Genomic DNA, 72089 nt, shown 5'->3' with positions numbered 1-72089 from the left:
TATTGACTGGGAAAGCTATAGCTCGAGTTCGTTAGATGGGTCGGTGTTTGTCCAATGTGTGCAGGAGGGTTTCCTGACACAATATGTAGACAGGCCAACAAGAGGTGAGGCCATACTGGATTTGGTTCTGGGTAACGAACCAGGCCAGGTGTTAGAATTGGAGATAGGTGAGCACTTTGGGGACAGTGACCACAATTCGGTGACTTTTACTCTAGTGATGGAGAGGGATAAGTGTACACTGCAGGGCAAGAGTTATAGCTGGGGTCAGGGAAATTATGATGCGGTGAGACACGACTTAGGATGCGTGGCTTGGAAAAGTAGGCTTCAAGGCAAGGGCACAATCGATATGTGGAGCTTGTTCAAGGAGCAACTATTGAGTGTCCTTGATAAATATGTACCTGTCAGGCAGGGAGGAAAGGGTCGTGTGAGGGAGCTGTGGTTTAATAAGGAATTGGAATCCCTTGTTAAAGGGAAGAGGGCGGCCTATGTAAAGATGAGGCGTGAAGGTTCAATTGGGGCGATTGAGTGTTATAAGGTGGCCAGGAAGGATCTGAAGAGAGAATTAAGAGCAGCAAGGAGGGGACATGAAAAGTCCTTAGTTGGTAGGATAGGGAAAACCCAAAGGCTTTCTATAGGTATGTCAGGAATAAAAGAATGACTAGGGTAGGAATAGGTCCAGTCAAGGATAGTAGTGGGAAGTTGCATGTGGAGGCTGAAGAGATTGGGGAGACACTGAATGAATACTTTTCATCAGTATTCACTCAGGAACAGGACATTGTTGCCGATGTGAATACTGAGTCACAATTAATTAGAATGGACGGCTTTGAGGTATGTAGGGAAGAGGTGTTGGAAATTCTGGAAAGGGTGAAAATAGATAAGTCCCCTGGGCCTGATGGCATTTATCCTAGGATTCTCTGGGAAGCAAGGGAGGAGATTGCAGAGCCATTGGCCTTGATTTTTATGTCCTCGTTGTCTACAGGAATAGTGCCAGAAGATTGGAGGATAGCAAACATGGTTCCCTTGTTCAAGAAGGGCAGTAGGGATAACCCTAGTAGCTATAGGCCGGTGAGTCTCACTTCTGTTGTGGGCAAAGTCTTAGAGAGAATTGTAAGGGATAGGATTTATGAACATCTGGATAGGAATAATGTGATCAAGGATAGTCAGCATGGTTTTGTGAAGGGCAGGTCGTGCCTCACAAACCTTATTGAATTCTTTGAGATGGTGACTAAGGAGGTGGACGAGGGTAAAGCGGTAGATGTGGTGTATATGGATTTTAGTAAGGCGTTTGATAAGGTTCCCCATGGTAGGCTACTGCAAAAAATACGGAGGTATATCATTCAGGGTGAGTTGGAGGTTTGGATTAGGAGTTGGCTGGCTGGAAGAAGCCAGAGGGTAGTAGTTGATGGTAAAGGTTCATCTTGGAGTGCAGTTACTAGCGGTGTTCCCCAAGGATCTGTTTTGGGACCATTGCTGTTTGTCATTTTTATAAATGACCTGGAGGAGGGGCTAGAAGGTTGGGTGAGCAAGTTTGCGGATGATATGAAAGTCGGTGGAGTTGTTGACATTGAGGAAGGATGTGTCAGGTTACAGCAGGATATAGATAAGCTGCAGAGCTGGGCAGAAAGGTGGCAAATGGAGTTCAATGTGGGTAAGTGTGAGGTGATTCACTTTGGTAAGAGTAACAAAAAGATGGGGTACTGGGCTAATGGTCGGATACTTGGTAGTGTGGAAGAGCAGAGGGATCTTGGTGTCCATGTACACAGATCTCTGAAAGTTGCCACCCAGGTAAATAGTGCTGTGAAGAAGGCATATGGTCTACTGGGCTTTATTGGTAGAGGAATTGAGTTCCGGAGTCCTGAGATCATGTTGCAGTTGTATAAGACTCTGGTGCAGCCGCATCTGGAGTATTGTGTGCAGTTTTGGTCGCCATACTATAGGAAGGATGTGGAGGCACTGGAACGGGTGCAGAGGAGGTTTACCAGGAAATTGCCTGGTATGGTAGGAAGATCGTATGAGGAAAGGCTGAGGCACTTGGGGCTGTTTTCATTGGAGAAAAGAAGGTTTAGGGGTGACTTGATAGAGGTGTACAAGATGATTAGGGGTTTAGATAGGGTTGACCGTGAGAACCTTTTTCCACGTATGGAGTCAGCTATTACGAGGGGGCATAGCTTTAAATTAAGGGGTGGTAGGTATAGGACAGATGTTAGGGGTAGATTCTTTACTCAGCGAGTCGTGAGTTCATGGAATGCCCTGCCAGTAGCAGTGGTGGACTCTCCCTCTTTATGGGCATTTAAATGGGCATTGGATAGGCATATGGAGGATAGTGGGCTAGTGTAGGTTAGGTGGGCTTGGATCAGTGCAACTTCGAGGGCCAAAGGGCCTGTACTGCACTGTATTTTTCTATGTTCTATGTTCTATGTTCTCCTTCACTCACCACACCTCTAGTAAAGCTCCCACCCCTAGGAGTACCAGTCATTGTAACCATATTTTTTTATTTCCCCAGCTACCCCCTTCCCAGGGCCCCACGGGTGCCCAAACTGATCCCCTAAGTAACATTGCCGATAAATCTGCATCAATATAATTTAGAAAGGGCTGCCATGTCTTAAAAAAACTGCTCCATTGGGTGGTGCACCATATTTGTGAGGCAGTCTTGGGGGAGGTGCTCCATCACCAGACTGTGCCACCCCATAAGACCTGGGAGGCTTTTCCAACGTCCAACTCATTAATATGTTCGTCATCACACAGTGGCTAAGAATGTTACACAGTCTCTTCCCGTGCTCCCCCAGAGAGGGCAAAATTTGGCAACCCCAGAAGAAGAAATACAGGGTCCACTTTGACTTCAATCCCCAGGATTTCCTTCACCTCCCTTACTTTGGCATTCCAGTATCTCTGGATCTTACAACAGGACCAGTAGCAGCGTGTGAGAGTACCTATTCTAATGTTACATTTGGGAAACCCTGGTGACACCCCGTCTGAATTTAGCTAGCCTCTCTGGTGCCATATGAGCCCTGTGTAAAATCTTCAACTGCATGCCCCATGCTTTGTTACATATTGAGATCTTCTTTGCATTTTCCCATGTATCTTCCCATGTTTCCAATGAAATATCCTCTCCTAGTTCCCGATTCCAGGTCATCTCCACATCTCCTAAGGCAAGTCCATTCTGTAAATGATACAAAGTACGAACCGAAAGAGTGCCTGTACACTGGAGTGCTCTTTTCTCCCTGTCTGACTTGTAAAACTGAGCCAGGAGCGTGGTCTTCCTCTGTATATAATCCTTGTCTGAAAGTACCAGAAAAGGTCCCCATTAGACAATCCATCTTTCTGACAGTTGGCTAAATGACATCAAGACTTCCCCCTCGAACAAATCGGCCAAACAAGAGATTCCCTTATTCTCCTCTGGCTTAAAACTGGAGTCCATTGCCCAGCTTTAAGTCCTTGGGCTCCCACTAGTGAGGTAACTGGCGAGGCCTTAAGATAATTGCCCTTGTCTTGCCTCATTTCCTCAAGGCTTTCACCGTATTTAAAATGACTGGGCTCCTACACTGATTGGTCACAGGTTTCATCTTATCAATGAATAATAGATTAACTCGGGGACATTGCGACGGCAAGTCTTCAACGTCGAGCCAAATCAACTCCGTGTCCCCCACCCGTACCCACTCACCCACATATGCTAACAGGGCACTTATTTGATATCGCTTCAAGTCCGTAAGATTCACCACTCCCTCACCTGTGAAAGCTCCAATTTGGTAAATTTAATTAGGGGGCACTTGTGACACCAAATAAAGGACCCTAGCCAACCATTGAGCCTCTGTAACACTTGTCTGGGTAGCAACAATAGAAACAGTTGAGGAAGAACATTCCTTTTAATCAGGGCTATTTGGCCTAACCATGATAACGGTAATCCCTTCCACCGCTGCAAATCCTGTTTTATCCTCCCCAGTAATTGTGCAGAGTTAGCTTTATACAGCTGGTGGAAGGCAGGGGTCATATAAATACCCAAATACAATAAACCTTTTGACAATCATCTAAACGAGAACTGCATTCCATCCTTCAGATCAGGCACCCCCACTGATCTCCCCCACTGCCAAATAAATAAGTGTTTTGCATCAATTGAGGAACCAATTGAGGATTGGCCAAGAACCAAAGGAAGTCATCAGCGTCTAGGGTGATGTTGTACTCCCCCATTCCCAGCCCTGGCCCCACTATTTTAGGGTCCCACCTGATAGCCTCAGCCAATGGCTCAATTGACAAGGTGAATCACAGCGGTGAGACAGGACATCCTTGTCGACTACCTCTCCCAAGACTAAAGTTATCCAACTTAGTGCTGTTTGTGACGACTGCTGCGTTAGGATCATTAAACAATACAGCCACCCACCTGACAAAGGGTCTCCCCCCAGACCACAGCACTCTAGGTACCAAATAGGTACGAGAAAGTGAGGACTGCAGATGCTGGAGATCAGAGCTTAAAAATGTGTTGCTGGAAAAGTGCAGCAGGTCAGGCAGCATCCAAGGAGCAGGAGATTTGGGCATAAGCCCTCCTTCAGGAATGAGGAGGGTGTGCCAAGCAGGCTAAGATAAAAGGTAGGGAGGAGGGACTTGGGGGAGGGGCGTTGGGAATACGATAGGTGGAAGGAGGTAAAGGTGAGGGTGATAGGCCGGAGAGGGGTTGGGGGTGGAGAGGTTGGGAAGCAGATTGCAGGTCAAGAAGGCGGTGCTGAGTCTGAGGGTTGGGACTGAGATAAGGTAGGGGGAGGGGAAATGAGGAAACTGGAGAAATCTGCATTCATCCCGTGTGGTTGGAGGGTTCCTAGGCGGAAGATGAGGCGCTCTTCCTCCAGGCGTCGTGTTGCTATGGTCTGGCGATGGAGGAGGCATGGGTTGGAACAGAAAGTAAAGTCTCTTCCCTTCAGGTGGAGATGCTTCCACACATCCGCTAATCCCAACTCCTCACACAAGTCCACCAACAGTCCAGATCGCACAGGCATACCTGCCGGGCCCCTTAACACCCTGTCTACCCCAGGACACATTAGGCAGTTAAAACCCCCTCCTATGATCGTGCGGCACACCCCAAGACTCATTAATTTAGCGACTGCATCAACTAGAAATTTAAGAGGGTGCGCCAAGGGCCAATAAACATTCAAGACGCCAGACTCTTCTCTGTGTATTAGAGCTTTAAGAATGATGAATCATCCATGTCCATCCTCAATTTGTTCAGACACTTGGAAAGGGAGGTTTCTTCTTACCAGTATAGTCACTCCTCATCTCTTGGAGCTAAAGGAGGAGAAGAATACCCTGTCATAACCCCCTCTGCTGCAGATTCAGATGTTCCTTATCAGTTAAATGCATCTCCTGAAGCAGGGCAATGTCCACCCTTTCCTTCCTAATGCTTGAAAGCACCTTCTTTGTTTTTAATGGGGGACTGGCTCCCTTTTACATTCAGGGTGCACCACATGAACAAGTCACTAGCCATGGTCCTCCAGCCTGTGGTTTCCCAAGTGGAGGAAGCTTATCTGAAGTGCAGCGTCTAAAAAGTCTAAAAACTACTCCGATTAAAAACTACTACAACTGAAAAACTAGCCACTACATTAAACTTAAACAAGCACCCTAATTCTCTAGAGATCTCCCCCCCCACCCCACCCCCTTGGCCATAGGGAGCACTCCTCCCAATTCTTGCTACCATCCTGGCTCCTTCCAGCGCGCCCTAGTCCCAGGCAATGCACGGTTAAAGACAGCATGTTATTTACATTCTGAGCATTAACAATTGGCGCCCACTCTCCTCCCCCCTCCACACCCCTTTCTCCATACATCTTAACCACAGGTCTAGCCACCCTCAATCCAAAAAACCAAGGACAGCAGCAAAAAAAAAACCCAGACTATAACCAACTGACTGACGTGATAAATAAATTTGGTTTTGCACTAAGGCAGTACAAAAGCTATAAAACCGATAACCACAAAAAGGGGAGAAAAAGAGGAGCAGAAAAAGTATGGAAAAACTGTACCATTGTCCGTAACGGTGCCCCTTCACCCTCCACCCCACCCCACACCCGACCCGAGTCCCTTTATTTCAAAGAGTTTACAAAGTCCTTGGGCTTTTCTGCGAAGTCAAAATTGTATACCGTCCCTCCATGAGCGAAACACAAGATGGCCGGGTACCTCAAGGAACACTGAATGTTCAGGTCCCTTAATTCTCTCTTAACTTCATCAAATGCCTTTCTCTTCTGAACTATGGCTCCTGAGAAGTCCTGAAAGAACACTATTCTTGAGCCTTTGTACGTTAAAGCCGGTGGATCTCTTCCCAGTCTTCTTGCTGTTTTCCTTTATAATGCTGGAGATGCGGGGGTGGGGGGGGAGGTGGGTTGGGGGGGGGGGGATTCCCACACATGTCTTCTGACCAGCAGAACAAACGTAATGCACAAACTACCCTGCAAGGACTGCAACAAACATTACATTGGACAGACGGCCAGGAAAGTAGCCACTAGGCCCGAGTTCAACTCCAGCCCCAGGACCTTCGGGATTCCAATGATGTCCCCGCCTTCCTCGCACTCTAGGAGACCCACGAGCTGTAAGATTTTTCTTCTACTTTTGTCTTCCAGGTCATCTACTTGTTGCCGAAGGACCCGAGCCTGGTCTTCCAGCGTTCAGAGCCTTCCTCCCGAGACCTGCTTCTACTCTTCGTTTCAGTGTTTGAATGTCCTGCTGATGATTTTTCAGCGTGGCAGATATTGGCTCCATCCCTGCTTCAATCGTTTCTTGGAGTAAGTGCTGTCGCCCCATTAAATCCAAAGGGGCAACCCCGGGAGTTTGAGTGGTGGCTATGGGCACCCCAGGGAGTGCCTTACCGGCTGCACTCCTTTCACCCCTTTTCCTTTCTTCACCTTCATCCTGATCTTAGAGCTGTCAAACCACCATTTTAGCAGGGGGTGGGGGGGGTGGGGGGGGGGGGGAGGCAGGGGTGGGCGCGGGGGAGGGGGGGATTACGAAACAACTGCTCCCCTTAGTCAAAAGTGGTTGCATCATTTTAAAGTGAAAGGCAGGAGGCTTACAGAGAATTTGAAGAAGACCCCTTTCCCCCAGAGGGTGATGGGTGTATGGAATGCATTGCCCTTGAGGGTAGTTGAAGTGGGAGATCTCGCAACCTTTACAAAGTACTTTGAGGAGCGCTTGATGTACCATAGCATGCAAGGCTATGGGCCTAATATGGGAACGTAGGACTCATGTTGATTTAGTCTACTTTTGGCAGTACGTACTCATTGGGCTGAAGGGTCTCTCCTGCACTCTATGATACACTGATTGGACCATCCATATTTCACTGGCCATCAGTTTCTGACAGTTGTACATAAATAAAACAGTAAAAGAACCTGAAGGCATCTCACTGTGAAACCCTCTGTGGTTTCTGTAATCAGAAAATAAAATGGAAATTCAACAGTGCTTAAAAACAAAGGCATGAGCTGGCCTAATGGCTAGCATTGCTGTTTCACAGCATCAGGGACCTGGGTTTGATTCCAGCCTCAGGTGACTGTGCAGAGTTTCACATTCTCCCCGTGTCTGCGTGGGTTTCCTTTGGGTGCTCCAGTTTCCTCCCGCAATCCAAAGATGGACAGGTTAGGTGAATTGGCCGTGCTAAATTGCCCCCAGTGTCCAGGGATGTGGAGGTTAGGTGCATTAGTCAGGGTTAAATAGAAGGTAAGGGAATGGGTCTGGCTGGGATACTCTTCAGAGGGTTCGTGTGGACTTTTTAGATTAGATTACTTACAGTGTGGAAACAGGCCCTTCGGCCCAACAAGTCCACACCGCCCCACCGAAGCGCAACCCACCCATACCCCTACATCTACCCCTTAACTAACACTACGGGCAATTTAACATGGCCAATTCACCTGACCTGCACATCTTTGGACTGTGGGAGGAAACCGGAGCACCCGGAGGAAACCCACGCAGACACGGGGAGAATGTGCAAACTCCACACAGTCAGTCGCCTGAGGCGGGAATTGAACCCGGGTCTCTGGCGCTGTGAGGCAGCAGTGCTAACCACTGTGCCACCGTGCCGCCCACTTGTTGGGCTGAATGGCCTGTTTCCACCCTGTAGAGACTCCATGGTGAAGTTAACATTCTTAATTTTTTTTTTGTCTTACACACATCAGGACTGAAACACCAGGAACATTCTGGAAATATTGCAATAACTTTCCAAATGATAATTGTGGAGTCAGGAATGGTATTCTTTCTTGGACAGTCCCATTGCCAATTCTTGCAAGTTTTGTTTTTCTCTCTTGCACCTGGAATATTGAATATCTTTAAATAAATACATAAATTGGCGTGATTCCAAGGTAAGTACAATTACAATGTTTAAAAGACATTTGTACAGGTACATGAATTGGAAAGGTTTACATGGATATGGGCTAAATAGGACTAGTTCCATTTAGGAAATCTGATCAACATGGATCAGTTGGACTGAAGGGCTTGTTTCCACGCTGTATGTCTCTATGACTCTTAAGCAATTTTAGAAAGTTTGTAGCTGGCAAGTAGAATACTTAATAGACCCTCATCCAAACTCATCTCAGCCCAACAAGATCAACAAGGCCACGTGAGGGAGAGGGAAAGCACCTTGGTAGTGTTACACAAAAAAATTTGTTTTAAACTAAATGTTATTTATCAAGGGTGGCACTGGATTAGAACCCTTATAGAATGGAAGCTGACCATTTGTCCCATCGAGTCTACACTGACCTTCTGAAGGGCATCCCACACAAACCCATCCATCTCAGTAAACCCGCATTCCTCATGGTTAATCCACCCAGCTCGTGCATCCTTGGACAACACATCATGAACTGTCGACTAATCTGCATATTGTTGGACTGTGGGAGAAAACTCCACACAGACACGGGGAGAGTGTGCGAACTCCACACAAACACGGGGAGAGTGTGCAAACTCCACACAGACACAGGAGAGTGTGAAAACTCCACACAGACACGGGGAGAGTGTGCAAACTCCACACAGACACAGGAGAGTGTGCAAACTCCACACAGACACGGGGAGAGTGTGCAAACTCCACACAGACATGAGGAGAGTGTGAAAACTCCACACAGACACGGGGAGAGTGTGCAAACTCCACACAGACACGGGGAGAGTGTGCAAACTCCACACAGACATGGGGAGAGTGTGCAAACTTCAGACAGACATGGGGAGAGTGTGCGAACTTCACACAGACACGGGGAGAGTGTGCAAACTTCAGACAGACACGGGGAGAGTGTGCGAACTTCACACAGACACGGGGAGAGTGTGCGAAATCCACACAGACATGGGGAGAGCGTGCAAACTCCACACAGACATGGGGAGAGTGTGCAAACTCCACACAGACACGGGGAGAGTGTGCGAACTCGACACAGACACGGGGAGAGTGTGCAAACTCCACACAGACACGGGGAGAGTGTGCGAACTCCACACAGACATGGGGAGAGTGTGCAAACTCCACATAGACACGGGTAGAGTGTGCGAACTCCACACAGACACGGGGAGAGTGTGCAAACTCCACATAGACAAGGGGAGAGTGTGCGAACTCCACACAGACATGGGGAGAGTGTGAAAACTCCACACAGAGACGGGGAGAGTGTGAAAACTCCACACAGACACGGGGAGAGCGTGAAAACTCCACACAGACACGGGGAGAGTGTGCAAACTCCACACAGACACGGGGAGAGTGTGCAAACGCCACACAGACACGGGGAGAGTGTGCGAACTCGACACAGACACAGGAGAGTGTGCAAACTCCACACAGACACGGGGAGAGTGTGTGAACTCCACACAGACACAGGAGAGTGTGAAAACTCCACACAGACACGGGGAGAGTGTGCAAACTCCACACAGACATGGGGAGAGAGTGCAAACTCCACACAGACATGGGGAGAGTGTGCAAACTCCACACAGACATGGGGAGAGTGTGCAAACTCCACAAAGACACGGGGAGAGTGTGCAAACTCCACACAGACACAGGGAGAGTGTGCGAACTCCACACAGACACGGGGAGAGTGTGCAAACTTCACACAGACACGGGGAGAATGTGCGAACTCCACACAGACACGGGGAGAGTGTGCGAACTCCACACAGACACGGGTAGAGAGTGCGAACTCCACACAGACACGGGGAGAGTGTGCGAACTCCACACAAACACGGGGAGAGTGTGCAAACTCCACACAGACACGGGGAGAGTGTGCGAACTCCACACAGACACGGGGAGAGTGTGCGAACTCCACGCAGACACGGGGAGAGTGTGCAAACTCCCCATAGACATGGGGAGAGTGTGCGAACTCCACACAGACACGGGGAAAGTGTGCGAACTCCACATAGACACGGGGAGAGTGCGCGAACTCCCCATAGACATGGGGAGAGTGTGCGAACTCCACGTAGACACAGGAGAGTGTGAAAACTCCACACAAACACGGGGAGAGTGTGCAAACTCCACACAGACATGGGGAGAGAGTGCAAACTCCACACAGACATGGGGAGAGTGTGCAAACTCCACACAGACATGGGGAGAGTGTGCAAACTCCACAAAGACACGGGGAGAGTGTGCAAACTCCACACAGACACAGGGAGAGTGTGCGAACTCCACACAGACACGGGGAGAGTGTGCAAACTTCACACAGACACGGGGAGAATGTGCAAACTCCACACAGACACGGGGGGAGTGTGCAAACTCCACACAGACACGGGGAGAGTGTGCGAACTCCACACAGACACGGGGAGAGTGTGCAAACTCCACACAGACATGGGGAGAGTGTGCAAACTCCACATAGACAAGGGGAGAGTGTGCGAACTCCACACAGACACGGGTAGAGTGTGCGAACTCCACACAGACACGGGGAGAGTGTGCGAACTCCACATAGACACGGGGAGAGTGTGTGAACTTCACACAGACACGGGGAGAGTGTGCAAACTCCCCATAGACACGGGGAGAGTGTGCGAACTCCACACAGACACGGGGAAAGTGTGCGAACTCCACATAGACACGGGGAGAGTGCGCGAACTCCCCATAGACACGGGGAGAGTGTGCGAACTCCACATAGACACGGGTAGAGTGTGCGAACTCCACACAGACATGGGGAGTGTGTGCGAACTCCACATAGACACGGGGAGAGTGTGCAAACTCCACACAGACACGGGGAGAGTGTGCGAACTCCACGCAGACACGGGGAGAGTGTGCGAACTCCCCATAGACACGGGGAGAGTGTGCGAACTCCACATAGACATGGGGAGTGTGTGCGAACTCCACATAGACACGGGGAGAGTGTGCGAACTCCACACAGACACGGGGAGAGTGTGCAAACTTCACACAGCCACGGGGAGAGTGTGCAAACTCCACACAGACACGGGGAGAGTGTGCGAACTCCACACAGACACGGGGAGAGTGTGCGAACTCCACACAGACACGGGTAGAGAGTGCGAACTCCACACAGACACGGGGAGAGTGTGCGAACTCCACACAAACACGGGGAGAGTGTGCAAACTCCACACAGACACGGGGAGAGTGTGCGAACTCCACACAGACACGGGGAGAGTGTGTGAACTTCACACAGACACGGGGAGAGTGTGCAAACTCCCCATAGACACGGGGAGAGTGTGCGAACTCCACACAGACACGGGGAAAGTGTGCGAACTCCACATAGACACGGGGAGAGTGCACGAACTCCCCATAGACACGGGGAGAGTGTGCGAACTCCACATAGACACGGGTAGAGTGTGCGAACTCCATACAGACACGGGGAGAGTGTGCGAACTCCACGCAGACACGGGGAGAGTGTGCGAACTCCCCATAGACACGGGGAGAGTGTGCGAACTCCACATAGACATGGGGAGTGTGTGCGAACTCCACATAGACACGGGGAGAGTGTGCGAACTCCACACAGACACGGGGAGAGTGTGCAAACTTCACACAGCCACGGGGAGAATGTGCGAACTCCACACAGACACGGGGAGAGTGTGCGAACTCCACGCAGACACGGGGAGAGTGTGCGAACTCCCCATAGACACGGGGAGAGTGTGCGAACTCCACATAGACATGGGGAGTGTGTGCGAACTCCACATAGACACGGGGAGAGTGTGCGAACTCCACACAGACACGGGGAGAGTGTGCAAACTTCACACAGCCACGGGGAGAGTGTGCGAACTCCACACAGACACGGGTAGAGATTGCGAACTCCACACAGACACGGGGAGAGTGTGCGAACTCCACACAAACACGGGGAGAGTGTGCAAACTCCACACAGACATGGGGAGAGTGTGCAAACTCCACACAGACACGGGGAGAGTGTGCGAACTCCACACAGACACGGGGAGAGTGTGCGAACTCCACACAGACACGGGTAGAGAGTGCGAACTCCACACAGACACGGGGAGAGTGTGCGAACTCCACACAAACACGGGGAGAGTGTGCAAACTCCACACAGACACGGGGAGAGTGTGCGAACTCCACACAGACACGGGGAGAGTGTGCGAACTCCACACAGACACGGGGAGAGTGTGAAAACTCCACACAGACACGGGGAGAATGTGCGAACTCCACACAGACACGGGGAGAGTGTGAAAACTCCACACAGACACGAGGAGTGTGTGAAAACTCCACACAGACATGGGGAGATTGTGCGAACTCCACACAGACACGGGGAGAGTGTGAAAACTCCACACAGACACGGGGAGAGTGTGCAAACTCCACACAAACAGTCACCCAAGGCTGGATTTGAACCTGGCACTGTGAGGCAGAAGCATGAACCCCTGTGACACCCTCGAGTCACATTGTGATAATCAATGTTGTAAGAAAGACAATGAGCTAGATTTCAATTGCAACGTGATGTTGACTCAATCAAGATAGTACACTGAGAAGCTGCACAAAGGCAACGTAAGATCCCATGACATGGCTCAGATTGCTTTGTCTATCTCCAGTTCCACTCCAACTTCAGTGCAACATCTCCTAAAGCCCTGATCCGTGTATTAGTTAGCTCGGTATTTGTCTATGTCAATGTTTTCCAGGACAGCCTCCCATCAGCCACCTCCATGATCACAGGTCAGGTCTTTTGGGGTTTTTCCCAGAGGCCACAGCCTGGGGTGGGGAGTTTGGGTGGACTCAGTCATTGCAGTTACTTGTGCATTCATGTTAAAGCAATTCAGCAGTGGATGCTCTAAGGGAGTTCTGCACAGCTGGAGGGTCAGTGCTGAGGCAGTGTTGCCGTATTGTTAGAGGGTCAGTGCTGAGGGAGTGCTGCACTGTCAGAGGGTCAGAACTGAGGGAGTGTTGCACAGTCGGAGGGTCAGTACTGAGGGAGTGTTGCACTGTTGAAGGTCAGTACCGAGGGAGTGCCGCGCTGTCAGAGGGTCAATACTGAGCGAGTGCCGCGCTGTCAGAGGGTCAGTGCTGAGGGAGTGCTGCACTGACAGAGGGTCAGTGCTGAGGGAGTGCTGCACTGACAGAGGGTCAGTGCTGAGGGAATATTGCACTGTCAGACGGTCAGTGCTAAGGGAATGCTGCACTGTCAGAGGGTCAATACTGAGGGAGTGTCGCACTGTCAGAGGGTCAGTGCTGAGGGAGTGTCGCACTGTCAGAGGGTCAGTGCTGAGGGAGTGTCGCACTGTCAGAGGGTCAGTGCTGAGGGAGTGCCGCACTGTCGGATGGTGAGTGCTGAGGGAATGTTGCACTGTTGGAGGGTCAGGTCTGAGAGAGTGCTGCACTGTCGGAGGGTGAGTGCTGAGGGAGTGTCGCACTGTCGGAGGGTGAGTGCTGAGGGAGCGCCACACTGTCGGAGGGTGAGTGCTGAGGGAATGTTGCACTGTCAGAGGGTCAGTGCTGAGGGAGCGCCACACTGTCGGAGGGTGAGTGCTGAGGGAATGTTGCACTGTCAGAGGGTTAGCACTGAGAGAGTGCTGCACTGTCAGATGTTGAGTGATGAGGGAATGCTGCACTGTCAGAGGGTCAGTGCTGAGGGAATGCCGCACTGTCGGAGGGTGAGTGCTGAGAGAGTGCGGCATTGTCAGAGGGTCTGTGCTGAGGGAGTGCTGCACTGTCGGAGGGTGAGTGCTGAGGGAATGCTGCATTGTCAGAGGGTCTGTGCTGAGGGAGTGCTGCACTGTCGGAGGGTCAGTGCTGAGGGAATGTTGCACTGTCAGAGGGTTAGCACTGAGTGAGTGCTGCACTGTCAGATGTTGAGTGCTGAGAGAATGCTGCACTGTCAGAGGGTCTGTGCTGAGGGAGTGCTGCACTGTCGGAAGGTGAGTGCTGAGGGAATGTTGCACTGTCAGAAGGTTAGCACTGAGGCAATGCTGTACTGTCGAAGGGTCTGTATTGAGGGGGTGCGGCATTGTCAGAGGGTCTGTATTGAGGGTGTGCGGCATTGTCAGGGGGTCAGTACTGAGGGAATGCTGTACTGTCGGAGGGTCTGTATTGAGGGGGTGTGGCATTGTCAGAGGGTCTGTATTGAGGTGGTCAGTACTGAGGGAATGCTGTACTGTCGGAGGTTCAGTACTGAGGGAGCACTGTCAGACTGTGCGGCACTCCCTCAGTCCTGACCCTTCCACAGTTCTGAGCAGTTCTGAGGAACTTCCAATGAACCTGAAGCGCTAACTCTGGTTTCTCTCCACAGATGCTGCCAGACCTGCTGAGCTTTTCCAGCAATTTCTATTTTTGTCTCTGTCTTACAGCATCTGCAGTTCTATTAGTTTTTGTGTGGGATTTTGAACTGTGGTCTATGGGGCTAGTATTGATGAGTCGATTGGCCCACTCAAGTTCCAATGTCTTCTCCTCTTACGTTTCCAAATTGGCCACTGTTTTCTCAATACTGCAATTGTGGCCAAGCATCAAAAGAAGTTGTCTTTAGCTTTCCAGTGGCCATGATGTTAGAAATGCAAATCTTAATTTCTTTATTCAGTGCAGGTTAAGATCCTGCGAGTGATTCTTCTTACAATGCATGTTGCCTCCCCCCACTCTTTACTGAGAATTAAATGATCAAATATTTTGGAAAGCTGTTTGAATGAAAAAAATTAAGCATCTAGCTCAGTTTTTGTCGAGAGTGGAATAATGGGACCACAGTTGAGAATTGGCAATGACCCAAACTCTTGGCTTGGTGAAATTCCTAAGAGAACATGGTTATTGGCCTAGTTTATGTGTGGTCAAGTGTGCAAGCTCATGATAGTACTGTATTGTGTGAGAGATTGACTTATCGTCACTGGGCTCGAAGGATGGACAGGAACAGAACCAGCATCTGTGAACCCGTTGACCATGTGGGTCATTAGCAGGAGCAGGGTTGCAGTCACTCCCCACGACTTCAATAACGTCATGCCAGGGACCAATCCTCGTTCAATAGCACACCAAAAGCAGCATCGGCCCAGTGAGGTTAGAGCAGTAATTCAACAATGGCGTGATGGCTCAGTGGTTAGCACTGCTGCCTCACAGTGCTCGGGATTTGGGTTCGATTCCAGCCTTGGGTGGTTGTCTATGTGGAGTTTGTACATTCTCCTGTTGTCTCCATGGGTTTCCTCTCGCAGACCAAAGATGTGCAGGTATGATTGGTTCACCGTGTTTAATTGCCCCATAGTGTGCAGGCTAGGTGGCTTCGCTGTTGGGGCTGGGAGGTGTGAAGCTCTTCAGAGGGTCAGTACGGGCTGGGGGGCCTCTTGCTGGAGATTCCATGAATTCAATCAGCAACGCACACCACTGTCTTGAGGACACAGGCTCAAATCTTGAGCCTATTAAATTCAATTTTAATAAACCTGGGCTTTGAACCCAAACCCAGTCACTGTGACCATGGAGGTTATAAACAATTGTCTTTCAAACCTATCCAGTTCACTATAAGGAGGGAAATCTGCCGTCCTTACCCGGCCTGGCCTACATGTGACTCCAGACCCACAGTGATGTAGCTGACACCTAACTGCTCACCTACTCAAGAGCAAATACAGAAAGGCCGGTGGTGCCCATATACAATGAAATAAGTTGTAAACGCCTCACTTAGGTTCTGACACTTAGATATAGTCAAGCTTTGAAATATCTCTTTGCAATGTTCGCAACACCATTGAGTACAAAACTGTGTTGATGTGTCAGAAGATTTAAGACCGACCTCCATAGATCCTGTGATGACGCTGTGGTTTTAAGAAGTGATTTTTGTCTTGGCTTCTCGTAGACAGAGATTGGGAAACAGGAGGCAAGTGGTCTGTGAGAAGATAAACAACTTGTGAGGCCGTGAGTGCTTTTTATAAAAAAGCTGAAATAATAGAAGCCGCCTGAATGGGTGTGTTCAAGCTCCCACCCACAGAACCAGGGATTTTAGGTTTAGCTTTCACCTACTGGCAGGGTTGGAAGGCAGTGAACCCCTCCTCACAAGCCAAAACAGAAGTTGCTGGAGAAGCTCAGTAGGCCTGGCAACATCAATGTAGAGAAATCGAAGTTAACATTTCAGGTCCAGTGGCCCATCCTCAGAACATTTTGTTTCTGATTTACAGCATCCGTAGTTCTTTTGGTTTTTATTTAGCGAATCTCTCCCAGCTGCTATTCTCTCTCTCTCTCTCTTCTCTCTCTCAGAATTGTCTTTTGATGTTCTTTTCCTCCTGGATTGGAGAACTGCATGTGAGACAATCTGTTTTCTGTATTTGCCTTTTGCCAAGGGGTGTGTTTATGGGATGTTGTTATATTGGAACAGTTAATTACTAATAGTTACTGTGTCTATTGTTCTGTTAAGTTTTCCAATAGAGTTAAGTTATTCTGAGTTCCTCTTTCCTTAGTTGTATTTTTGACTACAGTGTTTGAATTAGTTATGTTTTGCTTAACACCGAGTAGTTGGACCAATCAAATTACATCTGGAACAAAGCACCTTTAAAATTAGCAATATTTAGATTAGATTCCCTAATGTGGAAACAGGCCATTTGGCCCAACAGTCCAGACTGACCCTCTGAAGAGTAACCCACCCAGACCCAGTTCCCTCTGACTAATGCACCTAACACTATGGAAAATTTAGCATGGTCAATCCATCTAACCTGCACATCTTTGGACTGTGGGAAGAACCCAGAGGAAACCCACACAGACACGGGGAGAATGTGCAAACTCCAGACAGACAGTCACCCGAGGCTGGAATCAAACTCAGGTTCCTGGTACTGTAAGGCTGCAGTGCTAGCCATGAGCCAGCGTGCCACCCTTTTTTAGGGTCTAGATTACCTTCCTAATATAGTTTGAGAACATCTGCTCTGATCCATAGCAAACTGGGGGCTCTTGTGGGGATCAAAATCTCTGATTCCAGGTTAGATTTAGGTTTATTGGACTCAAAGGCAGTGAGTAGTAAGTATTACTGTCTTTTATTTTGGGTATTGAACTTGGTTGGTTTAAACTGGGTGTGCCTTGTTTAGTACCGGCTCTTTCAGTCACTAAGAGTTTCCTGGGGGGTTGGAGAAAATGATTTCAGGAGTTTTATAGAAAGCGAGTGAAGCAATGTTTTCCGAATTGGCACACAAGCTGGAGTTGGGGGTTGCCTGTGCCTGTGAGGAACGGGCAGATAGTTGTGCCAATCACACCGCACTTATAATTGCCGGGGACGCCATCAGACTCTTTGGAAACAGCAAACATTCAATTGCAAATGAAGCAGCTTCAATTCGAGCCGAAAGAAAAGGAAAGAATAGCCCTGGCAGAACACAAAGAAAGAGAAAAGAAGTTAAACAGTTTGAGTAATGATTAAAAATGGAGGAAATGGAGTCCTCAGCAGTAGAAAGAGAGATGGAGAATGAAGAAACGGAGAACAAGAGAGGTGAAAAGACAATTCTAAGGGAAAGTGTAGCAGTTGGGAGAGATTCACTGTCTTCCAATCCTGCTGAGATCCCAGTAGCTGTAAGCTAAGCCTAAAATCCCTGGTTCTTTGGTTGAGAGCTTGACCATACCCAGTCAGGCTGCTTCTATTGTTCCAGCTTTTTAAAAAAAAATCCAAGATTTCACAGGTCATTTATCTTCTCAGAGGCAAAACATATTTCTTAAAGCATAGCATCGTATTAATTCATGTTAGGCTTTATCTGGACTTAACTCTAAAATCTCTATGATTCATCAACTGATGCTCTGTCCCAAAAGTTGTTGGATTTCAAAGCTTTGTTCATGGGATGAACGTATTCTCTCCTATCTCACAATGGTGGTGGTAGTGGGTTGGAGTTCATTGAGGGACTCTGGATTTCCTGTGGTGACACATGCTTTTCATGGATGTTTTAATGAGTAACGCACATCCTGACTGCCCAAACTCTGTCCATCATCAACAAGGCACATGTCAGGATCCAATTGTCTGGATGAGTGCAGCTCCAATGATACTCAAGATGCTTGACACTGTCCAGGGCAAAGCAACTTGCCTGATTGGTCGCTCATTGGTTATCACTGCTACCTCACAGTGCCAGGGACCTGGGTTCAATTCTAGCCTTGGGTGACTGTGTGGAGTTTTCACATTCTCCCCGTGTCTGCGTGGCTTTCTTCAGGGTGCTCTGGTTTCTTCCTCCAATCCAAAAATGTGCAGATTAAGGTGGATTGGCCATACTAAACTGCCCACCGTGTTCAGGGATGTGTAGGTTAGGTGCATTAATCGGGGTAAATATAGGGTAAGGGAATGGGTCTGGGTGGGTTATTCTTCAGAGGGTCAGGACTAGTTAGGCTGAAGGGTCTGTTTCCACTGTGTAAGAAGTCTACGACTGGCACCACATCCACGAACACCCAGTCTCTCCACCACCGACACTCAGTAGCAGCAGTGTATACTATCTACAAGATGCACTGTAGATGTTCACCTTAGACAGTACCTTCCAAACCTATGACCACTGCCATCTAGAAGGATGGTAGATACATGGGAACACCACCACCTGCAAATTCCCCTCCAAGCCACTCACCATCCTGACTTGGAAATATATCACCGTTCCCTCAAGGTCGCTGGGTCAAAATCCTGGAATTGTCCTGAGGAACATTGTGGGTCAACCTATAGCATATGGACTGCAGCAGTTCAAGAAGGCAGCTCACCCCCAACTTCTCAAGTGGGGCAACTAGGGACAGGCAATAAATGCTGGGCCCAGCCAATGACACCGGTGAATAGAAAAAGGAGTTTACTGCTCTTTTCAGACATAAGCAGTTGTAAATAAGACACCTGCAACTTGATATGGATGTTTTAATATTACCACAATGATTAGAGACACACACTCCAGGAAACTTTAGATGAGTGCACTTCAGGGAGTGCAGCGTAGGTTCACGAGGTCAGTTCCTGGAATGGCGGGATTACCTTACACTGAAAGACTGGAGCGACTGGGCTTGTATACCCTTGAGTTTAGAAGACTGAGAGGGGATCTGATTGAGACATATAAGATTATTAAAGGATTGGACACTCTGGCAGCAGGGAACATGTTTCTGCTGATGGATGCGTCCAGAACCAGAGGACACAGCTTAAAAATACGGGTTAGACCATTTAGGACAGAGATGAGGACAAACTTCTTCACCCAGAGAGTGGTGGCTGTGTGGAATGCTCTGCCCCAGAGGGCAGTGGAGGCCCAGTCTCTGGATTAATTTAAGAAAGAGTTGGATAGAGCTCTCAAGGATAGTGGAATCAAGGGTTATGGAGATAAGGCAGGAAGAGGATACTGATTAGGAATGATCAGCCATATTGATCATATTGAATGGCGGTGCAGGCTCGAAGGGCTGAATGGCCTACTCCTGCACCTATTGTCTATTGTCTATTGTCTATTGAATCCTCTGTTTATGGCCATCCTGCAGTTCAAAGTTAAGAGGAGAAAGTAAATCTGTTGGAACAACTAGCATCAACAAAAGAATAACAGGCATATATTTTAAGTAACAATATCTTTTGAATCTCTATTTTACTGGAAGATAATATGATCTTTGTAATTACAGGTAACAGACTGTCGGTTCATAAATATTCACTAAGAATTGTTCATCTTATTGTAACAGAATGATCATTTGCACAGCGTCAGGAGTTGAAGGGGTTAATTCTTTCATGATGTCGTTCTCGGGTTCTGCTTTCCTTTCTTCGCTTCTCACTCCAGTTACTTGCATACTCTTGCGAAAGCTTTAGAGCTGAAGATCAAAACATTGTTGTTGGAAACAGGTACCAAGGGGTTTAAAGCAGACATGGGTGACTGGAGTTGAAGCAGTCATCAGCCACGATTTAACTGAACAACTCCTGCTCCACTGCTCTCTTGTCTCATGGTTTAAGACGGGTCAGTAAGAGAGGGAGCGTAATTTTAGAGAGAAAGGCAGGAGGTTCGAGGGGACCCACCAGGTGGTAGGGTTCTGGAATGCACAGCCTGGGGGTGTAGTCGAAGCAGGATACCACACAAACTTTCAAAATATTTGGGCTCGCACTTGAACATTCAAGGCTACAGGTCAGTTTGGGAAGTGGAATTCGTGTAAATTTAATGCAATTTAAGGAAATGTGAGGGACAAGTTTTTTATACAGAGGGTGGTAGGGGTCTGGAATGAGCTCCCAGGAGTAGATTAGATTAGATTCCCTACAGTGTGGAAACAGGCCCTTCAGCCCAACAAGTCCACACCGCCCCGCCGAAGCGTAACCCACCCATACCCCTACATCTACCCCTTACCTAACACTACGGGCAATTTAGCACGGCCAATTCACCTGACCTGCACATCTTTGGACTGTGGGAGGAAACCGGAGCACCCGGAGGAAACCCACGCAGACACAGGGAGAACGTGCAAACTCCACACAGAGAGTCGCCTGAGGCGGGAATTGAACCCAGGTCTCTGGCGCTGTGCCGCCCACGTAGTGGTGGAGGCACGTATGATAGGGGCGTTTCAGGGGTTTTTAGATAAGCACACGGATATACAAGGGATGGAGGGATATGGACCAAGGGCAGGCAGAAGGGATCAGTTTAATTTGCATCATGTTTGGCGCAACATTGTGGGCCGAACGGCCTGTTCCTGTGCTGTAATGTTCTATGTTCTGTGTAATTTTGGTGGTGCATTCTCAATGGGCCAAAGGATCTCTTCTGTGCTGTAAGATTCCGTGATTCGCAGAGCATGGATCTCTTTCTATGCCCACCCCCAAATACAGCCAATCTGGATTTAAGGGTTCTGAGGAAGGGTCACTCAACCCGAAATGTTAACTCTGACTTCTCTCCACACCTGCTAAGTTTTTCCGGCAATTTCTGTTTCTGTTTCCTATTTCCAGCATCCACAGTTCTTTCGGATTATATCGTGGATTTGAGGGATCTGGTCTGCATAACGTAGGGCACAATTATAGTTTGATTGAAGCAAATGGGTTCTTGAGTGAATTAAGACTGGGTCCTAAGATGTTTAACCAGATATCATTGGTACTAATTGACATGGAGCTTCCAGGAATAAAATATTAACTTCCAAAACACCAGTGCAAGTAGCAACAAAGCGAAAGGTGGAGAGAGATTTAAACGATCATTATACATTTCCATTTTTTGAACATTGCCATATCTGAAGATGAGAAAAGAGCACGGTGATGGACCATCAAAAGTTATGGAATTTGACAATGAAGAATTGATTAAATCCCTTCAAAATATTCAGAAGACAACCTAGACCTTAATTCTTTCTTATTTTAACGGTAAGCGCAAGACATGGCATTCTCAATTTAATTCGATCAGTCAAACTACATGAGGTTAAACAAGACACACTTTATTCATACTCTATGGTCAAAATGCAACAAAAAGAAAGAAGAAATTGGAATGACCTAACTCTATTGGAAAATGTGACAGAATATTAGATGATTAAACTACTATGCAGTAACTGCTCCAATTTAATAACATCCCATAAACACACCTTTGGCAAAGGCATATTCAGTAAAACAGATTGCCTTATCAGTGATTCTCTAGTTCAAGAGGAAAACTATCAAGAGAAAAATCTGAGAGAGAGGAGCGTAGCAGGGAGAGATGGACTACAGCTTCCAAACCCGGCTTCAAGGCCCCAGTGACAACGGCTTCTGAGAAACAAAAATCCTGATTCTGTGGGAGCTTGACCCCACCCATTCAGGCTGCTTCTATTGTTCCAATTTTTCCCAAGGCCTCACAAGCTGTTTCTTTTATAGGGTTTCAATTGACAGCTTTGACTTAAAATCTCTCTTCAAAAGAAAAGGACAAAATGCACCTCTTAAAGCCATAGTAAAAGGGTCTTTACTTTCTAATTGTCCATGGGAAAGTAATGTTATGGACCCCAGGCCAGACCCCCCCCCTTCAAAATGTAATAAGAAGGTAGCCCAGACCCTAACTTTTTCTTAGTAAGAAGGCAAATGTGAAGTGGATGTTCCAGGTGTGATGCAGCTGGTCATTTATTTACACACTACAGATGAAACACAAACAAACGAAAACAGAAATTAGAATAACTTAATTTATTTGATAACCCAGCCAACTCTATCACAACTTAATGATGAAGCTGTTCCAATGCCCACAACATCCCATAAACACACCTCTTGGCAAAAGGTAAATTCACACCCAGGTTCTTACAGGCAGGAGAGATTTCAGAGAGAAAGTCCGGGCTTCACCTCTGATGAAGCATGGAACCTCTTTTCACTGTAGCTGCTTCTCTGCTACCAGCAGATTCTGATTGCCTGCTAATACAAAACAAACTAGAAACTAAACCTGAACTGGGAGAACTGGCCACTCCCCTTTCTTTGTACAACTGGTTTAAAAAATACCTAAAGGCTGCCTTTAATTGTTGATAAAGGCAGTGTCTGTTAGCCATTTCGGCATCACTGACTTTACAACCTCCCTTGAAAAATAACACAGAGGACAACATAACCTTGCTGAAGGGACAGCATTGTCACACCTCCCCGCTTAAAAAAAATGAATCACCAATATGCCAAGATAGCTTCATTTTAACATCCCTTAGTCTTACACTGTTAGTACAATACAAATATGTCACATTGACTATAACCATGTAAACACGAACTACTACATTCTATTTCAGTCTGATTACTCTCGCCATCGTATGCCTCTGTTTCTTATCCAAGTCTTGACAATATGTTGGCAATCATGTTTTCTCGCCCTGCTCCATGGACAATTTCCAAATTGAATGGCTGCAATAATAAACTCCAGCTAAACAGTCTGGAATTTTTGTCTTTAAATCTCTCCAAACACTTTAACAGGCTATGATCAGGATATATGATTGCCTCAGACACATTACCGGCAACATAACTGTTGTAATGTCAACACCAAGCTCAATGCTTCCTTCTCAATTGTCGAATATATCTGCTGATGAATGTTCAATTTCCTGCAGAAATATCCAACAGGTCTTTGTATTCTCTGACGTTTCAAAGCCAAAGCTTTGACAAAGGGTCAGTTAGACTTGAAACGTCAGCTCTTTTCTCTCCTTACCGATGTTGCCAGACCTGCTGTGATTTTCCAGCATTTTCTCTTTTGATTTCAGATTCCAGCATCTACAGTAATTTGCTTTTATCTTTGCATTCTCTTGTCGTCTTCCTGTAAGAACACTGCAACAACATCCACATCACTCGCATCGACAACTACTTTGAATGGCTTTGTGTAATCAGGTGTGGCTAATACTGGGGCAGTGGTTAACACAGCTTTTAGGCTGTCAAATGCCTTCTGACAGATCACTGTCCACTGAAGCTTCTCACATTTCTTTAGTATTTGAGTGAGTGGAGTAGGCTTACTGCTAAAATTTGGTGTGAATTTCTGATAAAATCCACTCAATCCTAGGAACTGTGGTACTGTTCTCTTCATTGGTAGTATGGGAAACTCCCCAATAACCCTTGTTTTTATATTCTGTGGGACCATCCGTCTAAGTCTGATAACATTGCCTAGGAATGTGACCTGGGCTTTGGCAGATTCACTCTTAACCAGGTTTGTCACCAAACCTGTCTCCTAAAGTTGAAGAAGCAATTCTGACAAATGCTACAAATGTTCCTTCCATGTGTGACTAAAAATCACCAGGTCATTAATATATATCATGCAACTGGATAATCCAGAAATGACTTTATTGGTTAGTCTTTGAAATATGGCTGGCACATTTTTGATACCAAATGGCATGACGTTAAATTGATATAGTCCATTTGGTGTTACGAAAGCCAAGATTTAGATTAGATTCCCTACAGTGTGGAAACAGGCCCTTCGGCCCAACAAGTCTGCACTGACCCTCTGAAGAGTAACCCACCCAGACTCATTTCCCTCTTACTAATGCACCGAGCACTATGGGCAATTTAACACAGCCAATTCACCTGACCTGCACATCTTTGGACTGTGGGGGGAAACCAGACCACACGGAGGAAACCCACACAGACACAGGGAGAATGTGCAAACTTCACACAGACAGTCGCTAAGGCCAGAATCGAACCTGGGATCCTGGTGCTGCGAGGCAGCAGTGCTAACCACTGAGCCACCATGCCACCATTTGCCTTCGCTCTTTCAGATAAAAGTATCTGCCAGTATCCTCTGAGTAAGTCTAACTTAGAAATAAAAGTTGCTTGTCCCACCTTTTCAATACTGTCTTCCAAATGTGGAATTGGATATGAATCCAAAGTTGTAACTGCATTGACTTTGCGATAGTCCACACACAACCATTGGGTACCATCTGGTTTTGGCATCATTACTACGGGTGAGCTCCAATCACTGTAATTCACTTTGTTTATGTCATCTTGGAGAATGCATTCAACCTCCTTTTGAAACTGTGCCAACTTTTGAGGGTTAAGTCTGTAAGAATGTTGCTTAATTGGAACAGCATCTCCTATATCTACACCAGTTAGTACTTTGCAGCTTATTTCCACCTAGCTCCCCATGTGATAGTAATAACTCTTTCAGGTCATTTCAATTTTCCTCTGGAAGGTAAATCAATAATTTATCCCAATTTTTGACAACTTCCTCATTGTCCAATTTAATTTGGGGAATGTCCTTGGTTCTTCTCTCTGCGTTATAACTAGTAACACATCTCCTGTGGCTTTCCTCCCCTGCTGAACATAGTCACATGACGCACTCTGTGAATTTTTTTTCTGTCTGGAGTCCTAACCAAATAGTTCACCCCACTCAATCTCCTTTCAACTTGATAAGGCCCACTAAACCTTGCTTGTAAAATTTCACCTAGCATTGGAAGTAACACTAACTCTACCTCCGCTAGCAAAATTGCAAGGTTTTGATTTCTTTTCTGCTTCCTGTTTCATCATATACTGTCATATTTTTAAACGTTGTCTAGCCAAATCCCCCACTCGATTTAATCATTCTCTAAGATTGGACACATAGTCCAAATATATGGTATCTGAATTATGACTCACCATTTCCTCCTTAATTAGTTTTTGTGGCCCGCTCACCTCATGCCCAAAAACTAATTCGAATGGACTGGATTTGGTCGATTCAGTTGATGCATTCCTGATGACAAAAAGTACAACCAGAATTCCTTTCTCCCAATCATCTGGATAGTCTTAACTATAAGCCCTTAACACTTGATGCCTCCTTCCTGGCACTCACTGCGATGCTGGATGATATGCAGTAGACTTGAATTGTTCCACTCCTAAGCCGTACACAACTTCCTTGAATAATTTTGATGTAAATTTTGACCCTTGATCTGATTGTGTCTCTGTGGGTAGTCCCCATCTCATGAATAATGTGAGTAAATCTTCCACAATCCTTTCACCTGTGATATTGTAATGACCTCTGGAAATCTAGTGGACACATCCATTATTGTTAACAAATACTGATTCCCACTTTTTGCTTTAGGTAGGGGTCCTACTCAATCAATTAAGAAGCTTGTAAAAAGTTCCTCAAGTGCAGGAATAGGTATTAAAGTTGCGGGTTTTATCACTGCCTGTGTTTTTCAAATTACCTGACATGTGTGGCATATCTGGCAAAATTCAACTACATCCTTGTGTAGTCCAGGGCAGTAAAAATGTTTTTGTATATTAGCTTGCGTTTTTCTTACTCCTAAATGAACCCCTACTGGCAGTTCATGCACTACCTGCAACACTCCCTTTCGAGAACCCACTGGTAATACGACTTGATGAACTTTTACCCATTTCTCATCTGTCTGACGATGTGATGGTCTCCATTTCCTCATTGAGATATCATGTTTAAGGTAGTAGTCATCAGGGAAACATTCAGCTTCTTCTTCTGTGTCTGCTTTTTGATACAATTGCTTCAGATTTTCATGTTTCTTTGTAACTAGGTTAATGTTTCTGAGCTAACGATATCCAGTTTGTTCTCGACCTGTTACTGGTTTGTCTCAAACATTCAAACAAACAGAGTCTCTGATAAATCTACTTCAACTTCATTATCTGTATTCTTTGATTTCCCTTTCTGTTTCAACTGATGGCATTGTGACCTCAGTACTACAGAATCAGGAAAAAAATCCCAGGATATGCTTCCTTTAATAGTCTGATTTTCAATTGACTTTTCACCACAGTAGTCAGCACTCCTACCTGTTACCCAGCTTTTCCTTATGATCTTCACCCAGATCTACTTCTCTCTTTCCACACGAGGATTTCTCTTTTCTCCAATTTCTTGTTGACTTAGGTAGTGTCTGTTAGCCATTCCGGCACCACTGCCTTTATGTACCCTCTTGAAAAAAACCAAAGCGCAACATAACCTTGTTAAGGGGGCAGCAGCATCACATCAGAAGACTTGCCAAGTTGGCAGGAGAGTGGGGGCAGAGTGGTTTTGAGGCATGTGATAAAACTTCCAGGTTACGTCTGGCAAGAATTGACAACTACAGATATTGCAGAATGACATAAGCATACTGAGGGACTGAATGGTCTCCTTCTATCTCCATGACGCCTGAATAATGAAGCAAAGCCCTTGTAGTAGCGAAGCATTGGTCAGGATCAGATAACAGCGCTGTCTAAAGGGTGGGATTCATTTTGTGAAGGATTGTCTCCCAGTGCAAAAAGTGGTTCACGGCAACGCCGTGCCCTTTCACCTTTGACACTGTGCTTCAGGTGGGTCCAGTCCCACCAGCTCATCATTCCAATAATGAGCCAATGCTGAATTAACTCCATTGGAGATACAGACAGGTTTACAAGCTCAGTGATGTTCATAAACCTCGTAACCTTTGCCCCCATTATTTATATTGGCGTCGGAATCACAGTGTGATTGATGTACTGCCTCATCGTTCACTGTCAGTCATCCATTAACTCACATTTCGTATCCTATTACTGATCTCATTGGATCATTGGGAATTCTTATTACCTCAGAAACACTTTCTTACTCATACATGTTCACCCACCCACCCCCACACCCAAAACCTAAGGACATTTTTTCTTTTCCTTTCCATCTTATTTTTCAAAACACTTTCAGTCATTGCTGTGATCGCTGGCTAGGGCAGTATTTATCCCTCAAATTGAGCAGCCTGCTATGTTATGTCACAGGGAATGACGAACCATCCACATTGCTATAGAAGCGACGCTGTTCAAGATTAGATTCTGAAAAAGAGTCATACCGACCTTATATCTCTGCTACTCTATCTCTATCTTTCCACACAGACACTGCCAGATCTGCTGACTTTCTCCAGCACTTGCCGCTTTATTAGAAAAAAAATTAGTTCAGACTTGCAGCATCTGCAGTATGTTGCTTTTATATAACTACACAGCCTGGGGTTGACTGAATCAGTCAGGCAGATTTCCTTCTGGAAAGAACAAAAACAGGAACAGGCCCTTTGGCCCACCAAGACTGAGCTGACCCACGATGCTTTTGAAACTAAAAGCCTTTTGCCTCTATGTTCTCCATATCACTCTATCCCCTGTCTATTCACACATTTGCCAAGATTCCTTTTTAACATTGTTTTGTATCTGCTTCTACCACCTCTTCTTGTAGCACACTCCAGGCACTTGTCACCTTCTGACTAAAAAACTTGCCTCTTACACCTCCTTTAACCTTTCCCCCTTTCGCCTTTAACCTATGTCTCCTGGTAATTGACATTTCTATCCTGGGGAATTAAAGATCCTGACTATCCATTCTACCCATGGCTCTCATAGTTCTGTAAACTTCTATCAGGTCGCCCCTCATTCTTCGACATTCAAATGAAAACAAAGCAAATTTGTTCAATCTCTCCTCATCGCTAATTCCCTCCGAAGCAAGGCAGCGTCCTGGTAAACTGTTCCTATACCCTCTCCAAAGCCTCCACATCCTTCTTAGTAGTGTGGCGACCAGAACTCGACACAATATTCCAAATGTGGCCTAACTAAGGTTTTATGGAGAGATAAAAGGGCATTAGCAAATCAGTTTTCTTCTTAAGTAGACAATCAATAACAGTCACTGTTAGAGATGTCCAATTTTAGATTAGTTCTATTCAAATTCCACCAGTTGCTTGCCAGAAATCAAAAGAGGAAATGCTGGAAAATCTCAGCAGGTCTGGCAGCATCTGTAAGGAGAGAAAAGAGCTGACGTTTCGAGTCTAAATGATCCTTTGTCAAAGCTTTCCAGAATTTGAATCTAAATCCATAGAGTATTAGGCTTGGGTCTCTGGATAGCGAGTTCAAAGATATAACTGCCATCACCTTCAGATGTGTACTATGATTATCCTCAAACAAGCTGAGTGGTGGGAATTTCCATATTCTAATACTGCTCTGGGTAAAGAGGTTTGTGTTGAAAGCCCTACAAAGAAACAGAAAATGCTGGAGATAATGTTTGAACCTGAAAGGGTTTAGGAACGTTTACCAGGATGTTGCCAGGGTTGGAGGATTTGAGCTCTCGGGAGAGGCTGAACAGGCTGGGGCTGTTTTCCCTGGAGCGTCGGGGGCTGAGGGGTGACCTTATAGAGGTTTATATAATCATGAGGGGCATGGATAGGGTGAATAGACAAAGTCTTTTGCCTGGGCCGGGGGAGCGCAAAGCTAGAGGGCATAGGTTTGGGGTGAGAGGGGGTAGATTTAAAAGGGACTAAAGGGTGACTTTTTCATACAGAGGGTGGTGCGTGTATGGAATGAGCTGCCAGAGGATGTGGTGGGCCCTGGTTCAATTACAATACTTAAAAGGCATTACGTGAACAGTAAGAGTTTAGAGGGAATATGGGCCAAGTGCTGGCAAATGGGACTAGATTAATTAAGGATATTTGTGGAGTTGAGATCAGAGTAGTGCTGGAAAAGCACATCAGGTCAGGCAGCATCACGATGATGAAGGGCTTTTGCCCGAAATGTCGATTTTCGTTTCATAGAAACGTCGAAACGTAGATGGAAGTGATCATGGGTTTGGAAGGTACTGTCTGAGATTTGAGTATGAGATCCCTGATTGGGCCGATTAACCCCAATCAGGGAGCCCTGGCTGACTGGAGTGTCAGGAGTTCTGCTCACTCTAGTGATTGGCTCTGAGCTAGCTGTTCAGAGCCCATGTGCTGCCCACTTGTAAATAAAGGGTGACTTAGTGATGGGATACTGGCCTGCATGGAGTTATTTTAGAGTTCAGTGAACTTTCTTCAGAAGCATTTCTCTCCAAAGATCCTGCCAGGCTTGCTGTGTTTTCCCAGAAATCTTTGCTTTTGAGAATGGTCACATCCTCCGCAATTTGTGTCTCTGAGGAGGATAGAGATAGCTGTGGGGGAAAAAAAAAGTCCCTGACCTCTTCACTGATTTTGATGATCAGCTGAGTTGCTGTGCATTAGAGTAGGCCATGTATTTCTGGAAGCGATCGATGATCTCCTATAGGGAGTCATCTCTGACGGCTCACCCACTGACTCATGGGAGAGGCGAGCTGCCTAACTGGAGCTGTAAAAATAAACCCAGCTTTTATTAGTTTTAAGGACGAGTGCCTATCAAACTGGGAATATTGACTTTGCTCTTGGGGTTTAGTTCCGCGTCACAGATGAATGTTACAAGCCAGCTCATTGAACACAGAGACGGATAAACCTGCCTTGGTTTGCGTTTTGGGATTACTTTGACCTGGGCACTCCCATCTTATGGAGAATATAAATCCAGTTGGAAATTGGTATGCGTAAAGAGATAAGCAACTACATCTCACACCCGTAGGTTTTTGGTTTGGCTGAGTTTATAAATTTCCTATATGAGAGAAATGTATCATTGTTCAAATATGTCTTAACTTTCTGGGTTCAATGGCATTTGTCAAGTTTGGAGACCTTTAATATTGTAGATCTCATTCAACTGACTAATGAGACTCCTTGAGTGACAATTAGCTCCCTTGAGAACGTACAACAGCTCTCCTAGTATCTCAACTGCCAAACGTCAGCAGAAACAGAGCCGCAGGTGCTCCTGTGAAGCAGTGATATCCTTCCACATCTGACAGAAATTTACTTGTACCTTCACACACGTCATCTACTGCATCTATTGCACCCGATGTGGTCTCCTCTACACCGCGGAGACAGGACGCCAACTTGTGGATCGTTTCACAGAACATCTCTGGGACACCCGTTCCAACCAATCCCACCGCCCCGTGGCTGAACACTTCAACTCCCCCTCCCACTCCACCAAGAACATGCAGGTCCTGGGCCTCCTCCATCACCAAACCCTAGCCACCCAATGCCTGGAGAAAATACACCTCATCTTCTGCCTCATCAGCCCAGCAACCACACTGGATCAATGTGGATTTCACCAGTTTCCTCACTCCCCCCCACATTATCCCATACCCAACCTCCCAACTTAGCACTGCCGTCCTCACCTGTCCATCGTCTATACCTTCTATCCCCTCCACCCTCCTATCTGACCTATCACCCTTCCCCTCCACCTTCATCTACCTATAGCATTCCCAGCTACCTTCCCCCCAGCCCCACTCCCCCCCATCCTATTTATCTCTCAGCCCCCACCCCCCTGGTCCACAAGCCTCATTCTGAATGAAGGGCTGATGCCCAAATCGTCGATTCTCCTGCTTCTTGGACGCTGCTGGATGGGTGTGGATTAGGGATAAGTTGTCCCCCTTCCCTTGTCTTAGTTGCCATGGCAATCATGTGCCAGGTATGGCTTCTCCAGGGAAACTGGACTTTGGGTAGCACATCGCACAACAAATGTTTGTCCACCTGAGGACACTGAGAGCCTTCCTGTGCGTGTGTAAGCTTACAGTCTCAGGGAGCCTCAACAGCAGTGAGACAGTCGCACCTCAGCTGCCTTAGCATTCAGCGAAGCAGGTAAGAACACAGGGAGCAAGTCACTGCACATGATAATTCACTCACCTCATACCCAGTAAGTCGGGTGTCAGCGCTACAACATATACTCCCAGCAAATCGGACCATGTTACATGAAACGAAACACCGATGACTTATTCTTTTCCTCTGTAAGCAAAGAGACACCTTTTAGTTGGGAAATTCCTGCCAATGGATAAACTCAAGCAGCTTATGGATTTGCTCTCACGGAGACAACGGATGGGGCTAATGTTTAAAAAATTCTTCCGGCCAATTCTGTTTCATCAAAGACTTATTTCCCCCGGGAATGGGGTCGGGTGTGGGAGGGGGGGAGATTGGAAAATCTGCTCTGACATGTTGCGAGAGGTCAGGACAAAGAGAAGTGTCCACTGATGTAGCGTGTCCCTACCTTCAACAAATTGCACTGAAGAGCGAAAGAATTCGGGGACCTCATGCTTGTACGTATAATGTTGGCACCACTGTGTCCTGAGGGGAGAATGCATTTGAGAAAGCGACTGCAGTGAAATTTGAATTGAATTGATTTGAATTAGCTTTATGGTCCCATGTATTCGAACGGGGACAGTGAAACGTTCACACATTGCCACATTACGGCCCCATCTTGGGTACAAGATACCTAGTCACAGACACTTTAGTATTTGGCATAAAATAGAAAAATAATAAAGTCTAGCGTAAGAATAAAAAGGTAAAATACAAAGAATAAAACAAGTGCACAATTTGTAGTCCTTCCATCCTCAGTCCGCGCTAGCATCTCGTCTCCAGACCACACTTGGCCTACCCTCCAAACCGCACCGAGCTGAGCCTCCACTTTACTCTGGACTTAGTCTCCAGCCCACATGGGGCCTAGTCTCCAGACCATACTGGGCCTAGTCTCCAGACCTTACTGGGCCTAGCCTCCAGACCACACCGGGCCTAGCTTTCAGACCACACCGGGCCTCGTCTCCAGACCACACCGGGCCCAATCTCCAGCCCATACCAGGCCTAGCCTCCTGACCTCACTGGGCCTATCCTCCAGACCGCTCCTGTCTGAACTTCCAATTCACCCTGTGTCTAGTCTCCAGACCACACTGGGCCTGGTCTCCAGACCACACCGGGCCTAGCCCCCAGACACACTGGGCCTAGTCTCCAGACCACACTGGGCCTGGTCTCCAGACAAAACCAGGTCTCGCCTCCAGAGCACACCAGGCTTAGTCTCCAGACCACACCGGGCCTAGCCCCCAGACCACATTGGGCCTCGCCTCCAGACCGCACCGGGCCTGGCCCCCAGACGCACTGGGCCTAGTCTCTAGACTGCACCAGGCTTTGAAACTCAAGGTCTCACCTCAAGTCCACAAGGGACCTCACCTACCCACAAAGGCCTCCAGTCCAGGGACTTGCCTCCAGTTCACACTGGGAACTTGCCTTCCTGTGACGCCTTCCTGTCCACACGCTGACCCCACCTCCATTCTCAACCTTGACAATTCCCCTTTACGTTATCCGGAATTTAGTCTGTGATCAACTGAGTGAGGCTGCTTACGTGTCAGGGGCTACTGCTACTGCTCCTCATGGATATTCCCAAGAGGAGACCCATGCCATCACCACATGTTTTGAGCCATCCTCACTTTGATAAAAGCAAAATCCTGCGAGTGTTGGAAATCTGAAGCAAGCACAGAGAGTGTCAGTCTCATCTTGGGGGTGGGAAAACTAATGGAAGCAATTCTGGATGGCCAGAATTTGTCTGCGTTTGGAGAGGGAGGGTTTAATCAAGACCAATCAGCGTGGTTTGGTTAAGGGGATATCAGGTCTGACCAACTCGGTTGAATTTGTCAAAGAGGTAACCAGGTGTGTAAATGAGGGCATGGCGTTCAGTGTAGTCTATTTGAACTTCAGCAAGGCTCTTGTTAAGATCCCCCATGGGAGCTTTATAGTGAAGGTAAGAGCCCTGATGGGATCCAAAGAGCTTTGAATCCAGGATTAACTGACGTTCGAGGAATGTTTATGTGACTGAAGTCTGTGTCAAATTGGGGGTCCCACAGGGGTCTCTCTTCAGTGCCTGCTCCCGTACATTTGAAAATGGAACTTAGCAATCCTTAAATGTCTAAACTTCACTCTCCCTGGTCATTTTCAGAACCCCTCAATCTCAAAAGGCTATGATGTGCACTAGGCTTGCCCTGCCTAGGACTCAAGTCAGAACCTCCCATTTATCTCAAATAAATTTTCCACACATAATTGGAGCTGAACATGTCAGTCAGCCATTTTGAAGAATACAAGATGAGTCAGATGTCAGATTCTGTTTGGGAGAAGAAACGTTCGAAAACAGTAAAATGAAACAACAAATTGCAGATTTGTTTGGATCTGAACCAAACACAGAAATTACTGGAGAAGCTCAGCAGGTCTGGCAACATCTGTGGAGAGAGAAACGGAGTCAACGTTTTCAGTCCAGAAAATGTGGTCTGAATGTTTTGCTCATGTTGGGGTCCCATTTTCAAATGTTGCCTTGAGGTGTAGTGGTACTGTCCTTACCTATGGGCCAGGAGGGTTCAAATGCCATCCACCCCAGACATGAATCATAACATGATGGAGCAAGATTCGGTCATGAAGAAAGGCTCAGCCTGGAGTATAGAAAGGTCAGAGGTGACTTGGAGTCATACAGTCATAGAGGTCCACAGCATGGAACAGGCCCTTCGGCCCAACTTGCCCTTGCCACCCAGTTTTCACAATTAAGTTAGTCCCATTTGCCTGTGTCCATATCCCTCCAAACCTATCCCATCCATCTACCTATCCAAATGTTTCTTAAAAACCAAACTGTACTCACCTCCACCACTCCCTCTGGCAGCCCGTTGCACATACTCATTACTCTCTGTGTCAAAACAGTTAAATTAGATTGGGTTAGATTCCCTACAGTGTGGAAACAGGCTCTTCGGCCCAACCAGTCCACACCAACTCTCCAAGACTGATTTCCCTCTGATTAATGCACCTAATGCTATGGGCAATTTAGCGTGGCCAATTCACCTGACCCGCACATCTTTGGACTGTGGGAGGAAACCGGAGCCCCCGGAGGAAACCCACGCAGACACAGGGAGACTGTACAAACTCCACACGGATAGTTGCACGAGGCCGGAATCAAAGCCTGGTCCCTGGCGCTGTGAGGCAGCAGTGGTAACCACTGAGCCACCATGCCACCTCATTGCCCCTCTGCACCCTTATGTATCTCTCCCCTCTCACCTTAAACCAATGCCCTCTAGTTTCAGACTCCCCTACCCTGGGGAAAAGCTGTCGGCTATCTGCCTTATCTTAACCCACCCCCATCCCCCATGACTTTATAGACCTCTATAAGGTCATCCCTCAGTCTCCTATGCTCCAGGAAAGAAAAAGTCCCAGCCTATCCAACCTCTCCTTATAACTCAAACCCTCCAGTCCAGGTAGCATCCTAGCTAATTATGGGCGGCACCGTGGTTAGCACTGCTGCCTCACAGCGCCAGAGACCCGGGTTCAATTCCCGCCTCAGGCGACTCTCTGTGTGGAGTTTGCACGTCCTCCCTATGTCTGTGTGGGTTTCCTCCGGGTGCTCCGGTTTCCTCCCACAGTCCCAAAGATGTGCAGGTCAGGTGAATTGGCCATGCTAAAATTGCCCGTAGTGTTAGGTAAGGGGTAAATGTAGGGGTATGGGTGTGTTGCACTTCGGCGGGGCGGTGTGGACTTGTTGGGTCGAAGGGCCTGTTTCCACACTGTAAGTAATCTAATCTAATCTTCATCACACCCTTTCTGGGTTTAATAACATCCTTTCTGTAGTAGGCTGGGGTAACTGGAACCGCACGCCCCACTCCAAAAATGGCCTTATTAACGTCTTGTACTTTTACAACGAGACTTCCCGACTCCTGTACTGAATGCTCTGAATGATGACAGCAAGCATGACAAAGCCTCCTTCAACGCCCTGTCAACTTAATTGAAACAGACAATATCGTGAGGGGATTTGACCAGGTGGATGTGGGAAGGATGTTTTCTCTTGTGGGAGAATCGAGAAGTAGAGGTCACTGTTTCAAAATAAGGGGTGTCCATTCCAAGCAGAAATGAGAAAATGCTTATTTCTTTCAGGGAATTGTGAATCTTTGGAATTCCCTCCCTCAAAAGACCTTTGAATACAGGAGTTGGGAAGTCATGTTGAAGTTGTATAGGACACTGGTGAGGCCTATTCTGGAGTACTGTGTCCAGTTGTGTTATAGGAAGGAGGTTATTAAGCTGGAGAGGATTCAGAAGAGATTTATCAGGATGTTGCCAGGATGGAAGATTTGAATTCTGAGGAGAGGCTGGAAAGGCTGAGACTTTTTTCGTTGGAGCGTAGGAGGTTGAGGGGGTCACCTTACAGAGATTTATAAAATCATGAGGGGTTTGGATAAAATGAATGGCAGGTGTCTTTTCACCAGGGGTTGGTGGGGATTTCAAGACCCGATGATGGGCTTTTGCCCGAAACGTTGATTCCCCTGCTCCTCAGATGCCGCCTGACCTGCTGTGCTTTTCCAGCCCCACGCTCTCGACTCTGAAATCTCCAGCATCTGCAGGCCTCACTTTCGCCTGGCACATTTTTAAGGTGAGAGGAGAGAGATTTAGAAAATGCATGAGACGCAACTTTTTTTACACAGTGGTGGTTCGCTTATGGAATGAACTGTCAGAGGAAGTAGTGGATGCGATACAGTTACAACATTTAAAATGGACTTAGATATGTACAGGAATAGGGAAGGTTTGAAAGGATATGATCCAGGACAAGGCAAGTGGGACTAGTTTGATTCGGGCTTACGTTCAGTGTGGACTGGTTGGACCGAAGGGTCTGTTTCCGCGCTGTGTGTCTATAAAAAAACAGTGGATGAGGGACGCATTCCATTCCATTAAGTAGCACCATGTAAATGCAAGTTGTTGTTGTAATCAGCCTCCTGCAGCATTGCGGATGGTGGAGGAGGAGTCAAGGTGAATCTTCCGATAAGCTGAGGGTTGAGCACAGTTGTTCACCTCTAAGTATTTTTCAGGTTGCAGTAGACTCTTGATGACCAAAGGGATGAAAGATTATTGGGGGAAACAGAGATCTGAAGAGTTGAGGCTAAAATCTGATGAGCTGTGATTTTATTGAATGGAGGAGCAGCCTCGAAGGGCCAAATGGCCTCCTGTTGTACATTGTTTAAGGTGGACCAATGTGTCTTTGCTGCACCCACACTGCTTTGTTGAATGGATCATGGACCTCCCCATCACTCCCTCCCCAGACATGCAAATAAAAATCATCGGTGTGACAATCTTGCCGGCAAGATCTACTACCTCAACGAAGCAATGAAAATCACCCTCTGCTTATAGAATCATGTCCCCGGGGTTATCGGTGTGTAAGAGAGACGAGGGAAGGACAGCGACTGCTGTAAACTGTTGAGCAGGACATCATTTTAAAAATTAATAATGGGCGTGGGAAGAGTATTCAAAGGTGACATAGCCTGAGCAAGTTTTGGTTTTGTGTCTCCTGAGATGAAAGGAGAATTGAGTCGGGACCCCTACATCAAGGATAGCAGCGAAGGGGTGGTTACTTTTAACTTTCATGTAATCATTTGGCGAGTTCCCAATATGGGGTGACCACTGGGACCAGTCACACTCTGTCCTTTAATTAAAATGGAAAGCAGTGGCGAGGTCTCTGAGGACGCCTTTGGGTCTCAATCGTTGTTCTTGCTTAACAGAGCGGGAACTGAACCAGTGAAGGGAAACTTCGGGGATCTGAAGGACAGCCTGGCAAGGTGACAGGGAGAGCAGCACAACATTCGGAGCAGTTGCAGGAAGCTCTCAACCCGAAGGCCCAACACGTCACTCAAATCCGCTCTCCCAAATTCTGACTTCTCAAGCGGTCTGGCTTTTTGTTACTCACAAACTGTACCTGTCCTGTTAACCCATCGTGCTCTTTGTTCCACCATTGTCTTCTGGTCTGTAAGCACCTCCTTAAACCTCTTTAGCCCTCTTTTATTTTCCTTTCAGGCGCTCCTTAGTTCACCAGCCTATGAACTGCATGGCCAAACGTGGCCTGGCTTCAAATAGACACCGATTACATTCCTGTGAAGCACCTTGGGATGCTTTGTTCCACTGGGTGGCACTATATAAATGCAAGTTGTTGTTGTAGTCACTCTCCTGTGGTAATGCATATGCTGGAGGGGGAGTCAAGATGATGGCATGAGGATTGAGTGCAGTTGTTCACTGGATTAGAACGTAGGATATAGAACATTACAGCACAGTACAGGCCCTTCGGCCCTTGATGCTGAGCTGACCGGTGAAACCAATCTGAAGCCCATCTTACCTGCACTATCCCATTATCATCCATATGTTTATCCAATGTCCATTTAAATGCCCCTAAAATTGATGAGTCTTCTCCTGTTGCAGGCAGGGCATTCCCTACCCTTACTACTCTCTGAGTAAAGAAACTACCTCAGTCATTTGTCCTACATCTATCACCCCTCAGTTTAAAGCTATGGCCCCTCGTGCTAGCCATCACTATCCGAGGAAAAAGGCTCTCACTGTACACCCTATCTAACCCTCTGATTATTTTATATGTCTCAATTAAGCCACTTCTCAACCTTCTTCTCTCTAACGAAAACAGCATCAAGGCCCTCAGCCTTTCTTCATCAGACCTTCCCTCCATACCAGGTAACATCCTTGTAAATCTCCTCTGAACCCTTTCCAAATCTGCCACATCCTCCCTGTAATGCGGTGACCAGAACTGTACACAATACTCCAAGTGCGGCCACACCAGGGTTTTGTACAGCTGCAGCATGACCTCGTGGCTCCAAAACCCAATCCCTCTACCAATAAATGCTAACACACTGTGTGCCTTCTTAACAATCCTATCAACCCAGGTGGCAACTTTCAGGGATCTGTGTACATGGACACCGAGATCCCTCTGCTCATCTACACTGCCAGAAATCTTACCATTAGCTCAGTCCTCTGCATTCCTGTTGCTCCTTCCAAAGTGAATCACCTCATACTTTTTCTCATTAAACTCCATTTTCCACCTCTGCAGCCCAGCTCTGTAACCTGCAACATCCTTCAGCACTATCCACAACTTCACCAACCTTAGTGTTATTCGCAAATTTACTAGGTTAGGTTATGCCAATGTAACATTCTAAAATTTATCTCTTCTCTTCATATAACATTCAATTTTGTGTTACTTAAGAAAGGACTTCTCTCTATCCAGCAACTTTGATAAATCAGGATGCTTTCGGGCAGATGTCACCAGCAGACAGTGATGAGAGATCACACTTAATCCTCACACAATAAATGTCCGCTCGGTCTGCGGGGCAAATCTATAAATGAATAATTCATCAAGTTGTGCTGCTGACTGTTGGATAAGGATGGAGTGTTAGCGACACACTCAAATTCACTTCATTACATAGTACCGTCCAGCTCCACGTGACAGAGCAGGAATGCTTCAGTTCCATATCTCATACCTCGGACGCTTTAGCACTCCTTAGAAGGACAAACAAAAAGTATGAAAGACCCTGGAAATGTGAACTAAAAACCAAAGAGTGCTGGAGGAACACAGCAGGTCTGGTCGTATCAGTACAGAGAGAAACAGAGTTAGGTTTGTGAGTCAAGTATAATTCTTCGTTGGAACTCAGTACTCAGTGCATTGATGCTTCGAGTCTGGATTGTGTATGTAGCCTGTGGTCAAAGCTTCACAGAATCACTACTGTGTTGAAGCAGGCCATTTGGCCCTGGACAATCCAAAATATGTTCCACCCAGATCCCACCCTTTCCTCTGTAACCTGGCATTTCCTATGGCTAACCCATCTAGCCTGCACGTCGCTGAACACTATGGGCAATTTAGCATGACCAATCCACCTAACCTGTACATTTTCGGAGTGTGGGAGGAAACCAGAGCACCTGAAGGAAACCCACGCAGACACAGGGAGAATGTGTAAACTCCACACAGACAGTCGCCCAAGGTTGGAATCGAACCCAGGTCCCTGACATGATGTGGCAGCAGTGCTAACCACTGAGGCACCATGCCAACCTTTTACCAATAACCAATATTCAGCACCTTTCGAGACTCCTTAGAAGTAATGATTTGGAGATGCCGGTGTTGGACTGGGGTGTACAAAGTTAAAAGTCACACAACACCAGGTTATAGTCCAACAGGTTTAATTGGGAGCACACTAGCTTTCGGAGCAACGCTCCTTCACCAGGTGATATCACCTGATGAAGGAGCGTCGCTCCGAAAGCTAGTGTTCTTCCAATTAAACCTGTTGGACTATAGCCTGGTGTTGTGTGATTTTTAACCTTAGAACTAAGGTAGTCTATGACCAAATGCAGCAAGACCTGGACAAGTTTCAGGCTGAGGTTGATAAGTTGCAAGTAATAATCACCAGTCTCAGGCAAAGATGATCTCCACCAAGAGAGAATCTAACCACCAACTCTTGACGTTCAGTGGGATTACCATCACTGCATCCATCACTGTCAGAAACTTAACTGAATTCACTATATAAACACAGTGGCTACAAGAGCAGGTCAGAGGCCAGGAATCCTGAAGTGAGTAACTCATTACCTGACTCCCCAAAGTCTGTTCACCATCTACAAGGCACAAGTCAGGAGTGTGATGAAATACTCCCCACTTGCCTGGATGGGTGCAGCTTCAATGACACTCAAGAAACTTGACACCATCCAAGACAAAGCAGCCCATTTCATTGGCACCACATCCACAAACATCCACTCCCTCCACCACTGATGCTCAGTAGCAGCAGTGTGTGCTACCTAAAAGATGCACTACAGAAATTCACCAGCACCTTTCAAACCCATGACCACTTCCATCTAGAAGGACAAGGGTAGCAGATACATGGGGAACACCACCCCCTAGCAAGTTCCCCTCTAAGTCATCCAGCATCTTGACCTGGAAATTTATCGCCATTCCTTCACTGTTGCTGGGTCAAAATCTTGGAATTCCCTGCCAAAGGGCATTGTGGGTCAACCTACAGTATATGGACTGCAGCAGTTCAGGAAGACAGCTCACCCCTGCCTTCTCAAGGGGCAACTAGGGATGGGTAATAAAATGCTGATCCAGCCAGCAATGTCTGTATCCCCTGGATGAATTTTTAAAACCCTAAACTTACTGGTCAATAGTACGTGTCATATTGAACTGTGACAGATGAGTTAGAGTCATAAAGTCATAGAGATATTCAGCTTGGAAACAGACCCTTCAGTCCAACTCATCCATGCCGCCCAATATCCCAACCCAATCTCGTCCCAATTGCAAGCACCCGGCCCATATCTCTCCAAATCCTTCCTATTCATATACCAATCCAGATGCCTTTTAAGTATTGTAATTGCACCAGCCTCCACAACGTCTTCTGGCAGCTCATTCCATACACGCATCACCCACTCTGAAAAGTTGCCCCTTAGGTCTCTTTTATATCTGTCCCCTCTCACCCTAAACCTATATCTTCTAGTTCTGGACTCTCCCATCCCAGAGAAAAGACTTTGTCTATTTATCCTATCCATGCCCCACATGATTTTAAAAATCTCTATAGGGTCACCCCTCAGCCTCCGGCGCTCCAGGGAAAACAGCCCCAGCCTGTTCAACCTCTCCCTGTAGCTCAAACCCTCCAATCCTGGCAACATCCTTGTAAATCTTTTCTGAACCCTTTCAAGTTTCACAACAGCTTTCCGGTAGGAAGGAGACCAGAATTGCACATAATATTCCAAGTGGCCTAACCAATGTCCTGTACAGCTGCAACATGACCTCCCAACTCCTGTACTCAATGCTCTGACCAATAAAGGAAAGCATACCAAATGTTGGACCAGTATTTTTCATGTGCCAGTTTTACTGCTGGTTTACTTCCTGGTTTTCAAATAAAACACGCACAGAGGAACCTCGATTTTCCAGCATTTGATCATCCGAATATCGGATTATCTGGCAAGATCGCAAGGTCCCAATGTTTGGCTAAACTATGTTATCTGGTTTCGATTTTCCGGAATTCGATTAACTGAACAAAATACTTCCTGCCTGTGTTCCTCGGATAATCGAGGTTACTCTGCATATGGAACAAAGAACAGATACAGCATTAATCTTCTAATGCTGCAGCTACGATCATCCAACCCCCTACACTTCCTGACACTGGAGGCTGCAGGCCTGATTTCAAGCCAGGCCCAGGGCTTCCAAGTGAGTTTCCACCTGTTGTGTTTGTGTGCGATATAGCCCTCAGGCTAACTGCATCTAATTGACAAAGGATTGATGCCAAAGCAGTAAAATCCACACAACCCCTGTGAAATCCTGTAGCTCTTACTTCCAAATACACCACGCTTTTATAGATGCACCATAGAAAGCATTCTATCTGGATGCATCATGGCTTGGTTCAGGGCAATTGCTCTGACCAGGACTGTAAGAGACTACAGAGAGTTGCGAACACAGCCCAGTCCATCCCACAAGCCAACCATTGACTCCATCTACGTTTCTCATTGCTGCAGACAGAAGGCCATCATCATCGAAGACCCTTCCCACCCTGGTTATAACGTCTTCCAACCTCTTCCGTCAGGCAGAAGATACAAAGGTTGAAATATACTGACCAACAGGTTTAAGAGCAGCTTCTTCCCTGTTGTTATTAGACTGCTGAATAGACCGAGGAGAAAGTGAGGACTACAGATGCTGGAGATCAGAGTCGAGAGTGTGGCGCTGGAAAAGCACAGCAGGTTGAGGCTGAAGGGCCTGTTCAGTGCTGTATTGTTCTATTGTTCAGGTCAGGCGGCATCTGAGGAGCAGGAAAGTCGACATTTCGGGCGTAAGCCTTTCATCAGGAATAGAGCTGTCAAATTTCAAATCTAATGTTGATCTTGCTTTAGTGTGCCCCCTGTGCAGCTATAACCTTGCGTGCCTTACTCTGTTCAGTCACCCTATGATCCATATGTCCTTGAATGTTAGGGTCTGTCTGTACTGCATGCCAAACAAAACTTTTCACTGTACTTAGATTCATGTCACAGCAATAAATCAAATCAAATCAAATCACACCCAGTCAGCATGTAGTTAATGGAGACAAGGGCTATGGTCCCCACCACAGACCAGGGAAAGAGAAAGGTCTTGTGTGTGTTCCTATTGCACTCAGTGAACAAATGTGAGAATAGGCTAGGCCATAGATTCATCCAGCACCAAAAAAGGCCCTTTGGCCCATCCAGTCTGCACTGACAATAACTACAATGAAATAACTCCACAGAGGCCAGTATCCTGTCACCCAGTCACCCTTTATTTACACATACATAGTACACGACACTGACCGAGCTAACTCAGAGCCAGGTGTCAGAGTGAACAGAACCCCCGACCCTCCTGTTTTTATCTGTCAGCCAGGGCTCCCTGATAGGACTAGATTCACAGCCCTAATCAGGGAACTCACATTCTATGAGGTCCACCTGGCTGACCTCATTACAATCCCCACATACCATTGGCTCTAACCCCAATTTCCTGCCCTTGACCCATATCCTTGAGTGATGGATCTTGAACTCCTTGAAGGGAGGAGGGATATAAAAAAAGTATGATCTAGTTTAGAAGAGTAAGGACTGACTTCATGAAAGTTTATACGATCCTGAATGGTCGAGACAAGGCAGACCGTGGAAAGAGTGATTTCTGACATGGTGAGCCCAGAGATAGGTAATAACCCTTTCAGGACAGAGATGGCAGTTGTGAGTCCTCCTAACTCTCAGAGGGCAATGGAAGTAGGGTGGTTGAATGTTTTTAAGGTGGAGAGAGGTCAATTCTTTCAGTAGAGGAATTCAAGCATATTGGGGTGGCGGTGGGGGGGGGGGGGGGGGGGGGGGGAGCGGTGCAGATGGGAATGTGGAAATCGAAATAGAGTCAGATCAGCCACCATTATGATGAATGCCACACAGCCCATTCCTGCTCCTATTTCAGACATTTGTAAGAAAGCATTGGCTTAATTGTATTATCACTAGACTGTTAATTCAGGTTAATCTGGGGACCAGGATTCAAATCCTACCAGGCAGATAGTGAAATTTGAGTTCACTAAGAATCTGGAGTTAAGGATCCAATGATGAAAACATGAAGCAATTGTTGTAAAAAAAAATTCTCCATATGGTCTCTGGGTGGGAGATTTCAATGCCCATCGCCAAGTGAATCTCAGCAACACTACCAATCAACCTGGTTGTGTTCAAAAGGACTTAACCATTTGATTCGGTCTGTGGAAGGTGGTGAGGGGAACCAACAGCAGGGAAACATATATGGTCTGCACCTACCTTTAGCTCTGAAGGTAAGCATGCCATTAACTTTCCTCTCTGCCTGCTGCACCTGCATCATGCCAACTGTCGGTGACTGTTCCACCATGACACCAAGGTCTCGTTGCACCTCACCACTTCCTAAACTGCCACTATTCAGATAATAACCTGTCTCTCTGTTTTTTTTGTGACCAAAGTGGTTAGCCTCCCATTTATCCACATTATATTGCACTTCCCAAGTATCTGCCCACTCAGCCAATCTGTCCAAGTCAGCCTGCAGTCTCTTAGTATCCTCCTCACAGCACACACTGCCACCCAGCTTAGTGTCATTTACAAATTTGCAGATATTTCATTCAATTCCTTCAGCCGAATTGTTAATGTATGCTGTGATCAGCAGAGGTCGCAGCACTGAGCCCTTCAACATTTGGGTGGTAGAGTGGTTCAGTGGTTAGCACTGTTGCCTCACAGCACCAGGGACCCAAGTTCGATTCCCGCCTCGGGTGACTGTCTGTGTGGAGTTTGAACATTCTCCCCGTGTCTGCATGGGTTTACACTGGGTGCTCTGGTTTCCTCCCACAGTCCAAAGATGTGCAGCTTAGGTGAATTGGCAAGGCCTAATCACCCCATAGTGTCCAGGGATGTGTCGGTTAGGTGCATTAGTCAGGGGTAAACGGGGAATGGGTCTGGGTGGGTTACTATTCAGAAGGTTGGTGTGAACTTGTTAGGCCAAATGGCCTCTTTCCACACTGTAGGGATTCTACGATCTCCCTGAAAGATATATCCTTTCCCTATACCATTCTTATCCAAGGATGTACTCGCACTGGAGGGGGTGCAGAGAAGGTTCCAGAATTGAGAGGGTTGGTTTAAGAGGACAGATTGAGTGGACTGGGGCTAAACTCATTGGAATTTAGAAGAATGAGGTGGGATCTGATAGAACCATCTAAAATTACAAAGGGATTAGATAAGATAGAAGCAGGGAGGGTGTTTCCACTGGTGGGTGAAACTAGAACGAGGGGCATCGTCTCAAAGTAAGTGGGGGGGAGCAGGTTTAGGACTGAGTTGAGGAGGAATGTCTTCACCCAGATGGTTGTGAATCTGTGGAAATCCCTGCCCAGTGAAGCAGTTGAGGCTGCCCTGGTTAAATGTTTTTAAGGCAAAAATAGATAGACTTTTGAACAGTAAAGGAATAAAGGGTTAGGGTCAGAGGACGGGTAAGTGGAGCTAAGTCCACGAGAGGACCAGTCATGGTCTTATTGAATGGTGCAGCAGGCTCTAAGGGCCGGATGGCCTACTCCTACTCCCAGTTCTTATGTTCTTCTATTCTTTGACAAGGGGCAGTTTCTAGGCTGGATATCATCCCTAATTTAACTGTCATTGCTAAGTCTTTGAGTTTGTCTTCCTTGAAATTCTGGACACTGTGTCAGCTTAATGAAGCTGAATTGTTTATTGGGAGTAACTAATTGATTTTGCTCCCTTTCTGGGGAATCTGTCGAGATTTGTAAACTGGCTCTGATTTGAGCTGTTCGTGTCATAGATAGAATCAAGGATGTATACAGGACAGAAAAAAGGCCCTTCAGCCCATCGAGTCCACAGCAATCCAAAACAATCATCCTAGCTATTCTAGCTATCCATTTTTCAGCACTTTGCCCAGTTCCTTGTATACCTTGGCATTGCACATCAAAATATGATATTTTGTCTCTATCACCCTTTCAGGTTCCAGATTCCCACCACCTTCTGGGTGAAAGTGTTTTCCCAAAACTGCCAAAAACACGGCCTCAAAGCCTCAGTTCCTTCTGTTAAATCTATGTCATCAATCTCTCCAACAAGGGAAGTGGTTTCTTCCTTGTACCCTATCTATGACCCTCCAGCATTGTCTGGCAGCCTGTGTGAGTGAACGTTTGGAGTCCATTAGGGTTCATACTAATTCCTAATTCCCATCCTCCCCGTGGGATAGGAGAGCTGGTTACTCAGTTATAGACTCATAGAGCCATACAGCATGGAAACAGGCCGTTTGGTCCATGTTGACCATGCTCCCAAGCTGAACTAGTCCCACCGGCCTGCACCTGGCCCTCCCAAGCTTTCGTATTCATGAACTTATCCAAAGACGTTTGTCCATTTTATCCACACGTCTTTCAAATGTTGTAACTGTACCCATATCCATCACTTCCTCTGGAAGCTCATCCCATCTGCAAGCCACTCTCTGTATAAAAAAGAATTGCCCGTCGTGTCCTTTTCAAATCTTTCTCCTCTCACCTTAAAAACACACCCACTAGTTTTGAACATACCATGCTAGGGAAAAGGCCCTTGCCATTCACCTTATCAATGCCCCTCATGATTTTATAAACTTCCATAAGGTCACCCCTCAACCTCCTACTCTCCATTGGAAAATGTCCCAGCCTATCCAGTCCATTTTTAATGTCTGAACTCTCCATTCTTGACAATATTCTGGTAAATCTTTTCTTAACCCTCTCCAGTTTAACAATATCCTTCCTGTGACAGGGCGATCAGACCTGGACACAGTCCTCCAGAAGAGGCCTCACCAATGTCCTGTACAATCTCAACATGACGTCACAACTCCGACACTCAAAGGTCTGAGCAATGAAGGCAAGCATGTTAAACACCTCCTTAACCCCACTGTCTACAAGTGACGCAAATATCAAAGAATTATGTGCCTAACCTTCTTGGTTACCCAGGGCTCTACCATTAATTTACATAAATCCTGTCCTTGTTTATTTTACCAAAACACAATACCTCTCATTTATCCAAATAAAATTCCATCTGCCACTCCTCAGCCCATTGACCCAATTGATCAAGATCTCTTTGTAATCTTAGATAACCTTCTTCACTCTACACTCTACCACCAATGTTGGTGTCATCTGCAAAGTTCCTAACCATAGCTCTTATATTCTCATCCAAATCATTTATATAGATGACAAACAACAGTGGACCCAGTGCTGACCCCTGTGGCACATTGCTGGTGACAGGCCTCTGAAAAACAACCCTTCACCATCACCCTCTGTCCCTGACTGTAAAGCTAATAGCTGTATGGAGCCAGTTGGATCTCCAGGTTTGCTTTGGCACATCATGGAGGGCTCCTTCTTGAAGATTTGTGCCCCTCAAGCTGTAAAATCGCTGGTTTCTCTCAGTCAGAGAGAGATGCCAATATGGTACCATGCCGAAGTACAATGTCCCTGTGCTTCCTGTCTGTAGCCTTGACCCACCTTCGCCCTGAACTGAGAGTACGAATGTCAACTGCAAGTGAAAATTGACCTTGGGATCTCTCCGGCCTGAGTTAATCTCTGCCTTGACCAGCAGAGCAGCCTGAGGGATCACCCCTACCATCTCAATGTCACCCATTAATGGCTTATTGATCTGCCTGAAATCTCAAGGTATGCTCAGCAACCTTTCCAAAACGGAACACTATAAGTATCAACCTGCATTTTGTTTGAACTTAATGCACTCCAGTGCATTGTGTAATGCTAGTCCTACTAAGGTTACACCTTCGACAAAGTGCAAAAAAGATGATGGAGCACCCACTGAAAACGAAGTATTGTCGCATGCTGAGAGGCTAGTAAAGGATAGGGAGAACTTCAAGGTGGAGATGACACTGGTAATGGGAAGAGCAAGGGAGCTGGAGGGAGGGGGAAGGGACAAAGAAAAAACAGAAGGGAGCTCCAAGAGTCTGGTATCGCGAGGTTCATGTGGAAGTCTGGACATGTGGTAGAAGCTGGTCTTGTTAAGGCATTCAAGATGGCATTGCGAGATGACTGAATAGGAGCAAGGTGCTGGGTTACTGCAGAATGCAGGACAGTGGCTCAAACTCAAAGTGGTCATTCAAGAGACAAAACGTTGGTTTGCAAGTGCAACAGGTAATTGAGCAGACAAATATTGCTAGAGGGATGGAGTTTAAAAACAGGGTGGGTATGCTGCAGCTATATAGAGTGCTGGTGAGGCCACACCTGGAGTACTGTGTGCAGTTTTGAAGATTTGTGCCCCTCAAGCTGTAAAATCGCTGGTTTCTCTCAGGCAGAGAGAGATGCCAATATGCTACCATGCCCAAGTACAATGTCCCTGTGCTTCCTGTCTGTAGCCTTGACCCACCTTCGCCCTGAACTGAGAGTACGAATGTCAACTGCAAGTGAAAATTGACTTGAGAAAGGATGTACTGGCACCAGAGGGGGTGCAGAGGAGGTTCAATAGGTTGATTCCAGAGTCGAGGGGGTTAGTTTATGAGCAGAGTTTGAGTAGACTGGAATTATACCCAATGGAATTTGGAAGAATGAAGGGGTGTCTTACAGTAACATTTAAACTATGAGAGGAATAGCTAAAATGGAAGCAGGGAGGTTGTTTACACTGGTGGGTGAAACTAGAATGAGGGGCATCGCCTCCAAATAACGGGGAGCAGGTTTAGGATGGAGTTGAGGAGGAACCTCTTCACCCAGGGGGTTGGAAGTCCCTGCCCAGTGAAGCAGTTTGAGACTGCCTTGTTGGATGGTTTTAAGGCAAAAATAGATAGATTTTTGAACAGTAAAGGAATTAAAGGTTAGAGTCAGAGGGTGGATAAGTGGAGCTGAGCCCATGAGAAGACCAGCCATGATCTTATTGAATGGCGGAGCAGGCTCGGTGGGCTGAATGGCCTACTCCACCTCCTAGCTCCTATGTTCTAATGGTCTCCTTTGGCACCACAACTGATCTGTGATTCTGGAAACCCTGATATATCTGATCAAGGCACTCAGTAAGAGAGAGGCCTCCAGTCTAAAACAAGCATGTGCAGTGAGATATTTTCAGTATGTGAGAAGTTACTCACTGTCTGCATGTAAATAAGGAGTGTTAAGTGTTACCTTCCATGAGGAGCCTTCCTGAGTGATATGAAGCAATCAGTTCCATGGGCTAAGAGTGTGAGCAGACACCCTGCAGTCCAAGGTTCTCCAGACCAGTACCTCAATGTGAAGTCAGCTGTATTGGATTCTCGGACAAGATGCTAAAAAAAGGATTTTTCAGACCCACACTCCTAATCTTTGGGCACCTAGTGCGGACGGGTATGGGCAGATCGGAAGGGCCTCATCGTGGGTCTGTTCCTGGCCAGGCTGGCTATATACAGCAGGCTGGGGAGGGGGAATCATCTCCATCAACTGCCTGCCCCTCCCCCCCCTTCCGCAGTTACATTCGTGCCTGGATATCCTTGGAGAGAGAACACGCAGTGTCCATCAATGGTCTCAACGCCTTTATAGAGAGGTGGGCACCATGAGAGGTACAGTGCTTTATTTCCCCCTCCAACTCCATTTTGGCTTACCTCGTTCCCTCTCTCCCTAACCACCTGTTTCCCCCCCCCCCCACCCCCACATTCATTGCTTTAGCATCGTCCATGATGGGTTTTGTGTGTCAATGTTCCATTGGCTATGTTACAAATAAAAAAGTCAGCATGTTTTTGATGGTGGGAAAGTTGCTTGGTTGGATGTGACAACACCTTTGGGTATAAAAAAGGTAAGGACTCGATGAGTTGGAGACTCAGGAATGGATGAGAGGCAGACGGGAGATGTAATCAGTGGGAAGAGAGCAGACAACATCTTGCTTATTGCCAACAGCCAAAAAGGGACATGCTGTTTGGTATGATCTGCCAGTCTTTAGCCCATTGGGCTTACATAGTTGGCATCACACTAGCACTGAAATTCATATATCACATACATCAACAGTGTCATGGGCAGAGGAGCTTGATGGTAGCATCCTGTCAGTGAGAAACATTGCTTGTATTACTGCTGCATACCTACGTTCAACTGTTGCTCAAACGTTATGTGCCCACGCTAATGTGAGGTAGACCTCTCGGGAATAAAAGTGATAGCCGCCGGGCCACCCATTCATTCATAACAGTCCAATCTCAAACTTCAATGTCCAACCTTAGACGTGATTCCTTGAGTGGACAGCAATTGTTTAGCAATCCCATGTGCGGTAAGAAATGCGCTGACAAGCAGTTAAAGATTGTCACAGTGTGGTTCACTCGGCTGGACTAGAAGCTCTGAATACTAATACCCACAACCCTGGTCTTTGCAGGTTAAAAGAACTGGTGCTTGCAATGAATCATAGAATCTCACAGGAGATGCCCTTTGGCACAGTGGACTCTGCTTAACGCAACAGAACAGATGGCAGCCATTTCTCAGGGCAACACCAATCAATGTCAACTTATCAACATTTAAACAAACCCTGGCAGTTAACTGTCAGCTGTCTTCTACCTGGTACATTCAACCACTTCTGTCAAAGAGAGTCCATTCATCAAATAATCTGCACTCTCTTTTCATATTGTATAGAATGGTTACATTCCCTTCACAGTGGTATTCTTGCAAAGTGTCCTGATCAGTGAAAGGAAAGCTTTGAAATAAAGATTTTTTTAAACCTAGTAATACAATTGAAAATTTCCTCCTAATATTACAAGGCCTCTTCTAGAGTACTGTGTTCAGTTCCGTCTCTGCCTCATAGGATGTTATTAAGCTGGAGAGGGTTCAGAAGAGATTGACCAGAATGTTGTTGGGTGTGAGGGTTTGAGTTATAAGGAGATGCTAGATAGACTAGGGGATTTCGTCACTGGAGCGTAGGAGGTTGAGGGGTAACCTTATGGAGGTTTATAAAATCATGAGGGGCATGGATAAGGTGAATGGTAATTGTCATTTCCCTAAGGAGTGGGATTTCAAGATAGGGGGCACATTTTTAATGTGAGGAGGGGGGACAGCTTTTAAAAAGACATGAGGGGTAACTTTTTCTCACAGAAGGTGGCTTACATGCGCAATGAACTTTGTGGTGAAATGATGGATACGGTACAATTACAGCACACAAAAGACATTTGGATATCTTTATGAGTAAGGAAAGTTCGGAGGGATATGGATCAAAGGCCGGCAGGTGGGACTAGTTTGGTTTGGGATTATGGTCAGCATGGACTGGTTGGATCGAAGGGTCTGTTTCTATGCTGCAGGACTCTATCAACAGATGGATGGTTAAATCAGGAAAACAGTTCAGAAATGATTAGATTAGAAGGATTATGGAGATCCTTTGAAGAAATGAAAAACATGGGTTATGTTTATTCATACCTTGGTGGGATGTTGGGAACATAGGTGTATTTGACCATAGAGTAGGATAAAAGGTTGGCACAACATCAAGGGCCAAAGGGCCTGTACTGTGCTGTACTGTTCCATGTTCTATGTTCTATGTGGATATCACTGGCTGGGATAACATTTATTGTCCATCCTCAGTTGGTTCAAGAATGTGATGGTGAGCTGCCTTCTTGAACTGCTATGGTCAATGTGCTGTGGGTTGACCCACAATACTGTTAAAGAGGACATTCCAGGATTTTGACCCAGTGACGTGGAGAACAGTGATACATTCAAAGTCAAGATGGTGAGTGACTCGGAGGGGAACTTGCAGGTGATGGTGTTCCCAAAATATGCCCTTCATAATCTGAAATTATAACCATGAGACTAGCTTCAGTTTATTTTTCATTCAGTGCGATAAGAGAACAGATTTAAATTTGCACTCTAACAACAGCATAAACACAAGACCAAGGAATTCACATGCAGATCCATCCACACTTGTACACTGCATGAGAAAAATTCCAGTGACGGCAGCTCAGTCTGTGAAATCCATCCCAGCCTGGATTGATCAAGAATCAGCTCTTGACCTCGAGTCAGTGTGAGGTCTAAATAGGGTTCAGGCCTAAATCAGAAGCTTCACACTGGTTCAGAAGCAGGGCTGTGAGATTAGACCTAACTCCTATGTGGGCCTGAATCAGGAAATAAACATCTTAGGCCTTTTTAGGTGAGAGGCTAAGTAGGCCTGAATAACTGAAAATCAGTTGTAGGCCTGAATCAGCAGTCATCAGACAGTCCCGAATCAGGAGATGGGTCTGACCCAAAAACAGACACTGCTCCCTCACAGTACCAGGGACCCGGGTTTGATTCCACCCTCGGTGACTCTCTGTGTGGATTTTGCACATTCTCCCCGTGTCTGCGTGGGATTCCTCCGGGTGCTCCAGTTTCCTCCCACAGTCCAACGATGTGCAGGTTAGCAGGATTAGCCATGCTAAATTGCTCCATGGTGTACAGGGATGTGCAGGCTAGGTGGATAAGCCACGGGAAATGCAGGGTTACAGGGATAGGGTAGGGGTATGGGTGTGGGCGGAATGGTCTTCGGAGGGTCAGTGTGGACTCAACAGGCCGAATGACCTGCTTTCACGCTGTGAGAATTCTATGAAACAAGTCAAACTGATGAATGAGACACACTGCTCTGACCAGTCTCGTGCATTCCAGCATGGATCTCCAGTCCAACCTCCATCTTCATTTCGAAAGATTGCAGTTTTGTTTTAACTGGATTTCTCCTTCTGGGAGTTTCAGGCTGAAATCATGACGTGGATAGGCCTGACTCGAGTGTCTATTGTACAAATCCCATCTGAATGTGAACCCAGGCATGTGGCCCTGTTTTGCAACGTGTGGGTCTTAAGACTCAGGCCACCAATAATAAAGATGTTGAAGATGAGACAATGGATCAGGCTTCATCAGATTTATACATCTTCCCTCACCCATCAAAGATCATAAATTATAACTAATTACTGGTGATTTAATTAAAGGAAGAGACACAGTACACCAATGCTAAGAGTTGCTGCAGAAGCATCTACATAAACTTTGGCCGTGAAAACTGAATAACCTTGAGTGAAGCTCTTCTCTATTATAATGCATTCTTGTACGCTAATATCTTCACACAAGGATTGGGACAGATTCTGGTGCATTCACTGTGTCCTGGAGAGTTTCAGCAATCAAGACTGCATTAATCTCTCAAGAGTTCATGCAGTACGCCAATCATCACCGAACACTTTTTTTATTCATCCACAGAATGTGGCTGCCGCTGGCTAGGCCAGCATTTATTGCCCATTGCCCAGAGGTCAGAGAGTCATAAAAGTGCACAGCAGGTAAACAGACCCTTCAGTCTAACTTGTCCATGTTGACCAGATATCCTAAATTAATCCAGTCCCATTTGCCAGCACTTGGCCCATATCCCTCCAAACCCTTCCTATTCATATACCCATCCAGATGCCTTTTAAAGGCTGTAATTGTCTCAACCTCCAACACTTCCTCTGGCAGCTCATTCCATACACACACCACCCTCTTCATGCTCCTTCGGTCCCTTTTAAATCTTCCCCCTCTCACTTTAAACAAAAGCCCTATTCTGGGGAAAGGATCTTGGTTATTCACCTATGATATTATAAACCTGAATCACATTACTGTGGGTCTGGAGTCACATGTAGGCCAGACTAGATAAGGATGTTGCTTTTTTCTGACTATCAGCAATGAATAAGTCTGTAAGTTAGCTCACTGAGCTGGAAGGTTTGTTTTCAGACATTTTGTCACCATACTAGGTGACATCATCAGTGAGGGTTTCTGGTGAAGCACACATGGTGTGTCGCACCTCTCTATTTATAGGTCATGGTGGGTAATTGCATTTCTGGTTCTTCTTTTCAAGGGAAGGTAGATAAGGTCTAAATCAATGTGTTTATTGATGCAGTTCTGGTTAGATGCCATGCCTCTGAGAATTTTCATGCATGTCTTTGTTTCACCTGAAGAGGATTCATTGCCATCACTAGGTTCCTTATTCCAGGCTTTATTGAACTCAAATTCTACATCTGCCCTGGTGGGATTTGAACCCAGGCTCCCCAGAAACTCTAGATGAACAGTCCCACAATAATACCATTAGGTCACCATCATTACCTGCTGCATGCTATGACAGGTGAAAGAATAACAGAACTATTGAGCTTGTCTTCTTCTGACAATGTTAAGCCTGGAGAAAGAAAGAGATGGGTGGTCTGTAAACTCTCGGTTTTTGAGAGTGTGGAAGTGTTAATTTGTTCATCTTTTCTTTGATAACTCAGGTCTGATTTTCTTTGAGCCCACTCCTTGTTTAACTACCTTTCCTGTGTCTTGGAGGAACCTGCTGGTTAGGACACAGGCTACTGTCAAAGGTGATAGATATAGGACGGATGTCAGAGGTAGTTTCTTTACTCAAAGAGTAGGAGGGGCATGGAACGCACTGCCTGCAACAAGAATAGACTCGCCAACTTTAAGGCATTTAAATGGTCATTTGATAGACGTATGGATGAAAATGGAGTAGTGTCGGTAAGATAGGCTTCAGATTGGTTCCACAGGTCCATGCAACATCGAGGGCCGAAGGGCCTACACTGTGCTGTAATGTTCTATGTTCTATGCAGGTCTCTTCAGGTGCAAAGTTAAATCCATGTCCATTCCACTCATGTAAAAAGGCCTAAATAAACCTAACTCCCACCACTGCATTCAAAGAGGCACAGGCGAATCTTTGCAAGTATTCTGATAACCATTTACCCCTCAATGAGCAACGTCAAACGTGAGCACCCAGTGGGATCTTGCTGTGCCCAAATTTCCTGCTGCTCTCCCCTGTGTCACCAAAGACGCCACGCACTTTGAACTTCACCCCATTGTCCACAAAGCGCTTTCAGGATATTCCGAAGTTGTGAGAGGGACAATATTGGAAAACACTTTCTCTCAGGCGCGTAGGACAGAAATCAAGTCATACGTGCTGCATAGACACACAGCAAACTTGGCTCCTTGTTTTGTTGTTTGTTTGATGTTAGCCGGGCAGCTGGTGTTCAGTGTTTACAGAGAAGCAGCAGGAGGAATGTAGGCAGAAAAACAATGTCTTTTCACGGAATCAGATCCCACCAGGAACCACCCACTGAAGGTATCGCAGTATTGAGAGCAGGGTTGGCACTCAGTTCATCAGCTCAGCTCATCTGGTGGCACGGAGCCTGGCATCGCCTCGTGGGTGTGGACATCTTGCCTCAATCCCTTGCCTCATTGCTTCCAATGTCTCTTTAAAGGTTTGACGCTTTTAGAGCCGTTTGTTTAATTGAGATCATGTGACTGTGCCAACCTGAGACGGAACAGGGCCAATGGTGCGAGTTGTACACTCTCAGGTTGTGTTTAGGCGCTTTAACAGGACCAACCTCTCTTCCCGAGCAGGAGAAAGTGAGAACTGCAGATGCCAGAGGTCAGAGTCGAAAAACGTGGCGGTCAGGCAGCATCTGAGGAGCAGGAGAATTAACGCTTCGGGCATAAGCCCTTCATCAGGAATGTGTTTTCTCGACCAGGTGTAAGAGCTAATCGATGGCCAAGGGAAACCACTAACGAGTCTCAACAAAGATAGGCCTTTTTTTTAGAAATCATGTTGTCATTTAGTGCATGGTAGCGATTGGGTGCCAACTATTTCAGCAAGTTGTTCCTACGACGGTGAGGAAGGTTAAGTTTATGTGCCCAAGATGCTCTTTCCCTCACATCAGTCCTCATTACATGATTGGATAAAGCAGTTCTTAGAATTAAACTTTTAAAACTTATTACTTTATTCGGTATCTCTGCCCTCCTCCAAGTTTTTTCCTATGTTTATGTGCACCATTACATTCACCACTACCCCAGCTCCCACCAAGTCTCTGGTTTCACAAAAGCGTGGGTTTCTGGAGGTTTTGCAATATTCTCCCGGAATCCATTCTGTTCAGACTCAGCATATTGGTGGGTCTTTGAACTTGGAGAAAGTAAGGACTGCAGATTCTGGAGATCAGAGTCGAAAGTGTGGCACCAGAAAAGCACGACAGGTCAGGCAGCATCCGAGGAGCAGGAGAGTTGATATTTTGAGCATAAGCTCTTCATCAGCTTATGTGCGACACGTCGACTCTCCTATTCCTCGAGTGCTGCCTCAACTGCTGGTCTTTGAACTTGAGCATGATTTGACTTTGATTCTATTCTTGACCCCTACATCACAGGGACTCTTTAAACTTTGGGATCTTCTTTGCTGAAATTCCTGATGAACCAGATGGTCAGTCTATCACTTTGGCTGGAGCGCTGTTAATGTGCTGAACACATTTGGCAGGAGAGTTCTTGCTTGAGAACTCTGGCAGTTTTCCCATAACGTCATCTCAGGAATCTTTCATCTCATGGAACTTTCAGCATGGACCCCTCTGCTGAAACAGGTATTTTCTTTTTGCAGGAGCCTGGATTTTTATGCTGAACAATCTCCTGATAATGTCATGAATCTGCATCTATTTGCTCACCCAAGATTAGTGATGGTTCTTGTGGAAACGTATGCAGGTCACTTTCAACCTGTCTGAACTAATCTTTATTCCTAAACTCTTGATACATCTGTATTGAAGTATGCCAACTTTCTATCTTAATTTATAGATTGTTCTGAACATCATAATTTACTCTGTCTACTTGTCGATTGAGGTCACACAACTCAAGGATTATTCTGAGGAAGGGTCACTTGACCCCAAAACGTTAACGCTGATTTCTCTCCACAGATGCTGCTAGACCTACTGAGCTTTTCTGTTTTTGTTTCTGATTTTCGTCATCCACGGTTTTTATGTTTTTTTTCCTGAAGTGCTGTTGACTTAGCTCTGTTACAGAGTCATAGCATCACGGAGTCATAGAGTTGTACAGACATGGAAACAAACCCTTCAGTCCAATTCATTCATAATCTGAGCTGATCTAGTCCCATTTGCCAACATTTGGCCCATATCCCTCTAACCCCTTCCTATTCATATACCCATCCAGATGCCTTTTAAATGCTGTAATTGTACCAGCCTCCACCACTTCCTCTGGCAGCTCATTCCATACACGCACCACCCTCTGCATGAAAAAGTTGTCCCTCAGGTCCCTTCTAAATGTTTCCCCTCTCACCTTAAACCTATGCCCTACCCGGGGAAAAGACCTTGGTTATTCACTCTATCGATACCCCTCATGATTTTATTAACCTCTACAATGTAAACCCTCATGCTCCAATGCTACAGGGAAAATAGCCCCAGCCTATTCAACATGCTTCTATACTCAAACCATCCAGTCCTGGAAACATCCTTGTAAATTTTTTCTGAACCCTATCAAGTTTAACAACATCTTACCTATAGCAGGGAGACCAGAATTGAAAGCAGTATTCCAAAAGTGGCCTAACCAATGATCTGTACAGCCGCAATATGACCTCCCAACTCCTTTACTCAATGCACTGACCAATGAAGGCAAGCATACCAAATGCCTTCTTCACTTTCATGTCTACCTGCGACTCCACCTTCAAGGAACTACGGACCTGCACTCTTAGGTCTCTTTGTTCGGCAATTCCCTCTTCCTTGGTATGTGAAGAGTTGAAATATTTATCTTGAACTTGTGACTTCTCTTTCTCTGGCATCAGATTTGAATCTGCTGTTGCACTTTGTTCGTCAGGCTGTGTTGGCAGCTGTACAATTTCAGCTAAAGATTGATCAATGAGCCTCGGTGGGTGGTACTGCTTATTGTTTGTCTCCCCATGCACATTTTCACACCAATTACACCAGTTTCCGTCATCCACATTTTCCTTGGTGTTGATTTGCAGACCTGACAAGTTGCACTTTGCACACACTCTGATGAGATCTTCAACCTTTCTTGGCATTGCTGGTCACGACACGACTAACAGAACTCCGGCTGCATTTTTAAAAATTAATTCATCGGAGATAAACATTGTTGATTAGGCCAGCATTTATTGCCCAGAGGGCAGTTAAGAGTCAACCATGTTGCTATGGGTCAGGAGTCACATGTAGACCAGACTGGGTAAGGATGGCAGTTTCCTTCCCTCAAGGGTATTAGTGACCAAGATGGGTACTTCATGGCTATCATTAGACTCTGGATTCCAGACTTTTAAATAAAAATATTTAATTCAAGTTTCACTATCTACGATAGCATGATTTGAACCCAGGTGCCCAGAATATTAGCTGAAAATGTGTTGCTGGAAAAGCGCAGCAGGTCGGGCAGCATCCAAGGAGCAGGAGAATCGACGTTTCGGGCATGAGCCATTCTTCAGGATTAACAGCCAAGCAATAATGACACTCGGCTGTCCTGTTAGCTGACAATCCATAAGAGTCCTCAGTTCCTCGTTTCCAGCAACACATTTTCAGCTCTGATCTCCAGCATCTGCAGTCCCCACTTTCTCCTGCCCAGAATATGACCTGAGTCTCTAGATTAACAGTCGAGAGCGTGGCGCTGGAAACGCATAGCAGGTCAAGCAACCTCCAAGGAGCAGGAGAATTGACGTTTCGGGCACAAGCCCTTCATCAGGATTAACAGCCAAGCAATAATGACACTCGGCTGTCCTGTTAGCTGACAATCCATAAGAGTCCTCAGTTCCTCGTTTCCAGGATATCCTCCGGAAAGGGAATTGGAATGGTGGTCTCTGGTGTTCTGTAGTGGTGGCCTTTTGGTCTGGCAGGGACCTGCGGCCTTGAGATGATTCCAAAGCAATTTCCTGGCCTCAGGACACTCAAAGCGAGGACTGGGAGTGGTCTGGAGTGAAGGCCTCGTACAGACTGGAGCCTAAACACCGACATGGACTTGGTTGGAAGAGCTGTTACTCTGAACTTTTTATTTCTTTATTTTTCAAAATATTTTTCCCTAAGAATCTGCACTTAATGATCGGTACCTGGGTACCTTTGTACCTAAGATGGCACCGTGACTGGAGACTTGTAAACTTCCATTGTCCTCATGGGAGTGCGTGACAATCAAGCTCATTCTAATTCGAGTTGACACTCCCCAATAAATCAGCCAATGGTTGTGAAGGTCTGTTGCTATTCAATGTATGTGTTCTCAACCAACTGGACTTTGGTCTGTCCATCCTCCAACGCAACATTGGTCACTGGTACTACATCATGGCCACCCTGGTGTTCTTGTTAAATTGGCTTTAGCCCATTTTAGATTAGATTGCTTACAGTGTGGAAACAGGCCCTTCGGCCCAACAAGTCCACACCGCCCCGCCGAAGCGAAATCCACCCATACCCCTAATGTACCCCTTACCTAACACAATGGGCAATTTAGCATGGTCAATTCACCTGACCTGCACATCTTTGGACTGTGGGAGGAAATCGGAGCACCCGGAGAAAACCCACGCAGACACGGGGAGAATGTGCAAACTCCACACAGTCAGTCGCCTGAGGCAGGAATTGAACCCGGGTCTCTGGCGCTGTGAGGCAGCAGTGCTAACCACCGTGTGCCACCCACACTGCTTCTTCATGTCCATATTTTTCATCACTTATCTCATTAATTTATTTCTTCCTTTTTCAGTCTGCCCATGAGTCCAGGAAAGCGAAAGGAATGGTCCACCAATCGCCTCTTGACTGTCTGTTCCAAGATCATGCTGTTCTCTGATTGGCTAGATTGTTAGGCTGAAAGGACCTAAAGCTTTCTTTAAAGTCTGATCAAAATGAATGCAAGAGGTCACTGCACTTTAATAATTGTTTGCTACTACTATTAACAGACATTAAAATTAAATGCTTAGACTAATTGTGAGCAGGAGGGTTTTCTGACAAAGTATGTAGACAGGCCAACTGGGGCAATGCCATATTGGCTTTGGGACTGGGTTTCTGGAAAGAGGCCATTTGATCCATTGAGACTGCATAAACTCTCACATGTACATCCTATCCCCTTAACCCTGCACTACTCTCTCTCTATCTTCACTTGCTTGGTCCTTATTCTAGTTCCCTCCTTCCTTCCCTTTGCTAATGGACTCAACACTTCCCTGGCATCTCTGACGGAGATGGTGTTTTTCGATTTTCTTGCTTTGCCTTGGCCAGTGCAGATTCATGGAGGTGGTGTCGGAGGTTGGGCCCAGTATGTGACCCAGCAAAGTAGACACCTGGTGGGGGCGAAGTCGAGTTTGGGTCGGTTCGGTCCCCGGGGGCATCGGGTGGCGTCCACGTTGGCGAGGTCCATCAAAGACTCATCATAGAGAGGGTGTCAGAGGAGGCAAGGTGGCCTTGAAGAGTGGTGATCTTTGTCCCGGTGACAGTGGGGTGGTGAAGGGGACTCGAGTCTGACCACCAGACCCATGGCAGAGCACTCAACAAGAAGAACTGTAAAGTTGGACACTTTTTCTATTCTTCTTCATTTTTCTGCCTTTATATTTTGTGTTTGAATTTATTTTTCTGTGTTTCAAGATGGCGCCAGAGAGTGGCGACACTTTACAGCACTTTTCACCACGTTTTGTAACAAGTTACACATGACAGTAAATGAATTAAATCAAATCTTATGCACACACCTTCATAGCAAATATGGGGGTGACTTGTATCAGCTCTAGGACTAATCACTGATCTTCTACTCTGGTATGTCAGCGTAATTCCCTCAAAGAGAGGTGGGTCATCCAACTTGGACAGCACCCAAAGCTGAAGGAGAACACCGATACAGCGTCTTCAAAAACAATGGGTACACAAAAAGCGTATTCCGCCAATACCTACTCAATCAACCACAACAGGAAGACACAACACGCCCGGACCCAGTAGTCACACTGCCATACATCATGGACATATTGGAAATGACCACCAGGCTACTCCGACCCCTAGGTATCATGGTAACCCACAAACCAATTGTGAGCTAACTGACAAGTATAAAGGATCCCATACCCACAACTAACGGAATCAATGTTATATATAAAATACCATGTAAGGACTGCCTCAAACATAACATTGGGCAAACAGGAAGAAAGCTAGCCACCAGGGTACACAAACACCACCTAACCACCAAGAAATAGAGGTGGTGGTGTTGGAATGGGGTGTACAAATTTATAAATCACACAACACCAGGTTATAGTTCAACAAGTTTATTTGGAAGCACTAGCTATCGGAGCGCTGCTGTCAACCACCTGATGAAGGAGCAGCGCTCCGAAAGCTAGTGCTTCCAAATAAACTTGTTGGACTATAACCTGGTGTTGTGGGATTTTTAACTTTAACCACCAAGAGGCATGATCAACCATCACTTGTGTCCAGACACATGGACATTAATTCAACTGGGACAGCATATCCACTCTAGGACAAGCCAAACAGAGACAAACACGGGAATTCCAGGAAGCCTGGCACTCAACCTGATACTCCATTAAAATCCATGTGGAATAGGACCCTGTCTAGAGACCACCAAGAAACAGAACCAGCAACAAAACCTCAAAATGACACCGCCAACCCCAGCAGACCCAGACACACAAATAACAAGTGGGACAGACCCACTAACGCTTCACTGAGGCTCACTGATGATGTTACCGAGCTTGGTGACAAAACGCATGCAAATAAACCTACCAGCTCAGTGAGCAAGTCAACAACCTCATCCACAGCCTTAATTACAAATCTTCTCAAGAACTTTGAGCCAAATTAGGCCATTCAGCCCATTGATGTCTTCTCTGCTATTCAAAAAAAATATGGCTGATCCGATAACTCGAAACTCCACTTTCTTGTCTTTTTCTCAAAACTCTGATTCCCTTCTCAACTAAAAAAAATCGTCCGTCTCAGTCTTGAATATTTGACTTGGTTTGATTTATTGTTGTCACGTGCACCTAAGTACAGTGAAAAGTTCTGTTTTGTGACCAGTACAGGCAAATCCAAGCAAACAAGGACATACAGATTATTAGGTGCTCAGACAGAGCGAGGTCCAGAAGGTTACTGCTGTGCAGGAGATGTTACGAAGCAAGGTCAATGTTAGATTTGGAACGAGAGAGATCCATTTAGCAGTCCAATAACAACAGAGAGGAAGCTGGTCTTGAACCTGTTGGTGCGTGTGTTCTAGCTTCTGTATCTTCTGCCTGACAGAAGAGTTTGGAAGAGATTATTACCAGGGTGGGAGAAGTCTTTGATGATGTTGGCAATGACCCAACCTCAATGTCTCTCTGTGGTGAAGAATTTCACAGATTCAATCCCCTCTGAGGAAAGAAATTCCTCCTCATCTCTGTCTTAAATGGGTGACCCCTTACTCCGAGATGGTGCTGTCTGCTCCGAGACTCTCCCTCAGGGGAAACAACATCTCTGTATCGACTCTGTCAAGTCCTTTAAGAACCTTAATGTCCAAAGGTGTGCAGGTCAGGTGAATTGGACATGCGAAATTGCCAGTAGTGTTAGGTGCATTAGTCAGAGGGAAGTGGGACTGGCTGGGTTACTCTTTGGAGGGTCGGTGTGGACTTGTAGGGCTGAAGGGCCAGTTTCCACACTGTAGGGAATCTAATCTAATCTAAAAATATCTTCCTTGTTTTGACAAGGTGGTCTCTCCTTCTAAACTCCAGTGATTACAGGCCCAATCTACTCAACCTCTCCTCATAAGGCAGTCCCTTCATACCTGTATTAAGAAAGTGGACTTTCTCTGGACTGCCACCAGCCTATCTTTCCTTTAATAAAGAGCACAAAAACTGTTCGCAGTGTTCCAACTTTGATCTGATTAGTTCCTTGCATAGTTTTAGCAAAACCTCCTTACTGGTATATTCTAACCCCTTTAAAATAAAGGCCAACATTCCCTTTGCTTTCCCAACTAACCTCTGAACTTGGAGGTTAGTTTTCTGTGATTTCTGCATGAGGACTCTCCAATCCCTGTGTTCTGTAGCATTCTGCAATCTCTCACCATTTAAATAACATTCAGCTCCTCTATTCTTCCTGTCAAAGCGCATAACCTCACATTTCCCCACATCGTATTCCAACGCAAAATGTTAACTCTGTTTCTCCCTCGACAGACGCTGCCAGGTCTATTGAGTTTCTGCAGTGCTTTCTGTTTGTATTACATAAACAATTACAGTCTTAACCCCAAAATCCATTAATTGCAGACCCTGGGAGAACTTCCTGGTGAAAAAAAACAAATTGGTGCTGGGACCTATAAATTTAAGCTGTTCACCAACATTCGAATGCCATGTGTTCTGTTTCAGTTCAGTTGCTTTATATCTTTTTTAAATCTCCAAATAATAGAGACATAGTTTCAAATTTTAACAGCTTTTTACATCTTAAAACATCAGTGAACTTTCAATATGCACATCATCATAGCGGGGAGTAAAACACATCACTAACAGTTTCTCTTTGACAGGCAGGAGTCAGTCATAGTGTCATACAGCATGGAAACAGACCCTTCGGTCCAACCATCTGGACATAACCTCAAACTAAACTAGTCCCACCTGCCTGCTCCTGGCCCATATCCCTCCAAACCGTTCCCATTCATGTACTTATTCAAGTGTGTTTTAAGTGTTGTAACTGTACACACATCCACCATTTCCTCTGGATGTTCATTCCACATGCAAACCACTGTCTGTGTAAAATTTGCCTCATGTCTCTTTTAAATCTTTCTCCTCTCACCACAGAAGTGTGTCCCCTAGTCCTGAGATCCCCCTTCCCTAGGGAAAAGACACCTGTCATTAACACTATCTATACCCCTCATGATTTTATAAACCTCTGTCAGGTCACCCCTCAACTTCCTATGCTTCATTTAAAAAAAGTTTCCCATCTTTCTTTATAACTCAAATCCTTCATTCCCCGCAACATCCTGGCAAATCTCTTCTGTACCCTTTCCAGCTTAATAACATCCTTCCTATAACAGGGGGCCCAGGACTGGAATACAGACATCCAGAAGAGGCCTCACCAACGTCCTGTATAACTTCAACATACCAAAGACCTCAACATACGTCAACAGACCTTTACTCAAAGGTCTGAGTAAGGAAGGCAAGTGTGCTAAACTTTGCTTGACCCATTAGCTCCATCTGCAAGCGAAAACAATCAAGCACTGTGCAAGGATCTGTGATCAGACAAGCCTAATCTAATAATGCATGCAAGTAGCCATCAGTGACTGGAAAAACCGTTCGGATCAAAGGAATGAAAGATTGAACTTGCTTTGCACCTGGCACGACCGCTGGGTGATAGGTAACTATGGAGTTCAATGTGGGTAAGTGTGAGGTGATTCACTTTGGTAGGAGTAACAAAAAGATGGGGTACTGGGCTAATGGTCGGATACTTGGTAGTGTGGATGAGCAGAGGGATCTTGGTGTCCATGTACACAGATCTCTGAAAGTTGCCACCCAGGTAAATAGTGCGGTGAAGAAGGCATATGGCGTACTGGCTTTTATTGGTAGAGGAATTGAGTTCCGGAGTCCTGAGGTTATGTTGCAGTTGTATAAGACTCTGGTGCGGCCTCATCTGGAGTATTGTGTGCAGTTTTGGTTGCCATACTATAGGAAGGATGTGGAGGCACTGGAACGGGTGCAGAGGAGGTTTACCAGGATGTTGCCTGGTATGGTAGGAAGATCGTATGAGGAAAGGCTGAGGCACTTGGGGCTGTTTTCATTGGAGAAAAGAAGGTTTAGGGGAGACTTGATAGAGGTGTACAAGATGATTAGAGGTTTAGATAGGGTTGACCATAAGAACCTTTTTCCACGTATGGAGTCAGCTATTACGAGGGGGCATAGCTTTAAATTAAGGGGTGGTAGGTATAGGACAGATGTTAGGGGTAGATTCTTTACTCAGCGAGTTGTGAGTTCATGGAATGCCCTGCCAGTAGCAGTGGTGGACTCTCCCTCTTTATGGGCATTTAAACGGGCATTGGATAGGCATATGGAGGATAGTGGGCTAGTTTAGGTTAGGTGGGCTTGGATCGGCACAACATTGAGGGCCAAAGGGCCTGTACTGCGCTGTATTGTTCAATGTTCTATGTTCTATGTTCTAACTGTCATGTTGGGCTTGTTGAATACAAGGCTTAACATCGTCTTGGAATTGCTGAGGGAAAGCTGCAGACTTACCAATGCTGCCTTTTAGAAGAAATGTTAAACTATGAATCAGTCCGCCATCTCATATAAGTACAAGAAATCCCTTTGGAACTATAGCAAGCTCATTTTGAAGCAAAACATCGATTCTCCTGCTCCTCGGATGCTGCCTGACCGGCTGTGCTTTTCCAGCATCGCACTCTTCGACTCTGACTCTCCAGCATCTGCAACCCTCACTTTCTCCAAAATTGGCAGTCGTGCCTTCATCTGCCTGGGTCCTGGGCCCTGATTCAGGCAGTCATCCAGCATGGAAACAGACCCTTCGGTCCAACCAGTCCATGCCACAGTCACAAACTCAACTCGTCCCACCTGCCTGCTGCTGACCTATACCCCTCCAAAACTCTCCTGTTCAAGAACTTATCCAAATGTCTTTTAAATGTTGTAACTGTACCCTCATCCATCACTTCCTCTGGATGCTCTTTCTATACACAACTCATTCTCTGTGTAAAAAAGTCACCCCTCATGTCTTTTTAAAATAGTTTCCCTCTCCCCCATCCTAGAAAAAAGACACCTGGCCATTCACCTTATCTCATGAGTTTATAAACCTCCATAAAGTCACCCCTCAACCTCCTACGATTCAGTGAAAAAGTCCCAGCTTATCCAGCCTCTCCTTATAACTTAAACCCTCCATTTGCAGCAACATCCTACTAAATCTTTTCTGAACCCTCTGCAGTTTAATATTATCCTTCCTGTAACAAGGTGACCAGAACTGCACATATAACTCCAAATAGGCCTCAACAACATCCTGTACAACCTCAACCTAACATCCCAACTGCTATTCTCAAAGCTCTGCAATTTCTTCCATTCCCTTTTCCTCTTCTCCCTCTCATCGTTTTTTCAAATGCACCTCAAAAATCTATCTCTTTGGGCATGTTTTTGGACACCTGTCCAAACATCTCAGTCTGAGCTGGGTGCCAAATGTTGTTCGACAATATTTCACTGAAGCACCTCAGGGGGATTTTCTGAGGTTGACGGTGCTGTGGAGATAAAAGTTCTTGTGGTTGTAGAAGGAAAATGTCCTCATCTTTGTCTTGATTTGAAAAAAAAAACAAGTAACTCAGTCCTGAGCCAAACTGAAGCAAGTTGGATAGCACCTGAGTGTAGGAACTGAGCGTTGGCTGACGGCAGGGTGTTGGAAACAGATGGGTTGGCTCCTGTGGAGGAGAGAGAGAGAGAGAGAGAGAGAGAGAGATATTTGGCCTTGGCCAGATTTCAACATGCAAAGAGGGAAGGCAGTCAGAGCTCTGGGAATAGCTCCAGCCGTCCAATTTAACCTCTCGCGCAAACGCAAAGGAAGAGGCAACACACCAGAGGGCCCCCAGAGAGTCCCCGCATTTGCAGAAAGAGAATTTGCGTAGTGCCTGCCCTGGCTTCTGAGTATCCCCTTTTGAAATGTGGCATACACCCCTTGCACGCCAACAAGATCCCATGTCATCCGTCTTTGTGATGGACACTGGGACACTGGGAGCAAGACTCCCGAATTCTGCTTTGGGATGAGGGGTGGCATGTAGCTCGATGGTTAGCACTGCTGCCTCATTGTGCCAGGGACCCGGGTTCAATCCCAGCCTCGGGCAACTGTCTGTGTGGAGTTTGCACATTCTCCCTGTGTCTGTGTGGGTTTCCTCCGGGTGCTCCGGTTTCCTCCCACAGTCCAAAGATGTGCAGGTCAGGTGAATCGGCCATGCTAATTTACCCCTAGTGCTCTGGGGTGTGTAGGCTAGGTGGATTAGCCGAAGGATACGCAGGTCTGGTTGGGGTGCTTTTTGGAGGACTTAGTGGGCCACACTGTTGGGATTCTATAATTCTATGAATCTGTTCAGAGACGTCATGACACACCCTCAGGACCAGGTGGGACTTGAACCCAGGCTGCCTGCCTCAGAGATATGAGCACTGCCACTGCAACACAATAAGCTTCCTTCCTCAATTTGTATCATTTTAATTATTTTTCTTTCCAAGATCAGACTTTTTTTTTCTTTTTAACCTATTTTCCTTATCAATCAGTTCAGTGGTGTTATTGCACAACTCATAAGCAGATGGGCTTTGAACGTGGGCCTCCTGTCTAGAGGTAGTGATATTACCACCGCACCACAAGAGCCCTGCATCCTCAACTCCTTCATACTGCCACTGACCTTCCCCTTGTATTTTCTCCCTTTATCCATTGACACAAAGTAGTTCCAGCCTTTTGTAACTCCTAATTACTTATGTTTTCCACTTGAGGCAACTGGGATTTGAACCTTCACCCCCTTCCCCTACACCCCCCCCCCAAGCTCCTGAGTGAGGGCTCTGCCAAAATCTGCTTTGTTAATCCTCCACAGATTCCTGAAGACTTCAATGAGTTCACCTTTGCAGGTGCTTTTTCAAGGTGAAACCCTTCCCATGTTGGGAATGCCGATCCCCTGGCTGCTGATGTGTTGACTTTGAGTTGAACGTGTTGGAAGAGGGCATGCTGCTAAGCTGTCCCTGTCCATCTGTCAGTGAAGGAGTGTATCTGAAACAAGGCTAGTGAAGGAGGCTCCTTCACTCTCTACAATCCTCAACCTGACTTTGGTGAAGTTAAAAGAGAAATGAGCTTAAATCTTCCTTTGACGAGCTCTTCAGAGTTTCTTTGTTAACCTCTCAGCATAACTTGATCACCAAGTGCCATGGCAGCGTCACTGATAATCAGGATAATATTGTAGGGACGTGGATTCAATTCCCACCATGGCATCTATAGACAATAGACAATAGACAATAGGTGCAGGAGTAGGCCATTCAGCCCTTCGAGCCTGCACCACCATTCAATATGATCATGGCTGATCATTCCTAATCAGTATCCTCTTCCTGCCTTATCTCCATAACCCTTGATTCCACTATCTTTGAGAGCTCTATCCAACTCTTTCTTAAATGAATCCAGAGACTGGGCCTCCACTGCCCTCTGGGGCAGAGCCACCACTGTCTGGGTGAAGAAGTTTGTCCTTATCTCTGTCCTAAATGGTCTACCCCGTATTTTTAAGCTGTGTCCTCTGGTTCAGCACTCACCCATCAGCAGAAACATGTTTCCTGCTGCCAGAGTGTCCAATCCTTTCATAATCTTATACGTCTCAATCAGATCCCCTCTCAGTCTTCTAAACTCAAGGGTATACAAGTCCAGTCACTCCAGTCTTTCAGTGTAAGGTAATCCCGCCATTCCAGGAAATGACCTTGTGAACCTATGATGCACTCCCTCAATAGCCAGAATGTCTTTCCTAGTGAAGGAGCCTCCTTCACTAGCCTTGTTTCAGATACATTCCTTCACTGACAGATGGACAGGGACGCTTAGCAACACATTCCACTCAAAGTCAACACTTCAGCTGCCAGGGGATCAGCATTCCCAACATGGGGAAGGGTTTCACCTTGAATGTCTGGTAAAGTTTGAATTCAATTATAGTCTGAAATATGGAACAATTTTCAATCATTGTAAAAACCCATCTGGTTCACTAATGTCCTTTAAGGAAGGGTGGTGGTTTGGGTTATAAGGAGAGGCTGAAAAGGCTGGGACCTTTTTCACTGGAGAGGAGGAGGTTGAGAGGTGACCTTATAGAGGTTTATAAAATCATGGAGGGTTATAGATAAGGTGAATGGCAGGTGTTTTCTCCCTTGGGTGGGGATTTCAAGACTAGGGGGTGTATTTTTAAGGTGAGAGGAGAGAAATTAAAAAAAACATGTTTTGCACAGAGGGTGGTTCGTATGTGGAATGAACCTCCAGAGGAAGTGGTGGATGTGGGTAAAGTTACAATGTTTAAAATACACTTAGATAAATACATGAACAGGAAAGGTTTGGAGGGATATGGGCCAGGAGCAGGCAGGTGGGACTAGTTTGGTTTGGGATTATGGTCAGCATGGGCTGGTTGGATTGAAGGGTCTGCTTCCGTGCTGGATGACTCTATGACTATATGGCATTAATTTCTGGGAAAGGGAGAAAGTATTACATTTGCTTAATAGCAGGGATTTGCATGAGAGTGACTGCAAATGTCCTGGATAAATTGTCCATCTCCGGCCAAAGTTCGACAATCGAATAAGCGGCAACATGAGTTTCCAAACCCGAGTCAGAAGTGGAGTGAGCCTGCTAATGGTTTCTTAGCAAGAATGAGAATTTCCGATTCAGTGTTAAATTCAAGAGAGTAAATGGAAGGTGGTTTTCGAGAAGATTTGTCGCTCAGGTTGATGATAAGTCTGTACGTTAACCTGCTGAAGCTTGAAAATTTGTTTTCAGACGTTGCGTCACTTACACTAGGTAACATCATCAGTGAGAATCTCCTGTGGTATGTCCCACCTTTCTCCATATAGGTCTTTATAGTGAGGCAGGGCCAGCGTTTCACCAGAGACTCTCACTGATGTTATTACCTGGTATGGTGACGAAACATTTTTATTTATAGGTCTTTGCAGAGAGGCGGGATATACCACCAGCATTTCACCAGAGACTGTCAATGATGATGTTACCTGGTCTGGTGACAAAACATCTGAAAACAAACCTTCAAGCTCAGTGAGCTAACTTACAGACTTAGTAAATGGAAGTCTTATAACTCATCTCATTTGACATTCGGTGTTGTATAAAGGTTTGATTGGACTGTGCAAGCTATTGCAATATTCCTGTAAAAGATTTCTGAAAACATGACGGCATGTGTCAGCAAATGGAAATTCTAGCATTTATTGTTATTTGCATTTATGGAAATAACAGTAAAATGTGAATATTATGTGCCATAGTCCGGTGCCATTTTATTTACATAAATTATGCAAAGGAATTATTTACACAAAGTTCAGACAAACCATTCATGGTTTCTAAATGGCTACGGGATATTGCCTCACTCCATAGCCACCAAAGCTGTCTCTGAGGCTGCAACACCAAGGAAGATGCTGCCAACTGGACCCAGAAAGTCACCTCTGCCAATGCTGCCTCATCACTGCCAATACCCCAGCTGCTGCCATACCCAGGAGCCTGCCCCAACTCCCATCTCAATGTCTGAGGAGTGATGGACCATCCAAATCCTGAAGACCAAGGAATCATCATCCCACCACTGGTGCAGACACCATCAAAATATCAGAAGAAAAGAACAGACCCCCTCCAATCCATTGACGCTGGAGCCATTGCTCAAGCTGTGACCACCACTGAGATGAGGAATGGACCGGATCCTCTGGTCAACTGCTCCCAGCATCCTCTCTCCACTGCCACAGCTGCAGAAGGATGAAAAGATGAATTTGATTAAAAAGAGAAGAAAATAAAATTTAAAAAGTGACAATGCTGCTGCTTTAACAAGGTTATTCTCTCCTTGTACTTTTTGAGAGGGGTCGTAAATGCAGAGGTCCCGATGTGTCTGATCTGGATTGGTTTTAGGGCCAATTTGATTTGGTTAACAGATACTACCTCAGGCAAGAAGCTTTTGAGTTTTTTTTATAAAAAGCACTTGTACAATGAAAGGGGAGTGGCCAGTTCTCCCAGCTCAGCTTGTCTCTGGTTTGGTTTAATTAAGTTTTTTTTGTTTGTTGCCACTGGTCAGGTTTTAGGTGGGAACCCAGAGAAGCTGCGGGACCCAAAGAAATAACTTCATGCTCTCTCTCTCTCTCTCTCTGACATCTCTCCTGTAAGAAACTGTGTTTGATTTTAACTTTTTTTTGTCAAAGGTGTGCTTATAGGGATGTTGCAAGCGTTTGGAACAGCATTATTGAGTTGCAATAGAGTCGATTGGGTTTTCAGATAAGTTATGTTTTTCGTGCATAAATAATTTCTGTTTTGTTTAAAACCGCATGGATGGGCCAGCTGTATCCCTCCTGGAATATCCACTCTACCCCTGCTTAAAACAACTAGCAAAGTTAGGGTCGGAGCGATCTTCTTGAAATGTTTTAATATTATGGAGTAATATTATCCCATTCAGATTGGGAGGTCCTTAACTGAAGATTTGAAAGAAAGTGGTTAGCTAAAGAAAGATGTTCTGAAACTGTGAGAGTAAGAAAATTCCTCAGCCAGTAACTATCCAAATCAGAAACGGTTTAACTCTAAGGGCTTTCTCTTTGAAACATGGGCTCCTAATATCGTGGGGTTGGGCAGTTGCAAAGGCCAGCGGTTTATTGTAGTAGCCGTGAGGTGTAGGAGTTATCACTGAGGATCATAGGTCAAACAATCTCTCATCAGAAGCAAGGGTAAACTGAGTGTTTGATGAAATGATTAGATTCTTTGTAGATATTTCATATCAGATCGTTATCAATCCAGTAATGAAACCGATGATTTAATCCCCATCCAATATGACGTGCCAACAGAACTAAAGGAAGAGATTGAAAGACAGGACAGAAAGCAGTTTGAGTAAATTCCATTCTACTTCAGAACAGTGCACACATTGTCAAGTAGACTCGTCTACTGAGGTAGTATGGGCTGAGGTTAGAAACAGGAGAGGAGAGGTGACACTGCTGGGGAGTTACTAATAGGCCTCCACAAAGTTCCAGGGGTGTGGAGGAGAGGATCGGTAAATGGACTCTGGGTAGGAGTAAAAGGAACAGGGTGGTCATTATGGGAGACTTTAACTTCCCCAAAATTGACTGGAAATGCTATAACTCCAATATGTCAGATGGATCAGTTTTTGTCCAATGTGTACAGGAGGGTTTCCTGAGACAGTATGTCGAAGGGCTAACAAGGGGGGAGGCCAGACTACATCTGGTGCTTTATAATGAACCAGGCCAGGTGTTTGATTTAGTGGTAGGGTGAGCACTTTGGAGAGAGTGACTATAATTCGGTTATCTTTAGTTTAGCTGTGTCACAGGCAAGCGTTATCGATGGGGGATGGACAATTACAATGCGATTAGGCAAGACTTAGAAGTCATGGAATGGGGTAGCAAAATGCAGGGGATGGGGCAATCGAAATGTGGAGCCCGTTTAAGGAACAGATACTGCATCCAGGAGAAGCGTCCAGGAGAGTTTTCTAAAGCAGTATGTTAACAGTCTGACGAGGGAAGCGGCCATATTGGACTTGGTACTGGGGAACGAGCCAGGACAGGTGGTGGAAGTCGTGGTGGGGGAATTCTTTGGGAACAGTGACCACAATTCTGTAAGTTTTAGAATACTCGTCAATAAAGAAGAGAATGGTCCTAAGGGAAGAGTACTAAACTGGACCAAGGCCAATTATATCAAAATTAGGCAGGAGCTGGGAAATGTGGATTGGACACAGCTATTTGAAGGGAAGTCCACATTTGAGATGTGGGTGACTTTCAAAGATAGTTCAGGATAGGCATGTCCCGATGAAGGCAAAGGAAGGGCAAGTTTCATGAACCATGGATGACAGGAGAAATCGTACAGCTACACAAGAGGAAAAAGGAAGTGTACATAAGGTCGACGCAGATAATAATAGAACGGGCCCTGGAGGAATATCAGAAGAATTGGGCAAGTCTTAAACGAGGAATCAAGCGGGCTAAAAGGGGTCATGAAGTAGCTTTAGCAAGCAGAATTAAGGAATATCCCAAAGCATTTTATTCTTATATAAGAAGCAAGCGGATAACTAGAGAAAGGATTGGTCCACTAAAGGATAATGAAGGAAGGCTGTGTGCCAAACCTGAGAGAATGGGTGAGATTCTGAATGATTACTTTGCATCAGTGTTCACTGAGGAGAGGGACATGATGAATGTTGAGATTAGAGATAAAAGTTTGATTAGTCTGGAACACGTTGGCATAAGTAGGGAAGATGTGTTGGGTAGGCTAGAGGTTATTAAGGTGGACAAATCCCCAGGACCAGATGGGATCTGTCCCAGGTTGCTGAGGGAGGCGAGAGAGGACATGGCTGGGGCCCTGACAGGTATCTTTGTGGCATCCTTAAACACAGATGAGGTGCCAGAGGACTGGAGTGTTGCTCATGTTGTCCCCCTGTACTAGAAGGGTAGTAAGGATATTCCGGGTAACTACAGACCAGTGAGCCTGACATCAGTGGTTGGGAAAGTTGCTGGAGAAGGTACTGAGAGATAGGATCTATTTATATTTGTAAAAGAATGAGCTTATCGGTGATGGGCAACATGGTTTTATGTGGGGGAGATCGTACCTTTCCAACTGAATAGAGTTCTTTGAGGAAGTGACCAAGTTGATAGATGAAGGAAGGGCTGTTGATGTCATATACATGGACTTTAGTAAGGTGTTTGATAAGGTTCCCCATGGTAAACTAATGGAGAAAGTGAAGTCACATGGTGTGCAGGGTGTTCTAGCTAGGTGGATAAAGAACTGGTTGAGCAA

The sequence above is a fragment of the Chiloscyllium punctatum genome, chromosome 46 (assembly GCF_047496795.1).
Source record: "Chiloscyllium punctatum isolate Juve2018m chromosome 46, sChiPun1.3, whole genome shotgun sequence".
Lineage (NCBI taxonomy): Eukaryota > Metazoa > Chordata > Chondrichthyes > Orectolobiformes > Hemiscylliidae > Chiloscyllium > Chiloscyllium punctatum.
Note: the sequence above shows the minus strand (reverse complement) of the source record.